This window comes from Salvelinus sp. IW2-2015, linkage group LG6.1, assembly GCF_002910315.2.
Source record: "Salvelinus sp. IW2-2015 linkage group LG6.1, ASM291031v2, whole genome shotgun sequence".
NCBI lineage: Eukaryota > Metazoa > Chordata > Actinopteri > Salmoniformes > Salmonidae > Salvelinus > Salvelinus sp. IW2-2015.
The window spans coordinates 11193674-11265762 of NC_036845.1; the positions used below are offsets into that span (position 1 = coordinate 11193674).

The 72089-nt window shown below is 42.2% G+C and overlaps 3 protein-coding genes and 1 long non-coding RNA gene across 8 annotated transcripts in view; 1 reads left to right on the forward strand and 3 right to left on the reverse strand.

Annotated features, from left to right (window-relative positions):
• The window catches only part of LOC111964646 (importin subunit alpha-4), a 50244-nt gene extending 31014 nt beyond the window's left edge, over positions 1 to 19230 (reverse strand). Inside the window, exons 1-9 of the mRNA XM_070443814.1 lie at positions 19076 to 19230; positions 6865 to 6909; positions 4024 to 4113; positions 3324 to 3353; positions 3159 to 3211; positions 2965 to 3060; positions 2226 to 2311; positions 2020 to 2106; positions 1713 to 1882 (exon numbers count right to left, since the gene is read on the reverse strand). Of these exons, the coding sequence (XP_070299915.1) occupies positions 1713 to 1882; positions 2020 to 2106; positions 2226 to 2311; positions 2965 to 3060; positions 3159 to 3211; positions 3324 to 3353; positions 4024 to 4113; positions 6865 to 6909; positions 19076 to 19144 (726 nt within the window). The 5' untranslated portion in view covers positions 19145 to 19230. The remainder of the gene's footprint in view (positions 1 to 1712; positions 1883 to 2019; positions 2107 to 2225; positions 2312 to 2964; positions 3061 to 3158; positions 3212 to 3323; positions 3354 to 4023; positions 4114 to 6864; positions 6910 to 19075) is intronic.
• A 6694-nt stretch (positions 19231 to 25924) lies between these two features.
• LOC111965079 (SPRY domain-containing protein 7-like) lies at positions 25925 to 51785 on the reverse strand. Its single transcript, XM_023989067.2, has 5 exons — positions 51224 to 51785; positions 50936 to 51052; positions 34494 to 34660; positions 26568 to 26671; positions 25925 to 26012 (listed from the first exon to the last, which is right to left on the reverse strand). Exons 1-5 carry the CDS (start codon positions 51318 to 51320, stop codon positions 25925 to 25927), a joined length of 573 nt encoding a protein of 190 aa, XP_023844835.2. The 5' UTR covers positions 51321 to 51785.
• LOC111965078 (tripartite motif-containing 13) lies at positions 44552 to 55344 on the forward strand. 5 transcript variants are annotated; one of them, XM_070443972.1, is made up of 9 exons: positions 44552 to 44907; positions 46307 to 46477; positions 46853 to 47026; positions 47130 to 47259; positions 47360 to 47596; positions 47691 to 47819; positions 47954 to 48054; positions 52813 to 52872; positions 53581 to 55344. In XM_070443972.1, the coding sequence occupies exons 8-9, from the start codon at positions 52840 to 52842 to the stop codon at positions 54739 to 54741; spliced, it is 1194 nt and encodes a 397-aa protein (XP_070300073.1). In that variant the 5' UTR covers positions 44552 to 44907; positions 46307 to 46477; positions 46853 to 47026; positions 47130 to 47259; positions 47360 to 47596; positions 47691 to 47819; positions 47954 to 48054; positions 52813 to 52839; the 3' UTR covers positions 54742 to 55344. The 5 variants fall into 5 exon arrangements, with proteins under 5 accessions (XP_070300073.1, XP_023844832.1, XP_023844833.1 ...); XM_023989064.2 differs by having other exon boundaries at positions 47130 to 47191; XM_023989065.2 differs by lacking the exon at positions 52813 to 52872 and having other exon boundaries at positions 47130 to 47191.
• Positions 55345 to 62239: 6895 nt separating this feature from the next.
• Positions 62240 to 72089, reverse strand: part of LOC111965080 (uncharacterized) — a 10508-nt gene continuing 658 nt past the window's right edge. The window contains exons 1-2 of the long non-coding RNA XR_002877466.2: positions 71894 to 72089; positions 62240 to 65330 (exon numbers count right to left, since the gene is read on the reverse strand). The exon at positions 71894 to 72089 is cut by the window's right edge and continues 658 nt beyond it. This is a non-coding gene — a long non-coding RNA (uncharacterized lncRNA). The remainder of the gene's footprint in view (positions 65331 to 71893) is intronic.

Genomic DNA, 72089 nt, shown 5'->3' on the forward strand with positions numbered 1-72089 from the left:
TCATCCCAGAAACTCTAGACCCACTCCAATTCGCATACCGCCCCGACAGATGACGCAATCTCAATCACACTCCCCTTTCCCACCTGGAAAAAGGAACACCTCTGTGAGAATGCTGTTCATTGACTATAGCTCAGCGTTCAACACCATAGTGCCCTCCAAGCTCATCACTAAGCTAAGGACCCTGAGACTAAACACCTCCCACTGCAACTGGCTCCTGGACTTCCTGACGTGCCACCCCCAGGTAATAAGGGTAGGCAACAACACATCTGCCAGACTGATCCTCAACACGGGGGCCCCTCAGGGGTGCTTAGTCCCTTCCTGTACGCCCTGGTTACCCATGACTGCATGGCCAAGAACGACTCAAACGCCATCATTAAGTTTGCTGACAACACAACTGGTAGGCCTCATCACCGATAACAATAAGACAGCCTATAGGGAGGAGGTCAGAGACCTGGCAGTGTGGTGCCAGGACAACAACCTCTCCCTCAACGTGGTCAAGACAAAGGAGCTGATCGTGGACTACAGGAAAAGGAATGCCGAACATGCCCCCATTCACATCGACGGGGCTGTAGCCGAGCGGGTGGAAAGTTAAGTTCCTTGGTGTCCACACCAACAAACTATTATTGTCCAAACACACCAAGACAGTCGTGAAGAGGGCACGACAATGCCTTTTCCCCCTCAGGAGACTGAAGAGATTGGCATGGGTCCCCAGAACCTCAAAAAGTTATACAGCTGCACCATTGAGAGCATCCTGACCGGTAGCATCACCGCCTGGTTTGGCAACCTCTTGGCATCCGACCGTAAGACGCTACAGAGGATGCCAAAACAGGCGGCAAGCGGTGCCGGAGCGCCAAGTCTGGGACCAAAAGGCTCCTTAACTTCTTGACCCTAGGGGCCAGAATAGTTCCTCAGGCKGTGACCAGGCTTTAGACATAGTTTCAGGCTTTTATTTTGAAAAATGAGCGAGATTTTTCAAAATGAGTCAGGTGTCCTTTGATTAGTTCCTGCGCGCAAGAGGGGATGCTCGTCATTTTCTTTCTCTTTTATTGAATAGGTTACCGTCCGGTTGAAATATTATCGATTATGTATGTTAAAAACAACCTGAGGATTGATTATAAAAAACGTTTGACATGTTTCTACGAACATTACGGATACGTTTTGGAATTGTCTGCTTTTCAGGAACGGAACAAGGCTGTGGTTTTCTGAACATAACACGCAACCCAAATGGCGTTTTTTTGTTATAAAACTAATATTTATCGAACAAAAATAACATTTATTGTGTAACTAGGAGTCTCGTGAGTACAAACATCCGAAGATTATCAAAGGTAAGCGATTAATTGTATTGCTTTTCTGACTTTCATGACCAAGCTAATTTAAGGCTAACTGTTCTAGCATTGATTGATACACTCACAAACGCTTGGATTGCTTTCGCTGTAAAGCATATTTTCAAAATCTGACACGATAGGTAGATTAACAACAACCTAAGCTGTGTTTTGGTATATTTCACTTGTGATTCCATGATTATAAATATTTTTTGTATTATTTTTGAATTTGGCGCTCTGCAATTCAGTGGTTGTTTAGGAAAATGATCCCGGTAACGGGATCCGTAGCGTCAAGAAGTTAACAGCTTCTACCCCCAAGCGATAAGACCGCTGAACAATTGAACAAATGGCCACCCTGACTATTTGCATTTGATCAGAACACACACGTACCTCCTGTACTGTTTCCATGGGGGGTGGTGGGTCCTTGTTGCGGCAGAGGTTGACAATGACCCAGGTGACGTTACGGAGGAAGGTGATGGGGATGGAGGGGTTAATGAAGGACAGCAGGGGCTTGACCACGCCCAACGAGATGACGTAATCCCTGCACTGTGGCCCGTCGCCTGGAGGAGGAGCATCACAGGTCAAAGGCCATCATTGGGGCACCAGTTTTTCCTGGTCCGGTCACATGGTTAGTCATTACAGAAGAAACACACAAACATAACTTTAAAGATGTGTTAACTGTATCAGCCATACTCACCTATGATGTTGCCTAGCGCCCACACGGCCTGTTCACACACATTGTGATGGGGAGAGTGGAGCAGCCGCAGGAACAGGGGAACAGCATCTGTGCATGAGTACAAACACAGTTAGGAATTGACAATTTAACACACACAAAGAGAAACATTAGCAAAGCCCAGACAGTTAGAATAACAGCGGAGCAGAATGACCGCAGGGTGAACTTACTGGATTTGACCACAGCTTGGGTCTGTTGTGACGTGCCAGACGCTATGTTGGTCAGGGCCCAGGCTGCCTCAAACTGAAGAGACGGACTGGAGGAGAGAAAGGAGGGGGGAGAGTGAGAAAGATCATTCTAGGGCTTCCATGAATATGAACGTGTCTTTCTCCTAACCCTGCCCTCGCTTCTTCCTCCTCTTCAGTCCACACAAACACACACAATGTGTGTGTAAACAATGGTGTGTTGGGTTGCAGTGCCCGCTGTGCTTTAGGAATTTCAGTGTCTGTCTGACAGACTGCAGCAGTCGCCATGACAGCTGTGCATCCGCAGCTCATCGCTCTGGTAACCCTCCAACCCATGCGCCCTCCTGTACTGACTCCTGGGTGTGAGCGCGCGTCTGTCCCCTTCATGACCACAAGGTCCTGTGTGTGTGTGTGTGTGTGTGTGTGTGTGTGTGTTTGGCCCTGAACACAACAAGGTCCTGGGAATGGGGGAAATCCAGAGGACAGGAATGCTCTTTTATTTGGATTGGCACTGGACGGCAGGGCCAACGGACCACCCTGTGCCTCACACACACACACAAAGAAGCATGCACACACACACACACACACACACACACACACACACGTAGCCCCTCTACATCATGTATCCTAGCCAGTCTTCAGTAATTCCAGTAAAATGTCCCAACAGTGCATTAGTAGAGACAGTCAAAGGGAGGACATTGGTCTGAGGCAGCAGCAGACTCACTTGTCATCTCTCTCCAGACATTTGACTAGGATGGGCAGGACGCCCGACTTTATCAAGTCATCAATGGGAGGGTTTCTGTCACTGGAGAGGAGTTTTCTGACAGACACAAAAACAGGACATTTTTTGTTTCAAATCATGGAATACAAAACAGGGTGAGAGGTTCAAAACAGAGAAGAGATCTCACACACACTTACCTGGCAGCCTGTACGGCACTAAGCTGGACCACAGCATTATCACTGGTGGCGTTCTTCAGAGAGAGAGAGAACAAGTTACAGCATCACACTCTCACAGGAGGAGGGAGAACGAAGGAGATACAAGTTTCTCACTATTCTTTGTTTGTACACAAAGTTGAGCCTTACCTGTAAGATGGCCTCCAGTGTGACATTTTGCTGCAAATGGGGGGAAGGGATGGGACAAAATCAGTACCAAGTTACAGATAAACAACATCAGCAACATGGGGGAAGGGGATACAATTCACATAAACATCTGGCTACTTCACACTGATCGGTCAACATGTCAATGATACACACACAGTCTGTCCCTCTCGGTCTTGCTCCACACGCCAGTGTTTTCAGAGTGCTGTGTTTCCTGTGCTGCCGAGTTGGTGTGTTGGCTGGCTGGTTGAGGCTGAATGAGCTCACAGGCTGAGAATGCCATGCTACTCCATCATAACCATACATCACCTGGTAGCAGCTAGGTCAGGCCAGGCCAGGCCAGACCCTATTCCTCATCTCATTAGCTCAATGACAGGGCTCCAGTCAGCAGGGTGACAAGGCTTTGAGCACGATACATTATACAAACCCTAGAGAAGCCATGGGGACATTGGAGAGACCAGGGGGGCTTAAGGACGCATGTCTAGATTACAACATCATACATAGAAATGTATTGTATAGAGCTGACACAATGTCCAATGGCAGTAGCTCTTCAGGAGGAATGGCCACACCTGCCCTGTCCAAACAGACAGAAATGTACTGCCTAGATTCTCTATCTGGAACAAGTCTCTCATCCCACTGCAATGGCAAATGGGTCGCTAAAGTGGAACACAGACATCCCACATACCCCTTTGAAGTCGGAGTCGAAGTCGGAGTCCTCCAGACTGTCCTCCTGTGGGACATTCCTCTTCTTCAGGAGATGCTCGTCTCGTTTGTTCTGACGGAAGAGAGGGGAGGGACAAGAGAATAAAACACATTGATGAATACTCAAATACGCGACAGAGTAGCAGCGCAAACTCCTACAGCAAACTTTTTGTGACTGCGAGACAGATAAAGGTTGAAAAACAGCTGGCCCTCGCATCAATAGAATGTGTGTGTACTGGTGTATGTTGGGGTCATCTCTGGAACCTTTGTCCCCTGTACGGAGAGACAAAGTACAAACCCGGTGTTGTTATGGGGGATGTCCCCTATAGAGACACACTAATCAAAACACCCCCAATTAAAACACACAAAAAACATAGGCATACACTCCTAGAAAGTTGAGGAGCAGGCACAGTGAGACACACCCATACTGGTGTTGAATAGAGCGTGAAAAAGACAGACACAGCCGGTCGGCATGTGAGTCAGTGGTAGGGAGGGAGGGAGGAGAATCCCTTGGCCTACATTCCAGTGTGTGCTGCAGTGCTGGGCCGTGCGTCACTGCTGGTGACTAACCATCCCTGTGCTGCTCTCTGCTCTGGCATAATGGAATGTGAAGCCAGACTACGGCAGCACACTAACTCGGCTCTTTCTTTTTCGCTCTCTCACTGAATTAGGCCCTAAACTAGTTTCTAGCCATGTCTCCCTCTCTTCCTCAATGGTAACTTAGCAACGACTACAGGCGATTGTTTTAACCTCAGAGAAAGAAAAAAAAACGTGTGAAGAGGAAGGAGAGTGAGGAGTGTGTCAAAGCCCTGAGGGGGGTTTACAGAGGAAGAGTTGGGGGAGGGGGAAGTAAGATTCAAAGCCCTGACCAGGGGACTCGTGTCAGAGATCACCAAGTCAACATGAGAGCAGCGAATTGTTGGATGTATGACTGACAGGGATACCTGCCAATCACCGGAGAGGAGAAGAGAAACCCTTCAGTCTCTGGCTCGTTACAACACAGGGCTGCACAATATGGGCAAATCATCTAACAGGTTTTTTTGGGGGAAGAAAATTGTGACTGCGATTTTGATCAAAACACTTGGGTGAACTGTTGAAATCATAAAAATAAAATTGGTATTCCGGTTCTATGGTTGGCATTGTGTGGCATGACAACTAATGACAAAGACAGGTAGAGTAGAAGTTGTGACAGGGTAGGACCCAAAGTGTTAGTCAAAGTTTCCCAGGGGACCCTTATTATATTTGAATGTTACATTCATGGTGTTGCACATGTCAATATTGCAATTTCGATTCAACYTTGATTCATTGTGCAGCCCTATTACAAAGGTGTAAGTAAATGCATGACAACCATACTAATTGGGTGTATTGTAGCCATTACACGGTTCCGATTTAGGCATCCACGTCAAATAGGCAAGCACAGCGAGCACCTCAGGATAGATTACATCTGGATATTGTTGTAAATCTCTGCTAATCTCCATGGACTTCCATCTAATCTAGGTTTCAGCATCCTGATGATGTTGTCTGTTATTAATGATCACCAAATCTGGATAGTACAGTGACATTACATAGGTATGCAGATCAAGGCGAATGGTAGTGGGCATGTGGAGGGACTTAGGCATGGACCGTATATTTGGAAATAGCCACGGGATGGTTTATCAATACCATTGAAACCATTTTTTTTAAATACACTTGAATATTTTTAGCTACTTAAGTAAATACCTGCAGTCAACTTGTGCAATATGTTAGGAGATAAAGAAGATTGCGTTCTTCATTTCACCGGTCACATCATTTTTGATTATGAAGCTTAACGGTAGTACCCGTTCACGTGGTGTTTGTTTACAAGCACACAACAATGAGAGACCGGAGCCTTGTGACTCACTTGCTGTTGTGCAGCACGAGCCAGGTGATCTAGTTCCAGTGTGGAATTCACAACTAGCCCAGTTAGATATCTGATAACTATTAATTTAACTGTCTAAAATGTGCTAAATGCCCTACAGTTGTGCATTTGGTTTGCTAATTTAGTAGCTAGTTAGCTATCTAGCTAAGTGGTTAGCTTCTTCCAAAATCAAGCTTTGCTTGCTGGTAACAGCAGAGAACCCCCTCCTGGATCAAGAGCCTTGCTGTCTAATATTTGTTTTGTGCGTGCAGCAAACTGGGTAGCATTCTTTTGTTACTTGTATAACTGGGATGAGCTGGGATGTCTGTCCTGAAAATAGTTTAGGTCAGAGACTGTATAAAATGTTTGCAAAGCGCTCGTTAGCATTTTCAATGGGATTTTACATGTACTTGTTAGCACTGCTAACATGCAAATTAAAAAGGCTCAGTGGGGGTTGAAAATTGCGCCCTTTGTGTTCAGTTATAACCAAATATACCGGTACGGCACAAGGTCAGTGTGACAATCTGGATACTGCCCAAGCCTAGAGGGAGCAGCTGAATGACAAAGGCAATTTCTACCTGCAGCAAATCACCGCAGTGGGCAAAACAAAGAAACCTAAATACTTAGTTTACGGTTATGGAAAAAGAGGAGTAGGCAGTTTACAGGGATCAGAGGCCAATCCAGAGGTGAAATATCATGTTTGGGTCATGGTCAGAAAATGGGGGGGTCAAATTGGGGTTAGTGCCCCCATAGAGGAATCATTCTGGATGGATTGAGACGAATACCAAGTCTGTGTCTGGGGCAAGACACAGGGTGAGAAAGGAACAGCCCGTCTATAGATCTGTGTGTGTGTGGTAAGCAGGGAGGTCAATATTAATATAGGGAGCCGTGGAAGTACGCCTACAAATTGTGCATCACCAAAATATAAAATTAGGCTTCTTCTCTCACCTTCCTCAGCTCGACTGTCACGTCATTTCGATGTCTTCTCATAGTCTGGAACACAAACACACAGGGAGCAATATGAGACAGACACGATAATTCATTGATAACACATTTTAAAAACATAACATCCCTCTCTCTGGACTTCTTAATGGCACAAATTGCTTTTGGAAGCAGCATGAAGAGATACTAGAAAGTAATATAGGTATAGGTCAGAACATAGGAATTGAGGGGTAAAATGTGTAAGCAATAGGCTAAAAGCATAAGTTACACACACCACTTGATATCGTAATGGTTCAGGTTAATCAATGTGTGTTTGTGTAATGGTAACGTGTTCTTAGTACACTCATGACTGTGAGCTGGTCTCAGATCTTGTGACTGTGTGCTGCGGTTCATATTGCCATCCTAAATAGCCCCTTACGTCACGTGGGCCAGTCACAWCATCCCAGCCTTGGTCTGGTCTTGACCCTGTCTGGGGAGGCTGAGGAGCAGAGAACCAGAGGGAGACCCCTCCTTTCTCTAACAACCAAACATTGACCCAGCCAAAGCACCTGTCTCTCTCAGAGCACCTGTCTCACCTAGATCAGCAGAGGGCAAGTGTGGGTCTGTGCAGGCTTTTGTTATAGCCAAGCACTAACACACCTGATTCAGATTGAAGACCATGATTAACAGATACAGGCCTTCAGAAAGTATTCACACCCCTTGACATTTCCACATGTGTTACAGCCTGAATTTAGATTTTTATTTGCAAATTCACTTGAAATGAAAAGCTGAAATGTCTTGAATCAAGTATTCAACCCCTTTGTTATGGCAAGCCTAAATAAGTTCAGAAGTAAAAATGTGCTTAACACGTCCCATAAGTTGCATGGACTCACTGTGTGCAATAATAGTGTTTAACATTGGTTTTGTATGACTACCTCATCTCTGTACCCCACACATACAGATAATTGTAAGGTCCCTCAGCCGCGCAGTGAATTTCAAACACTGAGTCATCCACAAAGACCAGGGAGGTTTTCCAATGCCTCGCATAGGTCACCTATCGGTAGATGAGAAGAAAGAAATAAAGGCAACATTGAATATCCATTTGAGCATGGTGAAGTTATAAATTACACTTTGGATGGTGTTTCAATACACCCAGTCACTACAAAGACACAGGTGTCCTTCCTAACTCAGTTGCTGGAGAGGAAGGAAACCACTCATAGATTTCACCACGAGGCCAAACGTGACTTTAAAACAGTTGCAGAGTTTAATGGCTGTGATAGGCGAAAACTGAGAACGGATCAACAACATTGTACAGTACATTCAGGAAATTCTTCAGGCCCCTTTACTTTTTCCACATTTTGTTACGTTACAGCCTTATTCTAAATCATCAAATCTACACACAATACCCCATAATGACAAAGCAAAGAGGTTTTTAGAAATGTTTAAACTGAAATACCTTATTTACATAAGTATTCAGACCCTTTGCTATAACACTTGAAATTGAGCTCAGGTGCATCCTGTTTCCATTGATCATCTTTGAGATGTTTCTATAACTTTATTGGAGTCCACCGGTGGTAAATTGTCTATATAAGGTCCCACAGTTGACAGTGCATGTTAAGAGCAAAAACCAAGCCATGAGCTCGAAGGAATTGTCCATAGAGCTCCGAGACAGCATTGAAGGTCCCCTCCATCACTCTTAAAATGGAAGAAGTTTGGAACCACCAAGACTGTGCAATCGGGGGAAAGGGGTCTTGGTCAGGGAGGTGAACAAGAACCCAATGGTCACTCTGACAGAGCTCCAGAGTTCCTTTGTGGAGAATCTTTCAGAAGGACAACAATCTCTGCAGCACTCCACCAATCAGGCCTTTATGGTAGAGTGGCCAGGCGGAAGCCACTCCTCAGTAAAAAAGGCACATGACAGCCCACTTAATGTTTGCCAAAAAGACTCAGACCATAAGAAACGAGATTCTCTGGTTTGATGAAACCAAGATTGAACTCTTTGGCTTGAATGCCAAGCGTCACGTCTGGAGGAAACCTGGCACCAACCCAACAATGAAACATGRTCATGGCAGCATCATGCTGTGGGGATGTTTTTCAGCGGCAGGGACTGGGAGACTAGTCAGGATCGAAGGGAAGATGACAAGAGAAAACCTGCTCCAGAACGCTCAGGACCTCATACTGGGGTGAAGGTTCACCTTCCAACAGGACAACGACCCTAAGCACACAGCCAAGACAACGCAGGAGTGGCTTCGGGACAAGTCTCTGAATGTCCTTGAGTGGCCCAGCCAGAGCCCGGACTTGAACCCAATCTAACATCTCTGGAGACCTGAAATTAGCTGTGCAGCAACCTGACAGAGCTTGAGTAGATCTGCAGAGAACAAATGGGAGAAACTCCCCAAATACAGGTGTGCCAAGCTTGTAGAATCATACGCAAGAAGACTCAAGGCTGTAATTGCTGCCAAAGGTGTTTCAACAAAGTACTGAGTAAAGGGTCTGAATACGTGTAAAATGTCATATTTCAGTTTTTTTTWAATTCTAATACATTTGCAGAAATGTCTAAAAATATATATGTTTTTGCTTTCTCATTATGGGTTATTGGGTGTAGATTGATGAACATTTTTATATTCAATTTTAGAATAAGGCTGTAATGTAACAGAATGTGGGAAAAGTCTAGGGGTCTGAATACTTTCCGAATGTACTGTAGTTACTCCACAATACTAACATAAATGACAGTGAAAAGGAACCCTGTACAGAATAAAAATATTCCAAAGCATGCATCTTGTTTGCAATAAGGCACTAAAGTAAAACTGCAAAAAAATGTGGCAAAGAAATTCACTTTATGTACTGAATACAAAGCGTTATGTTTGGGGCAAATCCAACAACACGTAACTGAGTACCATGCTTCATATTCTCAAGTATGGTGGTGGCTGCATCATGTTATGGGTAGGCTTGTCGTTGGCAAGGACTAGGGAGTTTAGAATGGAAAGAAACAGAATAGAGCTAMGCACAGGCAAAATCCTAGAGGAAAACCTGGTTCAGTCCGCTTTCCAACAGACACAAGGAGACAAATTCACTTTTCAGCAGGACAATAACCTAAAACACAAAGCCAAATATACATTGGAGTTGATTACCAAGATGACATTGAATGTTCCTGAGTGGCCTAGTTAAATGTTTTCAAAAATGTTTTCACTTTGTCGTCATGGGGTATTGTGTGTAGATGRGTGAGAAAAATATATATTTAATCCCTTTTTAATTCAGGCTGTAACACAAAATGCGTAATAAGTCAAGGGGTATGAATACTTTCTGAAGGCACTGTACATTTTGGTTATTTTTTTTATTTCACCTTTATTTAACCAGGTAGGCTAGTTGAGAACAAGTTCTCATTTGCAACTGCGACCTGGCCAAGATAAAGCATAGCAGTGTGAACAGACAACACAGAGTTACACATGGAGTAAACAATAAACAAGTCAATAACATGGTAGAAAAAAAAGAGAATCTATATACAATGTGTGCAAAAGGCTGAGGTAGGCAATAATCGAATAATTACAATTTAGCAGATTAACACTGGAGTGATAAATCAGATGATCATGTGCAAGAAGAGATACTGGTGTGCAAAAGAGCAGAAAAGTAATAATAAAAGCAGTATGGGGGGTGAGGTAGGTAAATTGGGTGGGTAGTTTACAGATGGACTATGTACAGCTGCAGCGATCGGTAGCTGCTCGGATACAGATTTTTAAAGTTGTTGAGGGAGATAAAAGTCTCCAACTTCAGAGATTTTTGCAATTCGTTCCAGTCGCAGGCAGCAGAGAACTGGAAGGAAAGGCGTCCAAATGAGGTTTTGGCTTTAGGGATGATCAGTGAGATACACCTGCTGGAGCGCGTGCTGCGGGTGGGTGTAGCCATCGTGACCAGTGAACTGAGATAAGGCGGCACTTTACCTAGCATAGCCTTGTAGATGACCTGGAGCCAGTGGGTCTGACGACGAACATGTAGCGAGGGCCAGCCGACTAGGGCATACAGGTCGCAGTGGTGGGTCGTATAAGGTGCTTTAGTAACAAACGAATGGCACTGTGATAAACTGCATCCAGTTTGTCTGAGTAGAGTATTGGAAGCTATTTTGTAGATGACATCGCCGAAGTCGAGGATCGTAGGATAGTCAGTTTTACTAGGGTAAGTTTGGCGGCGTGAGTGAAGGAGGCTTTGTTGCGGAATAGAAAGCCGATTCTTGATTTGATTTTGGATTGGAGATGTTTGATATGAGTCTGGAAGGAGAGTTTGCAGTCTAGCCAGACACCTAGGTACTATAGATGTCCAATTCTATTGGTCGGAACCGTCCACGAGGTGGTGATGCCTAGTCGCGGCGTGCGGGTGCAGGCAGCGAACGGTTTATGAAAAAGGAGAGAGGTGGGCCATTTGTTCTTATCACGCTCTAGCGAACCTAATTTAGCACGCCGAGTGCCTTCTTACCAAAGCTGTGAGGCCCGACTGCCTGGCACAGAGCAACGCTGTTGTATGGCAGCGCACTGTGAAGACTCGTTTCTGGCGTCACACACGGCCTTGGAAGCGATGATTGCAAAGTTCGCGACTCCTCAAAGGGAGAAGGCCAGGTGGAATGTAATGACTAGATACTAACTGTGATAGTACCCTCTTGGGCGTTAGATTGGTCTGGTGCGATCAGGGGAAACTAAGTCAGCAACTCCTCGCCAGCAACGAGCCACCATCAGTTAGATCATATATATCGAGTACAACATAGCGCTCGGTCCGAAGTACATTCGAACCTCCAATAGTCAAATGTAATTTGGCTTTGTGTCTAAATTCCTCCGCCAAATCAGAGAACGGTCGCCCATGAGGTACCACCGCCACAACACTGCCCCCTCGCGACTGGTTCCGACACACTGAAACACTTCTGTCTTGAGCGCAAACGATAGTTGGGTAGAAAAACCTAGAGCATAAGGCCACCCGTCATTAGAAAAACCGAGGCTACCGAGGCATGCCCTAATAGAAGACATTCTCGGAGCGCGGTGTATGTCTAGAACAGAAGATCAGATAAGAGCCTTGGTCCTAGCGCGATACTGAACTCTCGCCTATACACGAGCGCGAAACTCTGACACTTGGCAGAGATTGTTCTTTTATTCGATACGAGGCTGGCTCCTATATTCGTGATTTGTTTCAAGTTTATAAAGAGTACCCATCTGCTAGCGTGATAGCGACCTCGCAGGTAGACGCTACGCCGCGTACCTGGATCCAGAGTGCCTAAGTCCGGCGGATGAGCATCGGCCCGTACATGGTCAGTTCGTGAAGCCCCTGGGCAGCCTCAGAACGTCAAGGCATAAAACGGGCTATGCGCTATACGGGTGGGGATTTTAACGAAAGGATGGGTCAGCCTGGCCATATGTTTTTGATTGTATATCTATGTGTGCCTATACTGAGAGACCTTAGATTACAGGCAGGGCAGGAAGATTGGGCATATAGTCACCTGCTCAACAAGCTCTTGGGTGCCAGGGTGTCTCCCCTTGCAGCACAGCAGCGGGGGAGTGATCACCAATAGCGGGCACGACTGTGTGTTCAACATACTTCACTCTTGGGGATTCATCTCAGCACTGATCCTGAAGGAGAGAAGAGTTCGCAAAAACACCATGCATGCTGGTGGATCGCAACTATATCTCACGTGGCGGTAGCGTAACAATGTCGTCGCTGCTCGGGCACCTGCAGGTATCTCAGTAAGGTGTAAGACGGGGTACCAAGATTGTCAAGCCACGCAAAGCTAGTCACTTTTCTGTTGATAAGTGGGTTCGCAGGGATGGTAACTTTCCAGCTTTCTTCAGTAACAATTCTGCTCCTACCCTCATGACAGACATATTGTAGGATAAAAGAGAGAATGGCAAGCTGGGGAGGCTTATTCGGGGCAAGTAGCAGGCGGGGCAGGGGGCGTAGACGGCTGTTGGACTCTACGAGTTCGGTAGTCGCAGCCAGCTGGATGTGAACACGGCAATTGAGGTCGCCCAAGCCTCCTAGTTTACTACCCGAGACCGAATAATTCTCTATGCTCTCTGACACACGCCCATACTTGCTTTTCTCTAGATTTATTTACTTTCTCTGAGGGGCTGCGCATCTTTTGCAACTCCACCATGTCTCTTTGGATTTGCACAATGACAATCATCCTGTATGTTTATTATCACTCTAGCCTCCGCTCGCAAGGTGGTGTGACACAGTCTGCTGGTGAGGAGAGTTGCTTCGGGTAATTCCATGGACTATTTACAGTCATCGCAAGAATCTTTTTTGCGCTATTATAGAGCTCACAGATGTCCAAAATGCTCTTTCTGTCTCTTGGACACAAACAAGCTGTGCTCATTTATGCTATGATCCCTTGCACTCTGACTCTTGCTGTGTTATCTATCCTGGAGTTCCTTGAGTCTTCCCCTTGAAACATGTTTGGACATGTTATCGCGGGTGGTGCTCTTCGATGTCTATTTTGGGCAAGTTCTGTCACAACAGACTGTCTCATATTTGTGGTGTCCTGTGTTCTGGATCCTGTTCAGGGCAGCTCTCGAGGCTCTGGTAGGAACCAGGGCTCATTATGCTGTTATCTTTGGTTGTTGTCTGAATGTGTGAACGCGGACGCACGATGCTGGTCTAATATGAGATAGGTGAGGACTTAACTTTTAATGAATGACTCGAGTTCCGCTACCACTCCTAAGTGACGCGTAACCTGAGTGGAAATGTAATCACATTCAGAGGGTTACCGGCCAGGTAGATATAGATATAAGAGCCTAGCATCAGCAGAAGATGTTATTAGGGAGCGTTTGAACAAGTGATGAGGGGTGGTCGTTTTGAGCCGGCGGATCGCGGTCGGCGGCTCACAGAGGCAATGAGGCAGTGATTCAGACTGAGATTTTGATTGCAAGACATGCAGAAGGTGGTTGTATTGTGGGGGGGTTTCAGGTTTGGTCCAGGGATAATTTGTTTATGGATGTGGTGGCCCATTTAAGTTTACGGACATTTGGGAGGGGCGTCTGTGTAAATTCTGGAATAGGGGGATTCCTAATATGTATTGAGATTTTTGTGTGAAGATTGAGAGCGCATCCAGATTGATATGTATGGACTGCCGGGGTGGTCTATACAGACATAATACCAGTTACTCTAGGTTCACCACTTAAGAACCAAAGACAAAGTGAAAACATTACTTCTCTGAGACACTAGAATGGGGAGCGCCATCTAATTCTGTAACAGAATCGTAGTGGCACGGCGCGACGAAGATAGTGAGGCTGTCAGGGCTCGGCTATGCCTAGGTCGGGTACAAACAGTAGCAGTATGCACACTATGGTTATTATTCATGGATGGAGGCATTAATTTGGGTAATATATTAGAGTGTGCTGTAATAACTTGTCTGTTCGGGCAAGAAGCTCGTAGGAAAGATATGTACTACGATACTTTGGTGATGGCACTGCTAACTTCGCTACCGCAATTGGGTGGCAGTTCACTACTAGTGTGACGGTAAAAGTGTTATTATGTTTGCGCTACTCTAGGAGAATCTTCTATGTAATTTGCTTGGTGGCGTTCGCCTATAAGGCTCTTATTCTAGAGGATTCGTACACGGCTACAGTGATCATCACGCGAGTTTGCGTAAAGAAGAGTGTGGCTACAATCGCGGTGCAGTCAATGAGGTCAAACTTAGGGAGTTAGGGCTTATGAATGTTGAGAATAAGGCACTTGCACCGGCCAAGTGCTTAACATGTATTGCACGACCTACCAACAGAACGTCATACATATGAGGGAACGATGATAGGGGATAGCGCAAAGGGGCCTGGGTTGTTACGAACCCATCTTCACAATCACCCGGATGGAACAGGATGGATGTAGTAGGATGAGGGTGCGGCTATAAGGCCTATCAATAACGTGGTCGCCTTAGAGTGTTTGCGGACACCAGAATAAAAAGAGAGCAGAATTCATATATGTGCGATGGGTAACATGAGCTATGTCATGGCACATTAAAATGGTCTCGCAGACAAGAGGTATGGTGGGAGACACGGGTACAGCTGAGGAGACAGAGCTCCAGGGAAGCACTTGGGTTGCATGATTATAGAAGAGTGCGTCTGTAATCTTCCACTGTACATGCTTGGTCTCATGTGTGGATTTGGCCGATGGGCACGCATTGTGTGGGGTGGGACAACATGAGAGGCTCATCTGGTATGTGATGAGCGGGACGAGCTGGTAATACTACGTGGGTCGCATGTGCACAAACACAAAACAATGATAGATGTTAGACCATAGTCTGAAAACAGGCTCTATTGCAGGGCATGTATGATTATATTTTTTGGAGTAGAGACATACATATTAAGGCATAAATGTCGCACTTTGCAGGTGTCTTGATTGAGGGAGGAGGCTAGGCGTTAAATACTAACAGGCTAACTGTATATACAGCTTAGCACTCAACAGCGTGTGCATGCTAGTTTAACAACAGTCAACAGGATATATGAGTTAAAATGTATGGGCGACAGACGTTATGGACAGACCGAGGGTTCGGAAGTAACTACACACAGATTCCTGAGTTTAAAGCACAGAGCGCCGACACAGTATACAAGAACACAATAAACAGAATGGAGTACCGTGAATTAATGGAAGTCAAGCAGGCACAGGCATAATGTAAGCCAAGTGATCATTGGTCCAGGGGAGAGCGTAGATGGGAGCAGGGAGGCCTCCACTACAGACTAGCACGCGCGTTTAAAGTTGAGTCACGCGGGGGTGGTCTCTGCTCTCGAGCGGAAGAGTCAGCTCTCTCGAGATGGACGTGATCGTACAGAAGAGAATCCAAGACCTGCGGTATTGGCGATGGCGAAAGAGAGGTTGTGAATTGTAGAATTGTGTTTGCTAACTGGTGCTAGCTTCGTGGCAGTGGCGCTAGCTGCGCTAGCTGCAAGCTAGCTGTGAGGATCAGAAGTAGTGGCTCAGGGATTACGGCAGGAATCCGGCGTTGTTGTCGAGAGACAGTCCGATGCTGGTAAATTGGTGAGTAATATCCAGGCTAATAACAGGGCTGGTGTCTGTGCAGAAGGTAAAAGGTGCTAGCAGCGGCAAAAAATGGCTAAATTAGCTTGTAGCTGATTTAGACCAGTTGTGATGGATTGGCAGGGCTCTGTGTCGGCAAAAAAAAGGTCCAGTCCAATTGGCAAAAGAGGTATTGTAGCCCAAGAATTCGCTGGTAGACCTCTTCGGCTAGCCGGCAGATGGGCCTAGCTCGAGGCTAGCTCAAGGCTAACTGGTGCTTGCTTCGGGACAGAGGTGTTAGCCAGTAGTAGCCACTCGGTTGCAGCTAGCTAGCTGTGATGATACGGTGTAATTGTCCAGCGCTTGCGTCAGGAATCCGGTGATGTGGTAGAGAAAAAGCAGTCCTATATGCTCTGGGTTGATATCGCGCTTGCAGACTGGCAGGTATTGGCCCGAGCTGAAGCTGGCTGTGTCCGAGTTAAGGGTGAAGACCGCAGCAGTGGCTAACTGACTACTAGCTAGTTATCTGGCTAGCTTCTGATTGGGGTTACGGTTCTAAAGTATAAAAAATAGCAGGTCCGTACCACATTGGGTGAGGCGGAATGTAGGAATGTATATTCAGTTCCTAGATGGAAAGTGAAATTAAAATATATACGAAATATATACGAAAAATACGAGGACTATTTACACGGGACAAGACATACACACGTTCGACTGCTACGCCATCTTGGATTGGATACATATATTAGGCTGTAGTCTAAATATAGCTTGACCGGTGAGCAGTGTCCTGAGCCAACAGTGAGTGTTACTCCTGGATATGGTGTACTGGGGTGAACATTAAGGCACAGAACACTGACTGAGCAAGTTCAAACACGTTAGAATTTACAGAGAAAAACAGATATCTGATAAGTAATGCTCATGGCTCAACCATAAGCTGAGCTGCATCTCACATGATATCCCATAAGGCTGTTCATCAAGAGACTGTTGAACAGAGGAATTGGTCAAAGCAGTCCCTTCTGCTGGTGCAGTTTCAGATCATCCTAGTGGTTAAGGTCAGGATTAGGTAACCTCATCCTAGATCTGTGGTTATGAGCAAGTTCAACCTAGATCAAACCACAATGATTGATTTTCCCAGTACTCACCATACTGACGTACTATAGAGTGGGTGCCAGACTGTTTCTGTATTCAACTAAGCTACGTTGTGTCCTTGCCAAGACAACGGCACTTTGGCCAGAGCAGAAACACCCAGACTACCATTCATATAACGATAGCTACAGTATTCATACTCAGTAGCCTATTTGTAAAATCTAGCAGAAACACTTTAAATTCTGAAGGGGGGAGGATGATGCATTTCTTGACTAATCCTAAAAACCATTGCAGGAACACATAACTCCCAGGTCGTAGATCAGTGCTGCTTAGGGGCTTCTTCTACCTCCTGGCCCCTCTAGAGGGCCACAGATCGGGTTGTACCTCCAGTGAGAACCCAAGCCAGACCTCCAGGATGCCCGAAATAGCCCCAGTGGTGCACGTGGCCATGTCTGTCATAGTAGCCATGTGTTTGTCACGTTGGCTCTAAGCTTCAAAACAACAACCTATGAGACTGGTCCACTTCCCATGGTTTTAGATGGCTCCCAAAGACAATCAACTCTAATTCAACAATTACTCAGAAAACCCATTCATTCATACAGTGGGGGTATCCCAAATATAACTATTTGTACAACTCTGTAAAGACAGAAATGTGTGTGTTATTGTCGAAGATGGCACGGCTAACCACTATGAATGCATGAGGTCAGCATGCCATAGTTTTTAATAATACCACTACTAGCATCGGCTGAAAACAATGACAGCTTTCGTGATGATGACTACTCAGCCACGAGATACAGAACAATACAGATAACAAGCTATTGATGGTGGAAGCGGCAAGTAAACAGATTCAGGCAATTAACAACATCATCACCTAGTTAGCTAGTTACATAAGAATATTTTCTGCACAGGCCGTTGTTCAAATGACAATTTTAGCTGGCTAGCTTGCTAGTTCACAGTTCATTACGGCAGGATGATTCTGACCTTGCCTGACACCTCAGATTAATGCCATACATTTGTTTGGAAAATTTACTGTCACAAGCTTTAGAAGCCAGAATGTTGAATACAATTATATTTTAATGTACTGCACCAGTTGACTGTGCTGTTGATCCTCGTTTACACTGAGCTGCACTGGGATCGGAAAGTCATCAAGGTTATATTAAGACACTGCAGAGCAGGCGCAAAATATAAAATGTACATCAATGCAGGGATGGGATATACCACTGTACATTTTACCTTTACCCAAACTGATACATCAAAAAGATTGAAATACTGCTGGTTTTTCCGAAAAGCTGCCCATTTCATCCTCACGCTAGCTAGCAGTAACCACAGCAGCCATTATGGAATGGCACATGGCATTGAACAACAAAGGAGCTGATTGGCTGACGCTGCCATTCCAAAATGGTTGCTGTGGCTACTGCTATGACAATGAGAACGGAAATGGGAGTTTTCTGGAAAAATGTGCAGTATTTCAATCTTCTCCATGTATCAGTTTCGATCAAGGAAAATGTGGAGTACAGTGGTATATCCCATTCCCTACATTGAGGTACGTTTTCCGACCCATATCTCACACCTGCTAGGCCGTGTGTCCCTGATGGCGTTCCGACCCCAGTGTAGGTCAATGTAAACAAGCGTAACTGTAGGGTCGGAATAATGGGTCTAATTATGGTTGGATATAGGTGCTAGCAAAAAAGACAAGTTATCAAGGGGGTCTAATTAGCTAATAGATAGCCAAACCAGCTAGATTAGCTAGTTATCGACATATACTCTAACTACTCTGGCTTATGCTAGTTGGACTGTCAACTCTAACGTGAGTTTGCTTTCAAAACCGGTGGTACGATAGCTTAGTTAGGTAACGTTAATCAGCTAACATTAGTTACCTAGACTAGAGCTTTTCGTTGTCGGTGAAACCGGCTGACATTTCAAACTATTTGATGGAGAATAAGGGCCATAAACCACGCCCGTTCGTTATGACGACGAATAAACGGAGGATATTCCGGATAAACTCAGCACACAACAGCAGGCTGGCGGCGAATAGCTAGCTAACTTAGTTGACTAGCCAGGCTTCATCAAAAGACTGGCAGACAAGGCCGGGGAAGATAGCCGGTGTCTTAAAATAAAATCCTACACGTATCATTGTCTAAACCACCCTATCGAAATGCACTCCTACCTCGACATCGCGTCCCTTGTTTTTGAAGCTCTTGATACGGTGGTTATCCAAGCCGGCGTTTTCTGCCATGGCTGTTTGCTGGTTAAGAGTACTCCGGCGTTCGTGATCTCCAGTGAAAGACAGAGCAACTACGCGGCGGAGTACAGGGAGTGGGCGGCTACGGTAGCAGAGAGGGAGGAGCTCGGAGACCGGTTGTCCTATTTTTGATGGACTCCCTGACGTCGCACAGAGACAGATGCTATGTTGACGTACCAGTCGGAACTAGGAAACTCGGAAATGTCCGACATGCTAACTGGTTGTACTTATACACGTGTCGCGTTCAACGAAATTGCAAGTCGGAAATATCCGAGTTTCCTAGTTCCGACTAGAATTTGAACGCGGCAAAAGCATCACCAACATAGAGATCGTTCGTCACGATACTTCTCCGGTGCGGTATGTGTGGTTAATCACGTTACATTTTGTGATACAATTTTTTAAAGGGGACAATTTAAAATATGCACCACGAACTAACCCTACACTTAGAGTGCTTTCGGGAAATATTCAGACCCCTTTACTTCTTCCACATGTTATTACATTACTGTCTTATTCTAAAATGGATTAAATAGTTTTTTCCCTCACCAATCTACACACAATACCACATATGACAAAGCAAAAACAGGTTTTTAGAAATGTTTACAAATGAATTACAAATAAAAAAATATCACATTTACATAAGTATTCAGACCCTTTACTCAGTACTTTGTTGTAGCACCTTTGGCAGCAATTACAGCCTCAAGTCTTCTTGGGTATGATGCTATAAACTTGGCACACCTGTATTTTGGGAGTTTCTCCCATTGTTCTCTGCAGATTCTCTCAAGCTCTGTCAGGTTTGCTGGGGAGCTCCTCTGCACAGCTATTTTGAGGTCTCTCCAGAGAAGGTCGATCGGCCTCAAGTCCGGGCTCTGGTTGTGCCACTCAAGGACATTCAGAGACTCCTGCATTGTCTTTGTTGTTTGCTTAGGGTTGTTGTCCTGTTGGAAGGTGAACCTTTGCCCCAGTCTGAGGTCCTGAGCGCTCTGGAGCAGGTTTTCATCAAGGATCTCTCTGTACTTTGCTCCGTTCATCTTTCCCTCGATCCTGACTAGTCTCCCAGTCCCTGCCACTGAAAAACATCCCCACAGCATGATGCTGCCACCACCACGCTTCACCGTTGGAATGGTGGCAGGTTTCCTGCAGACACGACGCTTGGCATTCAGGCCAAAGAGTTTCAATCTTGGTTTCATCAGACCAGAGAACCTTGTTTCTCGTGGTCTGAGAGTCTTTAGGTGTTTTTGGGCAAACTCCAAGTGGGCTGTCATGTGCCTTTTACTGAGGAGGGTCTTTTGTCTTGCCACTCGACCATAAAGGCCTGATTGGTGGAGTGCTGCAGAGATGGTTGTCCTTCTGGAAGGTTCTCCCATCTCCACAGAGCAACTCTGGAGCTCTGTCAGAGTGACCATCGGCTTCTTGGTCACCTCCCTTACCATGGCCCTTCTCCCCCGATTGCTCAGTTTGGCCGGGCGGCCAGCTCTAGGAAGAGTCTTGGTGGTTCCAATCTTCTTCCATTTAAGAATGATGGAGGCCACTGTGTTCTGTGGGACCTTCAATGCTGCAGACATTTTTTGGTACCCTTCCCCAGATCTGTGCCAATCCTGACTCTGAGCTCTACAGACAATTCCTCCTACAAATCTTGTATTGTCTCTGAACAGTTGTTGTGTTTTGTATCTTCTCTCTTTATCTGTCTCTATCTAATACTTGTTTTATTCACTGAATTGTTGACAAAGTAGACTACTATTTCAACATTTTGTGTCAGACCTGGTCTGTACTAAATCTTATTGAGAGAGGTTACCTACACTTTTAAATAGTCTCTGAATAGTTGTTTGCATTTTTACATTGTTACAAAAGTAAGAATCATTGTCAATCAAATAGCCTACTTTGTGTGGGTTTTGAAACACTTTCTGAACATTGTCACATTTTGGATATTTCATTTATTTATATATTTTTTATAATATATTATATAATATATTAATATATTATAATATATTATACTTGGTACATTTTGAGTGAGTAATTTTGTCAAATGTACTACAATTTAAATACTCTAGGGTGTTGTGTTGCGTGCTAATTGTTTTTTGAAAGTGAGTGTCTTTACACAATGGAAGACAAAATTACTGTTATTCCTGTTGACATGAATCTCGTGTCATGTTAAATAATAGGTTGTGCTCTTTAAAAGTAATTTGTAATTGTCATTTGTTCTTTGTTGTTGAACTATGTCTGTTTGAAATGTGTGACAAAATTATCTTTATCTTGAAAGTGTTCAGTAATCTACAGCAGCACTCTAGAATTCTATTGGGGTCTAAAGGGTTAAATCATTACAATTTTGAAAATCTGCATACACCTTACAGCCACTCATGTACCATGGCCTAACCAATTACATTTTTCCCATCAGGATTTTGACCCATTCACTACATAGTGATATTGTTAATGACACAGCTAGTGCACTAAGAGAGAGGCCTGTGAAGTGTTTGTGTGCTTACTGTTCACATCAAATTGTCAAAAAGGGGAAACAATACAAGATATTTGTCTAGAGTCTATGATATGTAGCTGCAACCTGGGCTCTGGGGTAGACGTAACATAGTGAAAAATAAATCCGGGACACTCAAATGAATATGATGTGTTACGATTCGTATGGTATGTATTAATTTGTGGATGTACATCATCCATTTTGTATATGTTACGAATTGCAATTTGTACAATAGTTACACATTTCCTAAACATATACATTACCGTTCAAAAGTTTGGGGTCACTTCAAAATGTTCTTGTTTTTGAAAGAAAAGCACATTTTTTGTCCATTAAAATAACATAAAATTGATCAGAAATACAGTGTAGACATTGTTAATGTTGTAAATGACTATTGTAGCTGGAAACGGCAGATTTTTTATGGAACATAGACATAGGTGTACAGAGGCCTATTATCAGCAACCATCACTCCTGTGTTCCAATGGCACATTGTGTTAGCTAATCCAAGTTTATCATTTTAAACGGCTAATTGATCATTAGAAAACCCCTTTGCAATTATGTTAGCACAGCTAAAAACTGTTGTTCTGATTAAAGAAGCAATAAAACTGTCCTTCTTTAGACTAGTTGAGTATCTGAGGCATCAGCATTTGTGGGTTCGATTGCAGGTTCAAAATGGCCAGAAACAAAGACGTTTCTTCTGAAACTCGTCAGTCCATTCTTGTTCTGAGAAATGAAGGCTATTCCATGCAAAAAATTACCAATAAACTGAAGATCTCATACAACGCTGTGTACTACTCCCTTCACAGAACAATGAAAACTGGCTCTAACCAGAATAGAAAAAGGAATGGGAGGCCCCCGTGCACAACTGAGCAAGAGGACAAGCACAGTTGAAGTCGGAAGTTTACATACACTTAGGTTGGAGTCATTAAAACTTGTTTTTCAACCGGTCCACAAATTTCTTGTTAACAAACTATAGTTTTGGCAAGCCGGTCAGGACATCTACTTTGTGCATCACACAAGTAATTTTTCCAACAATTGTTTACAGACAGATTATTTCACAATTCCAGTGAGTCAGAAGTTTACATACACTAAGTTGACTGTGCCTTTAAACAGCGTGGAAAATTCCCGAAAATGATGTCATGGCTTTAGAAGCTTCTGATAGGCTAATTGACATAATTTGAGTCAATTGGAGGTGTACCTGTGGATGTATTTCAAGGCCTACCTTCAAACTCAGTGCCTCTTTGCTTGACATCATCGGAAAATCAAAAGAAATCAGCCAAGACCTCAGAAGAAAAAAAAGTAGACATCCACAAGTCTGGTTCATCCTTGGGAGCAATTTCCAAACGCCTGAAGGTACCACGATCATCTGTACAAACAATCTTACGCAGGTATAAACACCATGGACCACGCAGCCGTCATACGGCTCAGGAAGGAGATGCGTTCTGTCTTCTAGAGATGAACGTATTTTGGTGCGAAAAGTGCAAATCAATCCCAGAACAACAGCAAAGGACCTTGTGAAGATGCTGGAGGAAACAGGTACAAAAGTATCTATATCCACAGTAAAACGAGTCATATATCGACATAACCTGAAAGGCCGCTCAGCAAGGAAGAAGCCACTGCTCCAAAAACGCCATAAAAAAGCCAGACTACGGTTTGCAACTGCACATGGGGACAAAGATTGTACTTTTTGGAGAAATGTAATCTGGTCTGATGAAACAAAAATAGAAGTGTTTGGCCATAATGACCATCATTATGTTTGGAGGAAAAAGGGGGACGCTTGCAAGCCGAAGAACACCATCCCAACCGTGAAGCACAGGGGTGGCAGCATCATGTTGTGGGGGTGCTTTGCTGCAGGAGGGACTGGTGCACTTCACAAAATGGATGGCATCATGAGAGAGGAAAATTATGTGGATATATTGAAGCAACATCTCAAGACATCAGTCGGGAAGTTAAAGCTTGGTCACAAATGGGTCTTCCAAATGGACAATGACCCCAAGCATACTTCCAAAGTTGTGGAAACTGGCTTAAGGACCTCAAAGTCAAGGTATTGGAGTGGCCATCACAAAGCCCTGACCTCATCCCATAGAAAATTTGTGGGCAGTACTGAAAAAGTGTTTGTGAGCAAGGAGGCCTACAAACCTGACTCAGTCACACCAGCTTTGTCAGGAAGAATGGGCTAAAATTCACCCAACTTATTGTGGGAAGCTTGTGGAAGTCTACCCGAAACGTTTGACCCAAGTTAAACAATTTAAAGGGAACGCTACCAAATACTAATTGAGTGTATGTAAACTTCTGACCCACTGGGAATGTGATGAAAGAAATAAAAGCTGAAATAAATCATTCTCTCTACTATTATTCTGACATTTCACATTCTTAAAATGAAGTGGTGATCCTAACTGACCTAAGACAGGGAATGTTTACTCTGTTTAAATGTCAGGAATTGTAAAAAACTGAGTTTCGACTCCGGGATGCTGTCCTTCTAGGCAGAGTTGCCAAGAAAAAGCCATATCTCAGACTGGCCAATAAAAAGAAAAGATTAAGATGGGCAAAATAACACAGACACTGGACAGAGTATCTCTTCCTAGAAGGCCAGCATCCCGGAGTCGCCTCTTCACTGTTGACGTTGAGACTGATGTTTTGCGGATACTATTTAATGAAGCTGCCAGTTGAGGACTAGTGAGGCGTCTGTTTCTCAAACTAGACACTAATGTACTTGTCGTCTTGCTCAGTTGTGCACCATGGCCTCCCAGTCCTCTTTCTATTCTGATTAGAGCCAGTTTGCGCTGTTCTGTGAAGGGAGTAGTACACAGCGTTGTACGAGATCTTCAGTATTCTTGGCGATTTCTCGCATGGAATAGCCTTCATTTCTCAGAATGAGAATAGACTGACAAGTTTCACCATGTTGAGCCTGTAATCGCACCCACAAATGCTGATTTTCCAGATACTCAACTAGTCTAAAGGCCAGTTTTATTGCTTCTTTAATCAGAACAACAGTTTTCAGCTGTGCTAACATAATCGCAAAAGGATTTTCTAATGATCAATTAGCCTTTTAAAATTATAAACTTGGATTATCTAACACAACGTGCCATTGGAACACAGGAGTGATGGTTGCTGATAATGGGCCTATGTAGATATTCCATTCAAATAAAAAAAAACTGCCGTATCCAGCTACAATAGTCATTTACAACATTAACAATGTCTACACTGCATTTCTGATCAATTTTATGTTATTTTAATGGGCTTTTCTTTCAAAAACAAGGACATTTCTAAGTGACCCCAAACTTTTGAACGGTAGTGTATATTACAAATTCCAATTTGTGGCTAACGTTAGCTAGGCTAGGGGTAAGGGTTATGAGTTAGGTTAAAGGGTTTAGTTTAGGTTAGGGGAAGGGTTAGCTAACATGCAAAGTAGTTATATAGTAGCTAAATATCTCCATGATGAGATTCGAACGCGTAACCTTTGGGTTGCTAGACATTTGCGGTATATTAAATAAAGTAGTCCCAAAAGAGGATATGCTTTCAGAGACAAGTTTCTTTATTGTATTTGGTTTAATATTCAACATACATCTCATTAGTGCAAACAAAAATAAGCGTTTAACATTTAAGACCGTTTTCACGCTTCAAAGGAGGATTTATCTGGCCGGTGAAATACAGTAGGGTCGGAAAATGTCACATCCCCGAATACAGCCAATGAGCAGAGCTTCGCCAGATTGCTGACATTTGGAATGCCAATCAGAGCCGTGACAAATTACTTTTAAAGACAGATCATAATCAAAATWACAAATCAAAATACATATAATTAAATCTAGAATTAGAAGTAAATTATCAGGGAAACAAAACATTGAACATTAGTGTCAGCTTTTAACAAATAAATATAAATAAGAAAACACCTATACATTGTTTAAACTCTCTTTTCTGAAAGAAGCAGCAACCATAAAAGATTGAGGCAATGCAGGATGATTATAACTGAATAAAATAAATATTGACTGACTTGACTGTCTTTCAGTTGCAAATGCACACCACACTTTGTCTACTCTATGCCATTCACTGCTGTCTGGGGATCTGTTTTCTTACTGCTCCAATGTTGGCATCAAACAAGAGCTAAACTACCCACATTGACCCAGAACAGCATTAAAGCAGAGAGTAACCAGGACGCAACATAACACACACACATACACACAAACAAAGGGATACTCAAACCAGACGGAACGAAGAGGTCACAGATTTCTGCAGACCAAAAAGGAGCACTTTTAGCTGAGGGTTGTGTGCGTGTGTATGTATAAAGGTCTGGAGGTATACGGAGGTGATGCTCAGAAGATCTGCTGCTCAAACAGAATTTTCTCGAAGCCTTGCGGTGCCGTATGGTAGAAGTCACTGAACTGGCAGTCTAAGATGGCGCTGTCATCCACTAGAACAGAGGAGAGATCAAATGAACATTGGTTCAGTCAGTGTTTCATGAGGGTACTTTCGCATGCATAACTCACTGACTACAACAACAACAACTAGTAGTGTTCAATTGCTTTTACATCATATGCTTCCAACCAAAAAGAAGGATGTCAGTTTCAGCTTTGTACAAACTGCCCTCTTGTGGCAGAAAAATACCACAACCATAAAGACAATTTTGTGGCAGATTTACTAGGCATTTGAGCCTGTTTTTTCCCCACTGGGAATTAAAAGGTAGAGCATGGGTTACTATATATAATGTAATTAAAAGTTAAGAGAAACATTCATAAAATAAAATTGTTTATTTATGTTTGGTATTGGTGGTCTTCCCTCCTGAGAAGGAAAGTCTGTCCCTGTGCATGCAGCAGCACACACACACACACACACACACACACACACACACACACACACACACACTACACACAAAACAACACACACACACACACACACCACACACACACACACACACACACACACACACACACACACACACACACCACACACACTCACCAATAAACCACCGGACACACGGTGCCTCTGATCCCTGAAGCTGGACAGTGCATATTCTTCCCATTCAGATAGAGATTCATCTCCACGTGGTCATATGTGATGCCCTGAGATGGAAAACAAACAACTGATTAGATCAGTGTTGATTGTGTTGGTCAGTTTATTCTGATTCATTTAGGCCATATCTTTAGAAGTATTTAAACATCAATACAGCTGATCAGTGATCAATTCAGTAAGAATTAGATTAGAGAACTTTTTGGTGGTCATTTCTTTGATAATCTCGCCCACCAGCCGGTTCTCTCTGTTGAGATGTCTGGTTTCCGAGCGCCTCAGAACGGGACTTGACTGGAAGCCTATGGCAGGAGCAGACGAAACATCCGCTGGTTTTAATTGGCTGATCTCTCAGTCCATCGCCATCTAGCGCAACCCTTAGAACCTCCATCTAAGTGTATTGCATCTGGGGGCCAGTATTGTTTTTGTGTTTCCCCACCCCCCTGAAAAATAGTATTATTATAAAAATGTTTAGGAACTCAGTCCGGCTTTCAACATACTCTTGAAAGTTGTAATAGTAGAATTTTGGGTAGTGCAGCAAGTTTTCCTCTCATGTCAGTCATTGCATACCTTAGAGAGCTATTTATAACTTGTCAGAAATGTCCAGATCAATTAGCCCATTTCAGCTAATGTTTTTTTAGCCCATAGATTTTGTTGTAATGTTTGAGTCACTCAAAAATCACATGAATACACATTAGACATGGCAASAAAATGAGCTTTAAAACGGCTACATTTTCTCTGCAACCCATGACAAAATGTGTAGAATTGCAGGAAATAAGATTTAAAACATGCAAAATCTTCTCTCCACACACAAGAGAGGTGTGAACAGTTTGTCATGAACAGTGCTTGTGCCCATAGAAACAGTGCTTGTGCCTATTGTTCTGCACCACTGCCATTGATACGGAAAAGACTGCTTGTAATTTTTACTGGGATAGTGTTCTGCACAACCACAACATACATTATCAACTGCCTTTGATGGCGTGTTTACTTTTTCTATTTGAAGACATTAGTGTACAGTGTATAACGTGTTACAGGACAGCTAGCAGAGTTACCCTGGTTAGCGATTAGCATGAACGGTGATATGCTCCTACTACCTCGGGTTCCGGGGAATTATTTCCGTGGTGCACCATAACAAACACTTTTTAGACTCAATTTGGAGCCACGCCTCATAGTTATGTGTATCTCTCAAAATTGGAATGATCATGTCACTCAATAAATCCACACAGTGATGGAGTGCTGCATCAGATGACCTGGCCTCCACAATCACACAACCTCAACCCAATTGAGATGGTTTACGATTTTTTTATTTCACCTTTATTTAACCAGGAAGGCTAGTTGAGAACAAGTTCTCATGTACAACTGCGACCTGGCCAAGATAAAGCAAAGCAGAGCGACACAAACAACAACACAGAGTTACACATGGAATAAACAAGCGTACAGTCATTACCACAATAGAAAAAAAGAAAGTCTATATACAGTGTGTGCAAATGGCGTGAGGAGGTAGGCAATAAATAGGCCATAGTAGCGAGGTAATTACAATTTAGCAGATTAACACTGGAGTGATAAATCAGCAGATGATGATGTGCAAGTAGAGATACTGGTGTGCAAAAGAGCAATTTTTTTAAAAACAATATGGGGATGAGGTAGGTAGATTGGGTGGGCTATTTACAGATGGACTATGTACAGCTGCAGCGATCGGTTAGCTGCTCAGATAGCTGATGTTTAAAGTTGGTGAGGGAAATATAAGTCTCCAGCTTCAGCGATTTTTGCAATTCGTTCCAGTCACTGAAAACGTATTGGAAGCTATTTTTTAGATGGCATCGCCGATGTCGAGGATCGGTAGGATAGTCAGTTTTACTAGGGTAAGTTTGGCGGCRTGAGTAGAAAAGGAGGCTTTGTTGCGAAATAGAAAGCAGATTCTAGATTTGATTTAGGATTGGAGATGTTTAATATGAGTCTGGAAGGAGAATTTACAGTCTAGCCAGACACCTAGGTATTTGTAGTTGTCCACATATTCTAGGTCAGAACCGTCCAGGGTAATGATGCTAGTTGGGCGGGCGGATGCCGGCAGCGAACGGTTGAAAAGCATGCATTTGGATTTAATAGCATTTAACCTCTCTAGGGTATGTGGGACGGTAGCGTCTCACCTCGTCAACAGTCAGTGAAACTGCAGGGCGCCAAATTCAAAACAACAGAAATCCCATAATTAGAATTCCTCAAACATACATGTATTTTACACCATTTTAAACATACACTTGTTGTAAATCCAGCTAGTGTCCGATTTCAAATAGGCTTTACGACGAAAGCAAACCAAACGATTATGTTAGGTGAATGCCTATTCACAGAAAAACACAGCTATATTCTGTATACCCAGCCCTATTTGGTAAAAGACCAAGTCCATATTATGGCAAGAACAGCTTAAATAAGCAAAGAAAAACGACAATCCATCATTACCTTAAGACATGAAGGCCAGTCAATGCAGAACATTTCAAGAACTTAGAACGTTTCTTCAAGAGCAGTCGCAAAAACCATCAAGCGCTATGATGAAACTGGCTCTCACAAGGACCGCCACAGGAAAGGAAGATCCAGAGGTAACTCTGGATACGTTCATTAGAGTTAACTGCCCCTCAGATTGCAGCCCAAATAAATGCTTCACAGAGTTCAAGTAACAGACATCTCAACATCAACTGTTCAGAGGAGACTGCATGAATCAGGCCTTCATGGTCGAATTGCTAAAAAGAAACCACTACTAAAGGACACAAATGAGAAGAGGAGACTTGCTTGGTCCAAGAAACACAAGCAATGGACATTAGACCGGTGGAAATCTGTCCTTTGGTCTGATGAGTCCAAATGTGAGATTTTAGGTTCCAACCGCTGTCTTTGTGAGACACAGAGTAGGTGAACGGATGATCTCTGCATGTGTGGTTCCCACCGTGAAGTATTGAGGAGGTGTGATGGTGTGGGAGTGCTTTGCTGGTAATTTAATTAGAATTCAAGGCACACTTAACCAGCATGGCTACCACAGCATTCTGCAGCGATATGCTATCCCATCTGGTTTGCGCTTATTGGGACTATCATCTATCTTACAGTAGGATGGCGCCAACAGAGATGGTCGCCTCGCTTCGCGTTCTTAGGAAACTATGCAGTGTTTTGTTTTTTATGTATTATTTCTTACACTGTTACCCCAGGAAATCTTAAGTCTTATTACATACAGCCAGGAAGAACTATTGGATATAAGAGCAACGTCAACTTACCAACATTACGATCAGGAATACGACTTTCCCGAAGTGGATCCTCTGCTTGGACCACCACCCAGGACAATGGATCCGATACCAGTAGGCGACCCAAAACAACAACACCGCAGAAGGGCCAGACGGAGCGGTCTTCTGGTCAGGCTCCGTAGACAGGCACATCGCTCACCGCTCCCGAGTATACTACTCGCCAATATCCAGTCTCTTAACAACAAGGAAGACGAAATTCGAGCAAGGGTTGCCTTACAGAGAGACATCAGAGATTGTAACGTTCTCTGTTTCACGGAAACATGCCTCACCTCGGGATACCCTATCAGATTCGGTACAGGCACCCGGTTTCTTCACTCATCGCACCGACAGAAACAAACATCTCTCTGGTAAGAAGAAGGGCGGGGGTGTATGCCTTATGATTAACGAGTCGTGGTGTGATCATAACAACATACAGGAACTCAAGTCCTTTTGTTCACCTGACATAGAATTCCTTACAATCAAATGCCGACCGCATTATCTACCAAGAGAATTATCTTCGATTATAATCACAGCCGTGTAAATCCCCCCCAAGCAGACACCTCGACGGCCCTGAAAGAACTTCATTGGACTCTATGTAAACTGGAAACCACATATCCTGAGGCTGCATTTATTGTAGCTGGGGATTTTAACAAGGCTAATCTGAAAACAAGGCTCTCTAAATTGTATCAGCATATTGAATGCGCGACCCGGGCTGGCAAAATTCTGGATCATTGCTACTCTAACTTCCGCGACGCATACAAAGCCCTCCCTCTCCCTCCTTTCGGCAAATCTGACCTCGACTCTATTTTGTTGCTCCCAGCCTATAGCCAGAAACTAAAACAGGAAACACCCGTGCTCAGGTCTGTTCAACGCTGGTCCGACCAATCTGATTCCACGCTTCAAGATTGCTTCGATCACGTGGACTGGGATATCTTCCGGACAGCCTCAGACAACAACATTGATGTATACGCTGATTCGGTGAGCGAGTTTATTAGCAAGTGCATTGGTGATGTTGTACCCACAGTGACTATTAAAACCTTCCCAAACCAGAAACTGTGGATTGATGGTAGCATTCGTGCAAAACTGAAAGCGCGAACCACTGCTTTTAATCATGGCAAGGCGACTGGAAACAGGACCGAATACAAACAGTGTAGCTATTCCCTCCGCAACGCAATCAAACAACCTACGCGTCAGTATAGAGACAAAGTAGAGTCGCAATTCAACGGCACAGACACGAGACGTATGTGGCAGGGTCTACAGTCAATCACGGATTACAAAAAGAAAACCAGCCTCGTTGCGGACACCAACGTCTTGCTCCCAGACAAACTAAACAACTTCTTTGCTCGCTTTGAGGACAATACAGTGCCACTGACATGGCCCACTACCAAAACCTGCGGGCTCTCCTTCACCGCAGCCAATGTATGTAAAAAACCCTTGCAAGGCTGCCAGCCCAGACGGCATTCCTCGCCGCGTCCTCAGAGCATGCGCAGACCAGCTGGCTGGTGTGTTTACGGACATTTTCAATCAATCCCTATCCCAGTCTGCTGTTCCCACATGCTTCAAGAGGGCCACCATTGTTCCTATTACCAAGAAAGCTAAGGTAATTGAGCTAAGGTAACTGAGCTAAACTACTACGCCCCATAGCACTCACTTCCGTCATCATGAAGTGCTTTGAGAGACTAGTCAAGGATCATAATATCACCTCCACCCTACCGGACACCCTAGACCCACTCGAATTTGCTTACCGCCCCAATAGGTCCACAGACGACGCAATCGCAATCGCAATCACACTGCCCTAACCCATCTGGACAAGAGGAATACCTATGTAAGAATGAGGTTCATCGATTACAGCTCAGCATTTAACACCATAGTACCCTCCAAACTCGTCATTAAGCTCGAGACCCTGGGTCTCGACTCCGCCCTTCTGACGGGCCGCCCCCAGGTGGTGAGGGTAGGAAACAACATCTCCACCCCGCTGATCCTCAACACTGCGGCCCCACAAGGGTGCGTTCTCAGCCCTCTCCTGTACTCCCTGTTCACCCATGACTGCGTGGCCATGCACGCCTCCAACTCAATCATCAAGTTTGCAAACGACACTACAGTGGTAGGCTTGATTACCAACAACGACGAGACGGCCTACAGGGAGGAGGTGAGGGCCCTCGGAGTGTGGTGTCAGGAAAATAACCTCACACTCAACGCCAACAAAACAAAGGAGATGATCGTGGACTTTAGGAAACAGCAGAGGGAGCACCCCCCTATCCACATCGACGGGACAGTAGTGGAGAAGGTGGAAAGTTTTAAGTTCCTCGGCATACACATCACGGACAAACTGAAATGGTTCACCCACACAGACAGCGTGGTGAAGAAGGCACAACAGCGCCTCTTTAACCTCAGGAGGCTGAAGAAATTTGGCTTGTCACCTAAAACCCTCACAAACTTTTACAGATGCACAATCGAGAGCATCCTGTCAGGCTGTATCACCGCCTGGTACGGCAACTGCTCCACCCACAACCGTAAGGCTCTCCAGAGTGTAGTGAGGTCTGCACAACGCATCACCGGGGGCAAACTACCTGCCCTCCAGGACACCTACACCACCCGATGTCACAGGAAGGCCAAAAAGATAATCAAGGACAACAACCACCCGAGCCACTGCCTGTTCACCCCGCTGTCATCCAGAAGGCGAGGTCAGTACAGGTGCATCAAAGCTGGGACCAAGAGACTGAAAAACAGCTTCTATCTCAAGGCCATTAGACTGTTAAACTGCCATCACTAACATTGAGTAGCTGCTGCCAACATACTGAGTCATCTCTAGTCACTTTAATAATCAAAAATTGGATGTAATAAATGTATCACTAGTCACTTTAAACAATGCCACTTTATATAATGTTTACATACCCTACATTACTCATCTTATATGTATATACAGTACTCTATACCATCTACTGCATCTTGCCTATGCCGTTCGCCCATCGCTCATCCATATATTTATATGTACATATTCTTATTCATTCCTTTACACTTTTGTTTATAAGGTAGTTGTTGTGAAATTGTTAGATTATTTGTTAGATATTACTGCACAATCGGAACTAGAAGCACAAGAATTTCGCTACAATCGCATTAACATCTGCTAACCCTGTGTATGTGACCAATAAAATTTGATTTTCAACAGGACAATGACTCAAAACACACCTTCAGGCTGTGTAAGGGCTATTTGACCAAGAAGGAGAGTGATGGAGTGCTGCATCAGATGACCTGGCCTCGCACAATCACCTGACCTTAACCCAGTTGAGATGGTTTGGATGAGTTGGACCGCAGAGTGAAGGAAAAGCAGCCAACAAGTACTGAGCATATGTGGGAACTCCTTCAAGACTGTTGGAAAAGCATTCCAGGTGACTACCTCATGAAGCTGGTTGAGAGAATGCCAAGAGTGTGCAGAGCTGTCATCACGGCAAAGGGTGGCTACATTGAAGAATCTCAAATATTAAATATATTTTCATTTTTTAACTACATGATTCCATATGTGCTATTCATAGTTTTGATGTCTTCACTATTATTCTACAATGTAGAGAATAATAAAAATAAAGAAAAACCCTTGAATGAGTAGGTGTGTCCAAACTTTTGACTGGTACTGTATATCTCACTTGGTTAGGATATTTAAGCCTCCAAATATCCACTAGTTCCAATATATCCATAATATTCAGGATTTCCTTGTGTGCATGAGGTGCATGAGGGTGATCGTTTTGTAGTGCGATTTCCTTTACGGTCCATTGAGGTACTTAAAACCGTATTATAATCTCCCACCATAATAATTGAGTCATGTATTGCTTGTAAGATCGATCAATTATTATATATATTTTCAAAGAAGCGTGGATCATCATTATTTGGACTGTATAGATTAATGAGCCAAATCTGTTTATGGTTCAATAGCATATTTAAAAGGATCCACATTCCTTGCGGATCCATTTGAACAGTTTGCACGTTTGGATCGAAATTTATTGTTCATTAATATCATCACCCTTTTGAGTTTCTTTGCCCATGGGAAGAAATATACCCCCCCCCCCCCCCCCCCCCCCAGTCATTTTCCACCTCAACTTCATCTAAAAGGTATAGAATGAGTTTCCTGTAAACAACCAGATATTATATTCCTTCTCTTTTAGCTAGGTAAAGACTGATCATCTTTTCATATTATCTGCTAAGCCATCACAATTATAACTAGTTGTACTTATTTCACCACTTACCATAGAGATACAAGTTTTGATTATACTTGCCATAACATACGTTTGTAAACTTACCATTAAGAAGTACCATGATAATGGAGTTTCCATATAGCTGTTCCATGATATTTGCACTGTTAGTTTATAGTTCTTACCTTTTGAAGTTTATTCCCTTCATTACCTGGATGCATTATTGAGCAAGTAAGTTTTTTTGCCTATGTATCTGGAGTTGAGGACTTCCTTTTGTTTATTAGAATATAATAATATGCCTATGTTTGTCAAGTATGCCATGTGCTTTCCTTGCTTTGTTTGAGTTGTTATAGCTCATGTTTATTGACACTTTATATAGACCTTGAGTGTGTTTCGTATGATTTTGTTGCGCTCCACCAAACCAGTCCACTCACCACGATGTCCCCCTCCTGTGGAAGACTGTTGGCAGGCAGGCGGTTTTTCTCCTCGTTGTTGTGGTACACCGAACCATCATGCCTCAAGACAAGGCTGTTGATGTCCCGCCCCATGGGGACCTGGTTCAGGTTCACCTTCTGAGTGGCCACACCTATCCCCCATATACCTGCACACAGAGTTCAGAACCTTAAAAACAAGTTTCCCAACACAAACCGTACTGTGCTGCTTTTTAAACCATTTCACAAGAAGTTTACAGAGGTGCAAATAAGGTGCCTTCAGAAAGTATCCATACCACTTGAATTAATCCACATTTTGTTGTGTTCCAGTCGGAATTCAAATTTATTAAATATATGTTTTTCTCACCCATCTACACACAATAGCGCATAATGACAAACTAAACATGTTTAAAAAAATATTTGCAAATGTATTTAAAATGAAATACAGAATAACATTTACATAAGTATTCACACCCTTGAATCAATACATGTTAGAATCACCTTTGGCAGTGATTACAGCTGTGAGTCTTTCTGGGTCTCTAAGAGCCTCTCTTCTGGGTCTCTAAGAGCTTCCACACCTGGATTGTACAATATTTGCCCATTATTATTTTCAGAATTCTTCAAGCTCTGTCAAATTGGTTGTTGATCTTTGCTAAACAACCATTTTCAAGTCTTGCCATATATTTTAAAGTAGATTTAAGTCAAAACTGTAACTAGGCCACTTAGGAACAGTCAATGTTGTCTTGGTAAGCAAATCCAGTGTATATTTGGCCTTGTGTCTTAGGTTATTGTCCTGCTGAAAAGTGAATTTGTCTCCCAGTGTCTGTTGGAAAGCAGACTGAACCAGGTTTCTCTCTAGGATTTTGCCTGTGCTTAGCTCCATTCTGTTTCTTTTTTTATCCTGAAAAACTTCCCAGTCCTTAACGATTACAAGCATACCCATAACATGAGGCAGCCACTACTATGCTTGAAAATATGGAGAGTGGTATTCTGTAATGTAATGTGTTGTATTGGACTTGCCCCAAACATAACAGTTTGTATTCAGGACCAAAAGTTAATTGCTTTGCCACATTTTTTGCAGTATTATTTTCGTTCCTTGTTGCAAACCGGGTGCATGTTTTGGAATATTTTTGCTCTGTACAGGCTTCCTTTCCTTTTACTCTGTAAATTAGGTTAGTATTGTGGAGTAAATACAATGTTGATGATCCATCCGCAGTTCTCCTATTATAGCCATTAAACTCTGAAACAAAGGGTTTTTTAAAGTCACCATTGGTCTCATGGTGAAATCCCTGAGCGGTTTCCTTCCCCTCTGGCAACTGAGTTAGGAAGGATGCCTGTATCTTTGTAGTGACTGGGTGTATTGATACACCATCCAAAGTGTGATTAATAACTTCACCATGCTTAAAGGGATATTCAAATGTCTGCTTTTTAAAAATGTTTTACCCATCTAACAATAGGTGCCCTTCTTTGTGAGGCATTGGAAAACCTCTCTGGTCTTTGTGGTTGAGTCTGTGTTTGAAATTCACTGCTCGACTGAGGAACCTTACAGATAATTGTATGTGTGGGGTACAGAGATAAGGTAGTCGTTAAAAAAATCCTGTTAAACACAATTTTTACACACAGTGAGTTCATGCAACTTATTATGTGACTTGTTAAAAGTGTTTACTCCTGAACTTATTTAGGCTTGCTATCATTGTATTTAGGCCGTCATGGTAAATAAGAAGTTCTTCTTAACCAACTTAAAATAACAAAGGGGATGAATACTTATTGATTGAAGACATTTCAGCTTTAATTAACTAGTAAAAATTGAARAACATAATTCCACTGTGACTTTATGGAGTATTGTGTGTAGGCCAGTGACCAAAAATTGAAATTCAGGCTGTAACACAACATAAGAATTCAGACCCTTTACTCAGTACTTTGTTGAAGCACCTTTGGCAGCGATTACAGCCTTGAGTCTTCTTGAGTATGATACTACAAGCTTGGCACACATGTATTTGGGGAGTTTCTCCATTTGCAGATCCTCTCAAGCTCTGTCAGGTTGGATGGGGAGCGTCGCTGCACAGCTATTTTCAGGTGTCTTCAGAGATGTTAGATTGGGTTCAAGTCCAGGCTCTGGCTGGGCCACTCAAGGACATTCAGAGACTTGTCCTGAAGTCACTCCTGTGTTGTATTGGCTGTGTGCTTAGGGTTTTTGTCCTGTTGGAAGGTGAACCTTTGCCCCAGTATGAGGTCCTGAGTGCTCTGGAGCAGATTTTCATCAAGGATCTCTGTACTTTGCTCGCTTCATCATTCCCTCGATCCTGACTAGTCTCCCAGTCCCTGTGGCTGAAAAACATCCTGACAGCATGATGCTGCCACCACCATGCTTCAGTGTAGGGCTGGTGCCAAGTTTCCTCCAGACGTGACGCTTGGCATTTAGGCCAAAGAGTTCAATCTTGGTTTAATCGGACCAGAGAATGTTTCTCATGACCTGAGAGCCTTTAGGTGCCTTTTGACAAAATCAGAGTGGTCTGTCAAGTGCCTTTTACTGAGGAGTGGCTTCCGTCTGGCCACTCTACCATAAAGGCCTGATTGTAGGAGTGCTGCAGAGATGATTGTCCTTCTGGAAGGTTCTTCAATCTCCACAGAGGAACTCTGGAGCTCTGTCAGAGTGACCATCTGATTTCTGGTCACCTCCCTGACCAAGGCCCTTCTCCCCCGATTGCTCAGTTTGTTCGGGGGGGCAGCTCTAGGAAGAGTTATGGTGGTTCCAAACTTCTTCCATTTAAGAATTATGGAGGCCACTGTTTTCTTGGGGACCTTCAATGCTGCAGACATATTTTGGTACCCTTCCCCAGATCTGTGCTTTGACACAATCTTATCTCGGAGCTCTACAGACAATTCCTTCGACCTCATGGCTTGGTTTTTGCTCTGACATGGACTGTCAACTGTGGGACCTTGTATAGACAGGTGTGTGCCTTTCCAAATCATGTCCAATCAATTGGATTTACCACAGGTGGACTCCAATCAAGTTGTAGAAACATCAAGGATAATCAATGGAAACAGGATGAGCTCAATTTCGAGTCTCATAGCAAAGAGTGTGAATATTTATGTAAATAAGGCATTTCTGTTATGCATTTTTTGTACATTTGCAAAAATGTCTAAAAACCTGTTTTCACTTTGTCATTATGGGGTAGTGTGTGTAGATTGATGAACATTTTTTATTTATTCAATTTTAGAATAAGGCTGTAATGTGGAAAAAGTGTAAGGGGTCTGAATACTTTCCGAATGCACGGTATATTGGCATATGGTCATTTTGAGAGCTTTCCTTCTAGTCAATGTTTTGGCTAGTGTGATGTAAATATGTAATCTTTCTCTGATTTGTTGGATATTTGACAATTCTATACTTAACTAAACAGTAGACATTTATGTTCTATTAAATGTCTGTGTGAACTGAGAAGAGCCTAAAAACCTAAAGCTGGCATTCCATAGATAAGATGTGTTGGATGTCACCAAGATAGCCTGGAGGAACAGAACGAAGGCCTCAGTATTCCTAATAGTCCTGGCATCTGGGAGACAACAGAAGCAGATCACCAGAGGATGAACCCAAAGTGGCTTATGGTGCCCCCCATTCTATATGGAAAGCGTTGAACCAGCCATGACTGAGCATTCTTGGTATCAGCTACAGTTGAAGTCGGAAGTTTACATGCACCTTAGCCAAATACATTTAAACTCAGTTTTTCACAATTCCTGACATTTAGTCGTAAAAATGGCCTGTTTTAGGTCAGTTAGGATCACCACTTTATTTTAAGAATGTGAAATGTCAGAATAATAGTAAAGAGAATGATTTATTTCAGCTTTTATTTCTTTCATCACATTCCCAGTKGGTCAGAAGTTTGCATACACTCAATTAGTATTTGGTAGCATTGCCTTTAAATTGTTTAACTTGGGTCAAACGTTGCAGGTAGCCTTCCACAAGCTACCCACAATACGCTGGGAGAATTCTGTCCCATTCCTCCTGACAGAGCTGGTGTAACTGAGTCAGGTTTGTAGGCCTCCTTGCTCGCACACGCTTTTTCAGTTCTGCCTACAAATTTTCTATAGGATTGAGGTCAGGGCTTTGTGATGGCCAGTCCAATACCTTGACTTTGTTGTCCTTAAGCAATTTTGCCACAACTTTGGAAGAATGCTTGGGGTCATTGTCCATTTGGAAGACTCATTTGCGACCAAGCTTTAACTTCCTGACAGACGTCTTGATATATCCACATAATTTTTCCTCCTCATGATGCCATCTATTTTGTGAAGTGCACCAGTCCCTCCTGCAGCAAAGCACCCCCACAACATGATGCTGCCACCCCTGTGCTTCACGGTTGGGATGGTGTTCTTCGGCTTGCGAGCATCCCTCTTTTTTCTCCAAACATAACGATGGTCATTATCGCCAAATTGTTATATTTTTGTTTCATCAGACCAGATGACATTTCTCCCCAAAAAATATGATCTTTGTCCCCATGTGCAGTTGCAAACCGTAGTCTGGTTTTTTTTAATGGCGGTTTTGGAGCAGTGGCTTCTTCCTTGCTGAGCGGCCTTTCAGGTTATGTAAATATAGGACTTGTTTAACTGTGGATATAGATACTTTTGTACTTGTTTCCTCCAGCATCTTCACAAGGTCCTTTGCTGTTGTTCTGGGATTGATTTGCACTTTCGCACCAAAGTACATTAATCTCCAGGAGACAGAACGTGTCTCCTTCCTGACCCTGTATGACGGCTGCGGCTGGTTCCATGGTCTTTATACTTGCGTACTATTGTTTGTACAGATGGGAAATTGCTCCCAAGGATGAACCAGACTTGTGGAGGTCTACAATTTGTTTTCTGAGGTCTTGGCTGATTTCTTTTGATTTGCCCATGATGTCAAGCAAAGAGGCACTGAGTTTGAAGGTAGGCCTTGAAATACATCCACAGGTACAACTCCAATTGACTCAAATGATGTCAATTAGACTATCAGAAGCTTCTAAAGCTATGACATAATTTTCTGGAATTTTCCAAGCTGTTTAAAGGCAAAGTCAACTTAGTGTATGTAAACWTCTGACCCACTGAAATTGTGATACAGCGAATTATAAGTGAAATAATCTGTCTGTAAACAATTTTGGAAAAATTACTTGTGTCATGAACAAAGTAGATGTCCTAACCGGCTTGCCAAAACTATAGTTTGTTAACAAAAAATGTGTGGAGTGGTTGAAAAACAAGTTTTAATGACTCCAACCTAAGTGTATGTAAACTTCCGACTTAAACTGTATATAAGAAACAGCATGGTCTGTAACGGGTAGGCTACTCGGCCCAGTTTCATTATTGTAATAATTCATCGATGTTAAATAAAGATGATTATAAAGAATGAATTTCCACGACACTAGCTTTGACAGTTTTTTAAAAACTTTCCAGTATGGTTCCAGAAACTATGGTGGGTGTGTAACCAAGCTGGTGCAGTATAGCTCGGCTTGGCTCAAAAGGGGTATTAGCAATGGTGTAGTGGAGGGTATATGCAGGTATACGCCATATACCCACTTATCTTTCAGCGGGCATTGCGTATACTCACTTAAATCCCCCTGATATGTTTCAAAGTAGTGTAGTGGAGACATATACGCCGTATCAATTAATAAAGGCTGATGAAACAGATCAGAATGTTTAGCTTAAACTATTATTTCTTCACATTTTAAAATCGATACAGTTACATATCGGGATATTATTTTTGACGATATATCGTATCTTACCGTTTTGACTATCGCAATATTAGTTTTACTCTAGTTGGCTTTAATTGTATTTTTTCTTTATAACTTGTTCTCCATCTTCTTTTTACATATGTAGCCAATTTGTTTTCAGCAAACTTATTTCCATGACTGATCAAAACATGGCTCCCTCTTGTCCCTTTGCAGCAGACATATGGTGGGCAATATGTTTGGAACATAGAATCGCAATAAAGAAAATACAGTTTCGAATCGCGAAAATTGCAATGGATATCGTATCGGCAACTAAGTATTGTGATAATATCGTATTGTGAGGTCCCTGACAATTTCCAGCCCTATTCAATAGTAGGCCTACTATGAGCCTACTTGCACAGTACAGCTTGGGTTGGCCTGACTGTGAAAGACCAATATGGGATTTATAATTTTAGATCATTCAGAGTGTATGTCACTGTTTCTCATTTAATTTTTCACACAGGGCACCTTTCCATCGCCGGGCAGGCCATTTGGGAAGTTTTTGGCAAAATTAGAGTATATCCACTTCTCCAGGCAACACTCCACCACTGGTTTTAGACTCTTCATCACACACTGCTATACCAGAAGTCAGGACAGTATGTACAGTGGCTTGCGAAAGTATTCACCCCCTTTAGCATTTTTCCTATTTTGTTGCCTTACAACCTGCAATTTAAATGTATTTTTTGGTGGGTTGTATCATTTGATTTACATAACATGCCTACCACTTTGAGGATGCAAAATATTTTTTTATTGTGAAACAACCAAGAAAAAAAAGAAGAAAAAAAAACGTATGCGTGCATAACTATTCACCCCCCCCCAAAGTCTAAACTTTGTAGAGCCACCTTTTGCAGCAATTACATCTGCAAGTCTCTTGGGGTATGTCTCTATAAGCTTGGCACATCTAGCCACTGAGATTTTCTCCCATTCTTCAAGGCAAAACTGCTCCAGCTCCTTCAAGTTGGATGGGTTCCGCTGGTGTACAGAAATCTTTAAGTCATACCACAGATTCTCAATTTAATTGAGGTCTGGGCTTTGACTAGGCCATTCCAAGGCATTTAAATGTTTCCCCTTAAACCACTCGAGTGTTGCTTTAGCAGTATGCTTAGGGTCATTGTCCTGCTGGAAGGTGAACCTCCGTCCCAGTCTCAAATCTCTGGAAGACTGAAGCAAGTTTCCCTCAAGAATATCCCTGTATTTAGGGCTATCCATCATTTCTGACCAGTTTCCCAGTCCCTGCCGATGAAAAACATCCCCACAGCATGATGCTGACACCACCATGCTTCACTGTGGGGATGGTGTTCTCGGGGTAATGAGAGGTGTTGGGTTTGCGCCAGACATAGCATTTTCCTTGATGGCCAAAAAGCTACATTATAGTCTCATCTGACCAGAGTACCTTCTTCCATATGTTTGGGGAGTATCCCACATGCCTTTTGGCAAACACCAATTATTTTTCTTTAAGCAATAACTTTTTCTTGCCACTCTTCCGTAAAGCCCAGCTCTGTGGAGTATACAGCTTAAGGGGGTCCTATGGACAGATACTCCAATCTCCACTGTGGAGCTTTGCAGCTCCTTCATGGTTATCTTTGGTCTCTTTGTTGCCTCTCTGATTAATGCCCTCCTTACCTGGTCCGTGAGTTTTGGTGGGCAGGACTCTCTTAGCAGGTTTGTCGTGGTGCCATATTCTTTCCATTTTTTAATAATGGATTTAAATGGTGTTCCGTGGGATGTTCAAAGTTTCTGATATTTTTTTATAACCCAACCCTGATCTGTACTTCTCCACAACTTTGTCCCTGACCTGTTTGGAGAGCTCCTTGGTCTTCATGTTGCCGCTTGCTTGGTGGTGCCCCGTGGTATTGCAGACTCTGGGGCCTTTCAGAACAGGTGTAGATATACTGAGATCATGTGACACTTAAATAAAGTCCACCTGTGTGCAATCTAACTAATTATGTGACTTCTGAAGGTAATTGGTTGCACCAGATCTTATTTAGGGGCGTCACAGCAAATACATAATCATGCACCACTTTTCCGTTTTTTTAAAGTTTGGACACACTTACTCATTTTTTTAATACTATTTTCTACATTGTAGAATAATAGTGAAGACATCAAAACAAAACTTTTTTTAAACAAATCTAAATGTATTTTAGATTCTTCAAATTAGCCACCCTTTGCCTTGATGACAGCTATGCACACTCTTGGCATTATCTCAACCAGCTTCGTGATGAACGCTTTTCCAACAGACTTGAAGACATTCCCACATATGCTGAGCACTTGTTGACTGCTTTTCCTTCACTCTGCTGTCCAACTCAACCCAAACCATCTCAATTGGGTTGAGGTCGGGTGATTGTGGAGGCCAGGTAATCTTATGCAGCACTCTATCACTCTCCTTGAGAGAGCCGCTCAGCAAGGAAGAAGCCACTGCTCCAAAACCTCCATAGAAAAGCCAGACTCTGGTTTGCAACTGCACATGGGGACAAAGATTGTACTTTTTGGAGAAATGTCCTCTGGTCTGATGAAACACAAATAGAACTGTTTGGCCATAATGACCATCATTATGTTTGGAGGAAAAAGGGGGATGCTTGCAAGCCGAAGAACACCATCCCAACCATGAAGCACAGGGGTGGCAGCGTCATGTTGTGGGGGTCCTTTGCTACAGGAGGGACTGGTGCACTTCACAAAATAGATGGCATCATGAGAGAGGGAAATTATGTGGATATATTGAAGCAACATTTTAAGACATCAGTCAGGAAGTTAAATCTTGGTCGCAAATGAGTCTTCCAAATGGACAATGACCCCAAGCATACTTTCAAAGTTGTGGCAAAATGGCTTAAGGACAACAAAGTCAAGGTATTGGACTGGCCATCACAAAGCCCTGACCTCAATCCTATAGAAAATTTGTGGGCAGAACTGAAAAAGCGCGTGCGAGCAAGAAGGCCTACAAACCTGACTCAGTTACACCAGCTCTGTCAGGAGGAATGGGCTAAAATTCTTATTAAACTTATTGTGGGAAGCTTGTGGAAGGCTACCCGAAACATTTGACCCAAGTTAAACAATTTAAAGGCAATGCTACCAAATACTAATTGAGTGTATGTAAACTTCTGACCCACTGGGAATGTGATGAAAGAAATAAAAGCTGAAATAAATCATTCTCTCTACTATTATTCTGACATTTCACATTCTTAAAATAAAGTGGTGATCCTAATTGACCTAAGACAGGGAATTTTTACTAGGATTAAATGTCAGGAATTGTGAAAAACTGAGTTTAAATGTATTTGGCAAAGGTGTATGTAAACTTCCGACTTCAACTGTATATCCATACTATCATTTATTCCTTTTTTACCCTGCATTATTTCATTTTGGGGATCTTTATTATCCATCCGCACAGTAGGTGGCGGAACGCACATATTGTTACGAATGCCTTTATACCAAAGAAGTTGATGAACTACACTTCCTCTCCAGTTACACTTACACACAGGTGTTCAGAGCAGGCTAGATAGCCAATTAGCACAGGTAGCCACCTATGTCTTCTGTAACCAAGCGATGTGACATGGAATATGTAGTAATTTAACCTTTTGTTTTTTTGAAAATTATTTCACACTGATATGAAAGATACGTTTTTGGAAACATAAGGAATTTATCGCAAGCAATGGGTGTTAATGTTTAGACTAGCATCGGGGCGCTTAACAAAACACCCCCGGTCAGAAGCTACTATTGTCAATAGGCGCTAAAACAGTTAGCATCTACAGTATGAATGGGGTACATAGTACATACCCTGCCTTCTGTGCACGCACACCCACACCAAAAGACATTACCCTTAGTAACTTATCTATTTTATCTCCCACACAGACAGACACAGTGGCGACCCGTCATTCAGGGCAGGTAGAGCCCCACCTGTTTAGCTTTAAAAAATATATATATAAATGTGTGATTTGCATGCGTGTCACATATCAGTTTGCAAACAATGTAAAAAAAAAAGTATAATAATAATAATCATTGAGTTAATAAAGCCGCATACAAACATGGTCTCTTTTTTGCTTTCATGAGCAAGGCAGCTCCAAAATGCAGGTGCTTCAGCCTAGCTCAGTGCTTTCTGTGGTGGTGGGACAGCCAACGGAAAACACGGAGCATAACGGTTGGTAATGTTCTCTAGTTGCGCCGTGATTGGCTCAGTGTTTTGTCACTCAGGGGGACACTACGTCACCGCAAAAATCTACCGGTGCGGCCAGAGTTAGAAGTGCCGATCCAAGAAGGCTCAAAGTCATTGGCCACAGATAAAATGACATCAAATCACGTCAGTGTTTCCTCTGCGTTCATTTACGTGTGGCGCTACGCCAGGGCAGAATCATTGCCGCCACACAAAAATAAACATCCTATTTCTACCAAACACAGTTTCAATAAAGTTCTGTAAAGCAAATTCGCTTTTCTTGGTAAATAGATCATCTGTCTGGGTTCAACATAGTTCTGAAGGTTATTTAGCTCTGTGAGCTGTGGCAGGCAGCCTGCAACTTAAGAAACACAGCACGCCAGTGACCAGCGCTCTGCAGTGCGAAACACAATAACTTCAATCACTTCAGAGTGAACCTGCGCGAGAAACAGCACGCCAGGGCCCAACACACAAGCTTTGCRGCACGAAAGACAATTCACTTGAATCACGTCAGAGTGCACCTACGTGAGAACCTGCAAGAAAGGTACGTTAGCTAGCCAACTAGTTAACTACATAAGCTAGCTATAACCTAAAAACTCTACTAACATCATTTAGATCTATAATATTAGCGAACATGGTTAACAAACGTTACTAGTCTAGCAAGTTAGCTAGTTCATATGGAAGATTCTAGTGCAAGCAAGATAGCTACATTTATCGGTCACGATTAGATTTTTTCCCCTCATTAGTTTATTGAAATATTTCCCGCCACAGCAACGAAAGAGAAATGGGGCGCAGAGAAAAGTGTCAGGTAACAACTTAGCTAGCTGTCAAATCAGCGTGAATGAAATGAAACTTTACGTTAGCTAACTAAATAAACTCACCCCATTCGTACAAATGTGCGCAACCGCAACATTCAAACGAGGCTACAAAGAAAACTAATGGGACTGTAGCAACTGTGTTGACTTCAAAATCTGGGGTGTGAACTACGTTTCTATTCAAGCATTGATCGACATGGTAATGGCTCTATAGTATTGGAGAAAAGTTGAAAAAACGGACCCTCCGTTACATCGTGACGTGTCATGCCGTAACATACAGCACCCATAAAGCAACTATTTCTGTCTTACAATCTCCCTCCACCAGGTGTAGCACTTGTCTCATCGTTTAAAAACAAGAAATGGACAGTGACGGGGTAAGGGGGATACCTAGTCATTTTTTGCGTCATCACTGCATGCGATCATCATTCTCAAAGCAGCTGTTTACTTCTGTGATCACTTTAGCACCGCCCTAAAAACCCGATTCAAATTCGACACAAACCTTCAAATAGGTATGTAATGACACATTATATAAACTCTTTATAGTGTTATTTACATTTTAGGTGATAAGTTGGACAGATCGAGTGAAAAAAAAGCAATTTCCCCACACATCTCTCTAATTCACTATCACGCATTAGTTTTGCTCTCCCACCCGCCATTTTTAAAAAGACCCGACGGGGCTCATTGCCTTCTTGAATCATGCAGAAACGGGCAGTGTGGGGGTCATGTAATTGATTTTGTTGGAAAGGGGGGAATTGTGCTTTACAATGGTATTGACATTACAGTTGATCTGGAAGTATTACGTTTTTGGGGAGCTAAAATAAGGTCAATTGTACGGACCAAGGCAATGTACAAAAGTGAGTGAGTTTAACTCTTTAAAAGCTTAAGCTATCGTTTTTATAAGTGTATGGCTTACTTTACTAGACAGAGAAAAGGCAGAATCCCGGGAGTGAGGTAGGGATGCATAAGGGACAGAGTGGAGCAGAGGAGAGAGCCAGGAGGGATGATGGAAGGAGAAAAGAGAGGAGTAAGGCCTACAGCATTATGTGTAGTTTTGTAATGCTTGCTATCTGTAATAGGTATTGCCCCAGACACCAGTAATTCCACTAAACTACTCTACATCCCATCTAGGAATGTTCTGCTGCCTGTGCCGTCAACATAGACAGACTGCTAAGAGGGGTGTGTCAAAGCACCCTTTTATTGAAATAGGGGCCCAGATTCATCGGCTGGACTATATTAACCGGCACTCAGGGACAGAGCACCACATGGAAAGTGTGAGGGCTCATGCAATGCTGGCAAAAGGTAAAGATTGTTCTATTGGATCCTTCCATTTCTCAAAATGTCTTCTAATGTAAAAGATGTCTCAGATTGTGCACTAACCGTGGCTCAGTAATAACGCATTATGTCTGTTGCTGTTCACATGCTCCTCAGTCATGGTTGCATTTGAGCCAACCACAGTGCGTGAGGACGAGGCTGTCATTGTGGGTTTTAAATGTCTGTACCATCTAACAAAGCGGGAGCAGGCCCATCACACAAACTTCACAGAACTGCTGGACCTTGCTGAATTGCTGGGTTCTGACTACTTCACAAAAGCTCAAAGCGTTTTTGTTCATATTTTCTTCACTTGTTATTTAAATGTCACCTGACTTATTTCACATTGTTCTCATTTACTTGAAGATTGGCAAGAACACAAACTACAGGTCACACAATAGTGGAAGAAATGTTGAAGATTCTGGCTCAAGTAGTGGAGGAGCCTATCCTCCATGTCATCTAGACATCTGTAGCCAATGGCCTGGAGCCTGATGAAACTACAGATGTGGCAACTAATAAGTACCTGGATTTACATGTCAGGTATTATTTCAATTAGAGTTGTACAATTATTTTTAATTGTGATATTCTACAGTCATCCATGAGTAATAATGCAATTGTGTATGGATTTTTGTATGTTTTCCAGATACATGGATCAAGAGGGACACCTTTACAACCAGTTCCTCGACCTGGTCTCAGTCCCTGATGGTAAGGCAGACACCATCGTTGCCGCCATCAAGGTGGTGCTGCACATCAAAAAGATACCAACAGAGATTGTACGTCCTGGGCACTGATGGGGCTGCAGTGATGACTGGTATGGACACAACACAGTCTTAGCATTAACAATTTCTTCCATATTTTTTTTTTTTTTTACAGTATGTCCTGTGATACAAACATGACAACAGTGGTGTGGCAAAACAGCTAAAGGATGCCTTCCCGTGGACGGTGCCTGTGGCTTGTGCTGCCCACTGCCTTGCTCTGGCCTGTAAAGATGCATCAGCTGAGGCCCCCTATATGGACACTATCAAGGAGCACCTGCAGCAGCTCCATAGTTACTTTGCCAAAAGCAGTAACAAGACAGAAGTCTTGGGCCTTCAGTACTTAAAAGTGAAGGTGAGATTATGCATCACATTTCTTCATTTGGCTACTCTGGTTTCCTCTTGTTTACCTGCATCTATTCTACACTCAAAATAAATGTATTTTGCAGGAAGTGAAAGATGTTTGCTGGCTGTCCCAGCACCTGGCCGTGGCTAATCTGCAGCGCAGTATTGGCTGAGGTGGAGGTGAACCGGTGCCCAACTGCTAAGGGCCTCTACGCTGTCTGTGCCACGTACAGGTAGGCCTACATGTATTATAAATTATAGTGGACTCAAAACTGTATTTGAATGGTCCACAATGTGGCTTTTAAAACCTGTTTTGTATTGTCAATTGATGTATCATTGTGGAGTGACAAACTTTTCTAACTCTCAGATTTGTGGCAGCACGGACGTGCTGACGTGCTGCCACGCCTGACGCGGCTTTCAAAAGTATTCCAAAAGGAGGATGTAAACTTCCTGGACAGAAAAGAGCAGGTACATTCTTTTCTATCTTACATTTACATTTTAGTCATTTAGCAGACGCTCTTATCCAGAGCGACTTACAGTAGAGTGCATACATTTTATTAAATTTTTACATACTGAGACAAGGATATCCCTACCGGCCAAGAGCAGACGCTCTTATCCAGAGCGACTTACAGTAGAGTGCATACATTTTTATTTTATTTTATTTTTTTACATACTGAGACAACGATATCCCTACCGGCCAAACCCTCCCTACCGGCCAAACCCTCCCTAACCCGGACGACGCTATGCCAATTGTGCGTCGCCCCACGGATCTCCCGGTTGCGGCCGGCTGCGACAGAGCCTGGGCGCGAACCCAGAGACTCTGGTGGCGCAGCTAGCACTGCGATGCAGTGCCCTAGACCACTGCGCCGCAGTGCCCTAGACCACTGCGCCACCCGGGAGTATCTTCATGTTCAAACATGTGCAAATGTGTCAGTTTAACAGTCACAGGAGAGCACTACGCAATTAAATATTTAAGAACTATTGACACTTCATTATAATAACTTCAAGCAAAACAACTCGTGTTTTTACAGCTCATGCTGGTTTGCCTGAGGCTGATGCCGTGCAGGTGTTTGAACACATGCATATACAAACCCTCTCATTCAAATAAACACATACAAGAACACATACATACATGTAATAGTGCCAGACATGCACACAAACATATACAGTTGGCATTGCTGTTATGATTTTAGTTGTCCTTGATGTCCTTTGTTTTTTATTTTTGGGTTTGGTAATTTGTTTTTTGTTTTTTTGCATTGTTTGCCGTTTTCTTCTGTCTTTTCCTTTTTTCTCTTTAGTTCATTCTCTTGGTTGTTGGTGCATTGGGGGGGGGTTCTTGGGGGTGGGGAATGGAATGAATTGTATTTTTATTCTTGGGGGGGGGGGACGGTGGGGAGGCTCTCGAATGGTTGAGGGACAGCTATTGGGGAACTGTGGGGGGAATCTTGGAGGGTTCGGGCTCAAATTTTTTGGCGTGGTGGGAGATCTGTCAACGTGCCCTTGAGCAGGGCATTGACACTGGATGCTTCTGTGTGTCACTCTGAATGGAATGAATTGTATTTTTATTCTTGGGGGGGGGACTGTGGGAGGGCTCTCGAATGGTTGAGGGACAGCTATTGGGGAACTGTGGGGGGAATCTTGGAGGGTTCGGGCTCAAATTTTTTGGCSTGGTGGGAGATCTGTCAACGTGCCCTTGAGCAGGGCATTGACACTGGATGCTTCTGTGTGTCACTCTGAATGGGTGTCTGTTGGATGACTGATATGGTGTAGTTAGTCCCGTGTGGCTCAGTTGGTAGAGCATGGCGCTTGCAACGCCAGGGTTGTGGGTTCATTCCCCACGGGGGGACCAGGATGAATATGTATGAACTTTCCAATTTGTAAGTCGCTCTGGATAAGAGCGTCTGCTAAATGACTTAAATGTAAATGTAAATGTAGTTGTTGAGCGGCTTCACTGCAAGTATATTGTATGTTTCAAATATTCAATCAAAAATATATATAATTACAATTAAAAAAGGAAGACATCCTCTTTCTAGAGCTCCGACCTGAAGATCACTGACGTAATCATGATTCGACGTTGTTTATTTCCGAGTTCCCAGTTGTGTTTAAAGCCCCATAAATCCAGAGAATGCCAGACTTTGACAAAATTTGCCCACTAAGGACTGCCGCGCCACCTTCCTGTTAAAGTGAGCACATCAAAACAAAGTGAGTCCAAAAATGTCTTGTATGCTGCTACATAAATGATGTAATATGCCAGGGAGATAGTATTACTTTCATAGCTACAGTATACATAAGTGTTTGTTGTGTAGTAAGCTGTTAGTAGCCCATGCACCTCACCCTAATAATTTGGTCCCTTTATCCCTCAATTTAGCCTACTGTTCTGACTTGGTGGTGCACATGTAGCCTATAGCCTGTTTTAGAGAAATGTAATCTAATATTGTAAGAACTTTCATTGTCTGCTTATATGCCCCCTTTTATTTATCCTACGTTTCTGACTTGGTGTACAGGGAGAATACTGTAAGAACGGCCTATGTTCTGAATTATGTCGCTGTACATTTCAAAAGTGCTGAACAAATAGTTATATTGACTACGTCCGTCCTAGCTCGCTCATTGTCTTAATCGAAATTACAGATTGCCTCTTAGCCGCTCGTTGTCCCCTTACGCCATAGTTTGTACATCTCATTTGTCAGTAGAAACCACATTTGTTTAAGCAAGTCAACCATATCAGCTATATTTTTTTAAGGCAGAAAATGAGGCTAAATTAACTGTTTCGCTGTCAGACAAGGCTCTGCTGATAGCCAGGTGTAGCAGTGGTAAGGTGTTGGGACTCTGCTGTTGGGACAGTTTTATGTAGGCCCTAACAGTTTGTGGGCACTGTTTGTCACCATTATAGGGACACTGCCCTGTGTAGGGTGCCGTCTTTCGGATGGGACGTTAAACAGGTGTCCTGACTCTCTGAGGTCATTAAAGATCCCATGGCACTTATCGTAAGAGTAGGGGTGTTAACCCCGGTGTCCTGGCTAAATTCCCAATCTGGCCCTCAAACCATCATGGCTACCTAATCATCCCCAGCTTACAATTGGCTCATTCATCCCCCTCTCCCCTGTAACTATTCCCCAGGTCGTTGCTGTAAATGAGAACGTGTTCTCAGTCAATTTACCTGGTAAAATAACGGATAAATTACAACAACAAAAAAATAGTGCAATCATGTATTGTTTAGTGTTGTGTTGTGGCTTTGCTGGCATGCATCATAAAAAAGTTGGGAGTTTGCCTCACCAAGATTTACATGCTAATATCGCAACTGGACAGACAGGTGGACAGTGTATGGACTAATTTTCAATAATTTACTTACCTGTGGACTGGATCTTGAGCTCAAAGTAACTCTTGTTTTGGTGCAGGGGAGCGTTGGCAAGGCAACAACCGGTGCCACATATTCTCCGGCCACTTTTCACTATGACTACATCGGTGCCTGATGGAGAAAGAAATCTAAATATTTTTTTTATTTACGACTGCAGTGCCGAAAACAGCCAGGTGGACGTTAGACCCCTAGCAAGCTACGTTGATTTGTTAGCCAAGCTAGGCTAACCAGGCCGGCCTTTACTGCTTAAAACACAACCGTCGGAAAGTTTTTGCCTCTCACCCATATGATGCGTGTCTAACTGGACGGTGGGCATTTCTTTGAGAGGAATATGCCCGGTTCCCCCATCTCCGCAGCATCCCAGACAACACGTAAACATTGCAGCAATTTTTACACGGTCGTCTCTACTTACCACAGCCACAAAGTCATAAACCCCGCGTATTTCTACAATGTAACTTCTATAAATGTGATTTTTAAACCTAAACTATACTGCTAACCTTATGCCTAACCTTAAATTAAGACCACAAAGCACATTTTAGTTTTCATTAATTTTACGATATAGCCTATTTGTGGCCATGGTAACTAGTGGAAACCTTCCTTGCGCTGAAATATTATCCGGAAACAGAGTCACATCGACGAAGTCAACGAGCTCTAAAAGAGCTCATGAGAAAAGCTACCATCATTATGAAACAGGGACACCTGGTGGGATCCATAACACAGTGTCATGAGCCAAACATACGCTCCTCTCAAATGCGTCCAATCGCATTGCTTGCGAAGATACGCAGATGCTCCTGATGGCATGGAAACAAGGGAAGAAAATCAAGGTCAACATATTTTTTTTTACACGTGACTTAGTAGCTATTGGTTATCAATAGGTCAAGCATTGGGACACATGACATAATCGTGTGTGGAGTGGCAATTCCATCTCCTGTCAAAAAAAGGGGAAAATGCCTATAATGAACACCCCTATTGTTGCTGGGTAGACCTATATGCAGTGAGTTTAAAAATAAATAATGTAAAGAGCACTTTCAGTAGCATATCACTAAGTCCTTTGATAGTGCTTCCAATTGGTTACTTTGTATCCATGCACTGAGCATTGGTGGGGTTGAACATTAATTTACAATGCAAACTCACATACCTGATGTTCATATATATATATATATCTATATATACCTACATATACATATATACATACATATATATACATACATATATATATATACACACACACACATATATATATATATATGAATGCTAATTGCCTGAAAGCCGTGGTATATGAGACCATATAGCACGGGTATGACAAAACGTTTATTTTTACCGATCTAATTACGTATCTAACCAGTTTATAATAGCAATAAGGCACCTGGGGGGGTTGTGGTACATGGCCAATATACCACGGGTAAGGGCTGTATCCAGGCACTCCACTTTGTGTTGTGCTTAAGAACAGCCCTTAGCCGTGGTATATTGGCCAATTACCACACCCCCTTCGTGCCTTATTGCTTAAATAGATTATCGTTACTACTTCATAATGATGTATAAAAGTGGAGCGATAGACACAGTGAACAAAAACCGGGTGACTAAAAACATAGTGGTTGTGACAGTCTTTCATGCTGTAATGTTTTGCATGGCAACCGACCCCCTCCCAACTCCAACTTGCAGGGATCCTCAGCATTTTTCGTACTGAAAAAGAAAACGCATCTTGTTTGTGAAACGTTAAAAAAATGTGTGGGTAAAACCGTTGTCCATTAATATTACTGAGATGGTTTCATTTTCTGCGCGCCCTTTGTATCGGGCGCTATTTGGAGCTGGAAGGTTCGCCACAGCATAGCACTGTGATCATGAAATGGTTAATTTTTTCTCCCGGAAAGGGCGAAGTCTGCACAGCAACAAGAAGTATGATTACGTTGGACTGTGCGTCTCAGCAGCTGGTGAGTTTTTTTTCTTCTCCCAGTTGCATGTTGCTTTACGCCTGCAAAAGCTGTCATAACCATACCCAATACCTTGCCAATAGGACATACTCGTGTGTGATCTAAATTATACACTGCAACTCGTTTATACTGAGTGGTAATCGTAAGTTTGTGTTTATGTAGCATAGCTTCTACTGCTAAGGAAACGTTTCAGCGGGCTTTTACCGTTGAGGCAGGGAACTTTAGTCGTGACCATCTCTTCTGCATATAGAACAGTTGGATGAAACGGTTGTGTTGTGCGTGCAACTTTAACGATTGCGTGATATGTCGTCTCAGAAAACAAAACAAATCTAGTGTGAACACTAAAAAGTAGGTCGTTGTACTTAGGTAAGGGTCCGTGGCGAAGCGTCTTTCAGACAAATAGCCAATGCAACTAGCATGATGTTCCACAGCGCTTTCTATTTTCATATTTTACGCGGACACATCGACGCTTCTCATTTTGACGGTGGCTGAATTTGAACACCAGTCGCTGGAGTCGCAGGAGTTTCATGCGTTTTAGCCAAAGTGTTGTGTGTAATTCTAGTGATGTGCATTTCCACCATCACTGGCTCTGAATCATTGCGCTGCTAGGTGATGTAGATAAACGGGTATGTATGACTGATGAATAGTGTATTGACCTATTATTTTCGATTAGTTCTCCACTCAATCTTGGTTGTCTTTTTTTCCCAGAACACCATGGAGCTTCTCGAGGAGGACCTCACCTGCCCAATTTGCTGCTGTCTCTTTGAGGACCCGCGAGTTCTGCCGTGCTCACACAGCTTCTGCAAGAAGTGCTTGGAGGGGATTCTGGAGGGGAACAACCGAGGACCCGTTTGGAGACCCCCATTCAAATGTCCCAGTTGCCGCAAGGAGACCACTCAAAACGGCATAAACACCCTCCAGATCAACTACTCGTTACGCGGAATTGTGGAGAAATACAACAAAATCAGACTTTTACCCAGGATGGTGCTGTGCAAACACCACAGTGGTCAACCGCTTAATATATTTTGTGCCACAGACTTTAAACTTATTTGTGGATTTTGCGCAACAACTGGCGACCATAAAGGACATAAATTCTGTGCCCTGGAAGACGCATATGAACAGGAGAAAGCTGCGTTTGAGGAGCTGTTCCAGGGAGTGGAGTGCTGGCGCCGCGCAGATACCATAACCTGCCTGGAGACACTGGAAGCCAGTAAGAAAAATGCACTCCAGTTAGTTTCCAGGGATGCAGAGAAAGTAACGGACTATTTCGTCAAACTGATCAGCACCCTGGACCACAAAAAAAACGAGATCCTCTCTGATTTCGAGACGCTGAAGTTGGTGGTGATGCAAGCTTACGATCCCAAGATTAACAAACTAAGCGCTGCGTTGGAGGAGCAGAGCCGCGCGCTCAGCATCGCTGAGTCCTTCAGAAATGTGACTGACCCTCTCTGCTTCCTCCAGCAGATGCAGGAGTTCAGGGAGAAGTTGCGCGTTGTCCGGGAAACGACACTACCCTCCCGTATAGACATGGATGTCGGTCACCTGGTCCGGAACTTCGACGTCAAAAATTGGGACTCGGTGAAGCTCAAAGATGTGGACAAGCTCTCGGTCCCCCAAGAGAGTAGCGCGTATTGCTCAACGACCCCGCGTGTCGGCGCCAGAACGCTGGGGAGAATCATCGTGATTGTTGTGTGCCTGTTACTATACGCCCTGGTGCTTCCGCAGCTGGACAGCCTGACCGTGGTGTCAGCCCAAGTCTCCTCGCTCTGCCATAGTTGCCTGCCCGTGCTGTCTGGCTGGCTGGAGCTGGCTACCGGTGCGTGGCAGTGCTGGAGAGAGGTAGTGGATGCCTGGTGGGTGCGTGGCTGAAATGTATCCTGAACCTCTTTCACACAACTAGCTAATTTCTTTGACGTTGTAGGTTGCTTTAGATTTCCAAATATGTTATTTTTGGATCTGAAGCAAGCTGCAGCAGTCTGATAGAAAGCCTATATGTAAAAGTATAGGCCTAAGTAGATTTATAAAAAACACTAGAAAGATATTCAAGTATTTACAAGCACATATGTATCATGATTTTAGTATTTTATATAGAATATATAAACAGAACAACCATAACACTTAACGAGAATCAAAACACTATTGCAGTACATTGAATGTTGTCAGATTTGAGAACAGCTTGTTTGGTGAATATTAAGCAGCAGCTCTGTCCTGGAGCACCAGCCATCCTTCTCCAAGCCATATGATCACACTAACACTTTGATAACTACAAGTCAAAGACTGAGTCACCTCATGTGCATATTAAAGTAAATAACGATCATGTCATAGGCTAGATTATTTAGCAAAGGCCTAATATTTACACCTAGGAAGTCTGAGTTTGATTTATTTTTTGCCTTAAGTTTTACGGACAGTCTGTCATAACGCCACATACCGTGTCATCAGCCTCATCTTTTGCCTAATAAAACTTCAATTTGTTTTTTTTCGTCATCTTTATTTTTGAGTGACTTAGGGGGTTTCACCAAAATTGTCCGGCTGTTTTACGCACGTGCACTTTTCCTGGTAAACGTCAGAAGTGAAGCCTTCTCTATTGGTGTGCATACTGCTCAAGTGAGATGAAATACTGACATTATGAAATGCCATGCACTCGCTCAGGCGTTCCAAATTCTTGTTTGATGCTCGCCTTCCCTGTGGATCCGTCATCACTGTGCGATTTAACCTCCACGGGGGGCAAGGTTGAATGTTGCATAACTATACAGACATCGGCATGGTTTGTCTAAATATCACATTAGGTTATATAGCAATTTAATTTCCATTATTCCCCCCAAAAATTGGGGACTTTAGGCCTGGGATGCGTTATGAACACAGTACCAATTTCTTTTTTGGCTTATGGGGACTTTTATTTTTGCAAAATTGAAAGGCAATAATTGGCCTAATCTAATTCTCAATTCCCATTCACAACAATAAATTATAGCCTACACATCTGGGATTAAATACAGATTGAATTGGATCACAAAAGAGCCATTCTTACATCTTAGAACTCATCCCGTTTTTTTTATTCCAACATATAGAAAGCAAACCATGTCATAGGCCTACAACGTTTCAATTGAAATTTGCAGCAGTGCATGTATATAGGTCCAATAAAAATGAATGTGCAGCCTCTACTGTCCATTGGTCATGTCCTGCAGTTTTGACTTTTCTGAAGGAACGAAATCCTGACTGAAATCCCGTGATCAGACAACAAACCTATCATGAACCTATGATGTAAGCACTGACCACAATTCAGGACCAATGTCACAGCATGTATATATATAGCACGACCGTTGCCGGGCAAATAAGGGATGAAAATGTAAAGTTGGTCTTTCTCTTTCCTATAATAAATTAATTAATATAACTAATACGACTTCAAACAAATGCAAATATGCCTATATATTATATAATTAGGCATAATGATGCATCTAGATGCACCCACAAGATTGGGTGCTGACATGACTTGATGAAATGGCGCCTGCATGCATAATGATCTTACATAACAATCATTTTCTAACAATAATTATTCAAAATCCAACTAAATTCAACATATTGGATAACATTCCGTGGGTATAGCATATAGGCCAGGGTTTCCCAAACTTGGTCATCGGGACCCAAAGGGGTGCACGTTTTGGTTTTTGCTCTAGCACTACACAGCTGATTCAAATAATCAACTAATAATCAAGCTTTGATCATTTGAATCAGCTGTGTAGTGTTAGGGCAAAAACCCAAAACGTGCACCACTTGGGATCCGAGGACCGAGGTTGGGAAATGCTGATATAGGCTATACATCTAATTGCATATGGTGCGCAAATTGCGCAATCAACAGAACTGTGCCTCAGAGAGACCTTTCTTTACAATAAAACATGTCCACTGATGTATTTAAACCCCCAAAAAGTTACCGACAAAATGTAGATATTTTATTTATATTATGATAAACACTAGGTGTTTAAGAATATGCAATAGTGAATTTTATTATTTCTAAAGTAAAATTATTTGTCTTATATGAAGGAACAAATGCGCACTTAAATGCGCACTTAAATGACCAGAATAAAAATAAATGTTTAAAAAAAATGATTGGTAGCCTTTATCAACGCGCAACGAGAGGTTATAATGCGCGGCCAACACTTTTCTATTCCCAAACAGACATGTTATTTTATATTTCAAAGGCACTCCATCTTCAGACGTACAATTAGGGCCTCTCACTAAATATTCTCGAATAATTTCACAAAATAAAGCATGGAAAAGTCATGACAAAGACATGGGTGCTCTTCAAAATAGTTTTAAGAGAAAATACCCTTAATTAAAATGGCAATGCTTTTTTCGCTAATTATGTGCAGTGACAAGGTTTGGGAAGTAAAAGATAAATGCATAGAACTATTTTCGACCAGTGTAAAGCATGCTATACACCAACTGCCTGCATAAAGTAAACTCCCCTGAAAAGCCACCATAGTCGATACCCGAAATAGGTCTGTAGAAGTAATTTAGCAATTCAGTTTTTAGGCTAAGCATTTAATCGCAAAAAAATGTATCATATGTATCATTTAAATATTATTTAAATAGCCTTATAAAAACGTGTGTGGGATACGGATCATCTCGGGATGGTAGTCTATAGTGCAATGTGTGTAGGCTAGGCCTATGTGTGTATTATACTAAATTAACATATTGCTTTATATTCTTGCTTTAAAAAGTTAGAATAAGCCTAAAATAAGATATGGACTCAAACCATGCAAATCCTGACTATGCGTTTATCTGTCCATGGTAGCCAGTGATAAGCCCGTTTCCCTTCAATTGGCATTGCAGCGCTCTGCACCATTTGCTTGTCACAATAACGGTAGCCTCGGCTTCCAGGCCTCGCTCACGTTGAAAGTCTGGTAAAGGCTACAGAAACAGTGGCCCAAAAATCAAGCCTGTTATAGGCAAGCCAGAGATCATGAAATCAATTTGCTAAAGTTTCACAATAATACAAAATACACACTAGAATATAGGGCGTGGTTTGGTGGTTGACTGCATTCGCCTGAAACTTTCAATTAGATTTTAGGCCACAAGTGATATATAATGGGACTCATCTTGATAACAGGTGACGGGGTTTATTCCATGTGTGATAATTGATTTTATATAGGAATTTATCAAATCGATTTGTTTATGCTAGCTGGCACAATATATCATCTATGTAGACTATCCTCTTTTAAATTGCTGATAATATAGACACGCTATAGGTCAATAGACAGGTCACTTAGGGAATATCATTGGTACATTTCAATTTGGCCAAATTCCCCGAAAGGAACACTTAATAGGCTGATCACGCGTTGCAACGCCACAATAGTCTGAAGGACATTGACAAAAAAGTATAGATCAAGCGTTAGCATCGGTAGATTGCATGTTGGCGAGTGTGACCATGCATGGCCTTGCAGGAACTCGTAGGCCGTGGCTTGTAAATATATCACTGGCCTTTATCAACGTTAGGCCTATCATCAGTAGCATATATGCTACGCTACAGTATAGCATGCCTTTCTGCCCACGATTAGCCCCAGATCTGTCAGTCCCAATAAGCCTATTCGGTGACTTTACCGCTATATACAGGTGAAACTCGCTGTGTGATGTGATAAACTCGCAGGTAACATTCGCGATTGTTTAGGTGTTGACACAGGACTGGTGCTATAAATATGATAAGCTAATTGTAGACGAGCCACAATGAGTTTTGGACAAGTTTACGAGACTTCTGTTGCCCATAACTTGCTAAAATATACATGCCAATTGCCAAATTCTACTCACTTAGCCAAATAAGCCTATTTTTCTCTGCCTCATTTAATTGTCAAAATAGGCAACCACCCCCAAAAGCTTCGAAATTAGGGTTAAATTATTATACACATTAAGTTTACATTTAAAACGGATCAGCTGGAAATTAGTGTTTGGAATATTCCCAGAAATCAAAAAGCTAATTTACCCGAATAGGCCGACATAGCCTATGTTAGTCAGTCAAACTGAATGGATGTAAATTAGACAGTGGAACGTGCAGTGCGGCTCACTTGAGGCCCATACACAGGCTAGGAGGCTACTTCGTTTTACTAACTCTTGTCCAAGGCCTATCTTGACCAAAATAATGGTCAATTGATTTGCTCAGCAGTGTAAAGGTGAAGGTTCTAATGTGTATTCTTCTCCCACAAAAAGGCATTGTAGGCGGTTGAAAAATTAGATTTTGTTACAGCACAGTAAAACGTTTTACCAAAAGCTGATGCAGGAGGCCTATACACATTATAACCTTCATATAATTAAAATATGCGGTCAATTGACAAATCACGTCGCTATTTGTATCGTTTCAATAATTGGATTTTCTCTGAAGATAAGTGCATGGAGATATAATTAGCATTTGGCCTGAAAATACACATTAACAGCATGATGGTCTATTGTTGTATGGTAACTTTAAAACACTGCGAAGTGCGAACTTAATATAGTGAGAATATAAAAAAAGGAAAACGTGCATCATTTCAAAAACGTTTATTAGAGAATGCAATACAAATCAGTTTCAATACAAAAAARACATGGGCCAGTCTAAATTATTACTTGTTTGCATGATTTAATGTGCAAAGAAAATGTTAATGTATGTACAAATATATGAACATAACCCCCAAAAAATGAACTATAAAATACAACATACATATAAAAAAGTGAAATGGACAAAAACAATTATGTACCTGTCATAAAGATGACGAAACACAGCGTCCCTCTCCAGTCGGTGTCTTCTCTTGTGCACCGTTCTCCTGCGATGCGCAGCAGAGGGACTGATGCATGCAGACTCGGCGTAAGTTAACGGTGGTAAGCGGTCAGCTTTGCTTCAGCAGCACGTTCAATACTGGAGGCTTCAGCAGTAGTTTTAACTCCAATATTTACGTGCTGCTACAGCAAGGCAGCCAGTGATGAGGCAGTCGGATCCCACACACACACACACACACACACACACACACACTCTTCCGGGTAGTTCCACAGATGCCGTCTGTCCAGGCGTTACTGCGGCAGCACAGTACGGCCTGCATCTCTGTGTAACCCACAAACCATTCTGTGCTGCTACAGCACCACCACAACCAGCTCCATCTCTCATCATCTGATTCTCTCCCTTACACACACACCTCTCACTCCCCTCAGCACTCCCTGCAAACACACACATCCTCTCCAACTCCCTCTCCTGCATACCCTCATCCTCTGGCTCACTCTCTCTCCCTCACACATCAGAGAAAGAAACGGTGATTCCACATGAAACTAGAACAAAAGGGAATTTTTTGGATTGTCACAATTTTATCCATAAAATGGTCCTTAAGATGAAGTATTGTTGACATATATTTGACATTTGTATCTAAATGCATATTTGAGAAAAAATGTATCCAAGTTAGCATATTTGACATTTCAGCCATACCCAGGAGCATTGCAAGATACCATAACTGTTGATCTATATGGGGCACAAACTGCATCTTGTCATTTGAAACCTCATTGTATCCACTAAAATGAGTAAAACATTTCATTATGCAAGATTTAAATGTACATTTAATATTTGGAAAAGTATGGAAATTAATATCACAAATATAGCGACTTCAATTTCTCATATTTTACTGACAGAAGGTTAGAGTGGGAGCTCTGGGACTTTTTGAGTTATGACCAAATATGTGGGGTGGGGGTATGTAGAACTCCATTCTTTCTATTGCCAGTACAGAACAGCAGAGTAGCGTTCAGTACAGTATAGCTCACTACAGAAAAGTAGACTATAGGTCAGTACAGTACACCAGAGTACAGTATAATGTACTGTACTCTGCTGTTCTGTACTCGCAATAGGAAGAATGGAGTTCAACATACCCCCACCACATACATTTGGTCATAACTAACAAAAAAAAGTCCCAGAGATCCCACTCTTACCTTCTGTCAGTAAAACAGTCCATAAAACACAATGAGAAAAATTGATAATTTTCATACTTTTCAAAATCATAATACATTTACATAAATGTTTCTCATTTTAGAGCACACAATGACGTTTTAAATGACATGAAGATTATGTTTGTGCTCCATATAGATCAACAGTTATGGTGTCTAATGGTGTCTAGGTAGGCCAACATGGATTGATTATTTCTCAAATATACTTTTAGATACAAATTGTGAAATATATGCCAACAATACTTCCTCCAAAGGAACATTATATGGATTACATTGTGGAAAATAATAATTTGAAGTTTTGTGAGGAATCACCGAAAGCAGCATCCAGATGGTCTATCGGTGTCTGAAAGGAACTCCAGGACTCAAACCATCTGCAAAGCACAGGAGAGAATGGGGGTAAATAATCAGCTAAATAAAAAAGGCAAAGTACTGAGGTTGTACTTTTTTTCTCTCTTCTACAACAGATCACGTGTGTTTGTGTATTATGACAGGTTGAGACTGAATCAGCTAAATTGAAGKGGTGATGCAGTTTCAATCACTTCACTTTCAAATCACACATCAGGCCAGTTTTACTTAGCTAAACTATAGTGCAACGTTTATAAATCTGGCCCCAAGGCTTGGGTTAGAGTAAATATAATTCATCTTCATACAGCATTTTGTWTCCAAAATTACATATATTACAGCTCAGACATGTACATATTAATTATTCAACAATAAAAATCTGGCAATTGCTATACCTCTAGAAAATGCCAATTTTGAAAGTAATCAGTCAGTTCAAGAATGAAAATTCATTGCTCACTATATCCCCTAAGATCAGTAGAACAGAAGTACTATTAGACTGAACCACAGCATGACAAAGGGACATAAATATCAAATCACAATGTCCAAATCACTTGACAGTTATAAAAAAAGACTAGTCCCCAACTCTGCTAAGTCACATTTATTTTACTGAAAAAAAAAAAAAATGGTTGACTGCTGTTTGAATGAAACATCCTTAAACTTCCATCTGGTCAAAGGGGAAAGTTGATGATCCACTCCCCCCTGGCCAGCCAGCGATAGCATCTTCATAAATGATTGGTGTAACTTATTAGAAGGGGACTGAGTTGTGTGTGAAAAATATGACCACAAATCTGTGTGTACAACAGAGGCATCCAAAATCCAAGGATATGAAGTCCATCGCCATGAATTACAACTGGACCTTGTCAGAGCTTAAAATAAAGCATTTGGAAAACACATCAGAAATGATAGAGAGAATAATGTGTGGTTTTTCTATTCTCTACGCAGGTGTTTATAATGATTAACAAACAATGACGCCATCTTGGACAACTGTGGGTGTATAAGGAAATAACCCAGCGTTAACAGTGCTGTGTCAGGAGATGGGCCCCGTTATTACAGGGTGGGAGCAGAGAAGTGAACACAAACATTTGGCATCTTACACAGTTTAATTACACTACAACTTCTAAATTAACAGCAGCACTGCCAGTTAGCTAAAAAGACATTTGGCCTAGGATTTTCTCACAGGATTTCATTTTCACTCAAGTTACACCATATAATGAGAAATAATATCTTTAGTCATTTACCCCCCAAAATATTGCAAGGTGAAATTATACTAAACAGCTGATAGGCTGTGTTTTAATTTATTAGAATTTCAGATCATTGCATCCTATGGCCTCCTAACACAATCTTTTCAGTATTTCATATTTTTTTACCATTTCAGTTTAAGATTTTGGTGAGCCTCAACTTGAAGCCTTTTCACTGGTACAAGACTCCACGGTAAGTATGATACACAAAATCTACATGACCAGGAGATAGTGTTGATCATTGATGGCAGTATCCCAGGTGTTCTGTGGCTGAGCACTTTTGGGTTACAAAGATAATGCCTGCTCCATTGTGTTCTGCTAAGTGTTCATAGAACAGAAAGTACTTAACCAGGACAGAGTGTGAGTGAGGGATACAAATACACACTCTCCCTCTCTGAGGCACAAATATTAATTTAGACAAGGTGGGTCAAAAGACACGGAAGAAAAGTAATGATTAATAGATTTCCGTTTCCCTCATACTGAATACAAATTCTCTCAGAGAATTAGTTAAATAGCCACTGACAACTAAATGTGCAGCAAAGCAAACCACAAATGACTTCTAGATAGGTCACTTAAATATGTCCCCTTTTTAAAAGAGGTTTTGAAATGGGGGCCTCAATTGCAACTGGCCTATATTTCATGATGCTGACAAAACTAGAAATATAAGGTCCAAGTTTTATAGTGGTTTATCTAGAACACCAATTAAAAGTGAAAATCCATAGAATTTTTCAATGCGGTAACAAAGGTGTATTCTGGTCACTATATAAATACAAACACGAGAAATCTTAATTATTGCCTGAATAATATTAATGCTTCCGACTCATGTACATCGTAATAAAGAATTAAACAATCTGTACCACTTTAACCCACTTTCCATACCAGCAACTACAGTATACAGACTTACTTCATATCAGTTGATTACATTTCAAGTCAGGCATGTCATATTTTTCTAATTATTCCCATTCCCGCTCTCCCGGTTGATTGAAAAATAAATCTAACCCGATTTGATCTAAAGAAAGAAGAATAATACACTTGTGCACTCCACACACACCACTCCTTGAGACATTCTCTCTCTGGGTCTCTCTCTCTCGCTCCCGCTTTACCTTTATGAAAAATCATAAATTAACTCACGAACCAGGTGATTGAATGAGGCCTCAGACTGCGTCAGTGGGCCAAGAGGAGTCTTGACCAGTTGTCACTACAACCCAATATCCACACACACACCATTATGGCTTTAACCTTTCCCTGCTCTCTCCCATTGTCTCCTCTGCTCCTCAGCCTTTTAATCCGTTCCTATGGCTCGCACCCTCAATAATCAACTCAGAGTGACCTGACTCTCGGGGCAAAGGTCGAGTGACCCCTTTCCACAGGGGCAGGACGCTCTAGACCCCCCCCATCACAAACCCTTCTCTTGTCAAGAGCAAATTTAGTTTAGCCTCATTTGTAACACAAAAGTCTGTTCTGCTATGTGCGTATATGTTGTGTAGGCTATATGGTAAATTTCTAAGAAGTTTCTAAACTGTACTGACAATTGTTTTATGCAAATGTTCAAATGTTGCTTTATTGTTATTCAAATGGGAGAATGATTGTCATTTAAATAATTAATTTGATAGAGTTGATACATCCAGACTTTAGTTGAGGGAAGTTATCATTTTTCTTACATTATTTTAAGTAGGTTATGAGGATTGTATGCACAATGCTGTCGAGTATGAAAAGCAGTCACATCATAATTCAGTTTAGACAGCAACTAGTACCAAAAATGCAAATACATCTCAAATTACTGGACAAGTTATAGAAGCCTGATATTGCATTCTGGGAAAGGATTTTAGTTTTGAAAGCAGTCCCATGCAACTTCACATACATCTAAAATGGCACACTAGATAAATCTATATAAAAAATTTAAAAAAAGTCAAACTTAACATAATAGAGCAATTTCCTTAGCTATGGCTTTATTATCAAGGATATCCCTCCATACACAATAACACAGATGTACTTCCAACTTTAGTCTAGTTACACCATGACATGGTGTAACTACATGGTGTAACTAGACTGAAGTTGGAAGAACTGGGTACTTGTGTATGGAGGGATGTTCTTGTCCATTATCTAAGAATGTTTGACTTTTTAAAGATGGCATTCACTTTCTAAAATATAATATAGGCCTACATTTGAATTATACTTCAATGACACACAACCTACAAACACATTTCTTACTATCCCTCCCCCACACGTGACACTGCATTTTTCATAAAATCATTACAATAAATTGAACAGAATATAATCACTATTAACAGAACCCAACTACCAAAATCCAGTCACATTAAACAAAAATCACAATTCTCAGCATTCATCTAGAATGGTTAGGGACTTAAAGCTGACCATTCCACACTTGGTTTGGGTGTATTCATGTCTTTTAGAGAGTTCATTTCACCGTAAAATAGTAGAGTTTAATGTGGTGAGTAACTAGCCAGAGGTAACTGTTTTGGACAGGGGTGTGTGCAGGCAGGGAGGTAGAGGTTCAGTTTATTGTTTATAGTAATTTACACCAGGCCTGACATCTATAAATAGGAACCCTTCTAAGCCATAGAAACACCAGTCATGCAGTTGTGGGTGTTAATCCTGAAAAAACTCCAGCAGCCCATTCCCAATTGTCCAACACAACACATGCCCAGTAGAGCACAAGGCAGGCAGAGTGACCGCAGAGCTAACTGACTGACTGGGGTTCCCTCTGCACAACACCAATGTCAGAGAAGGTACACACTCACACAAACAAAGCCTACACACAGTCAAACACACAGTTTGTTCATTTCACGCGACTCCACTAATGGAGACTTGCGAGTGACCTCCGAGCACCAATCTATCAGCCCAGTGTGCAATCTCCCCATTCACGGTCAGGCGGGTCTGTTACAGTAGGGCCCTTCTCACTCCAACACAGCACTAGAGAAAATAAAGGAAAAAGATCAACTGGAAAACACTACACAATATATTTTCAGGTCAATTAATGTGTTGAGGACTGAGAACACTGGGGAAGAGAAAAAAAAGCCTGGCAGGCCAACCATCTGATAATGCAGAAGAGGAGAGGTGTAAACAAAATTCAAACCCGGTTATATGTGGAAAACATAAAACCCAATTGAAAACCTTAACACAACCAGCCTTATCTCAACTCTACATACCAGTCCAGATGCATGTATAGTGAACTGGGGGGGAGACATCCAGTCAAGGTTAGGGAGAGGGCTTCCCATACAACTATTCCCATGACCAGCATGCGTCTGTGGAGAAAAAGCATGCCCCACACACCCGTCCCCCCTCACATAGCAAACATCCCAGTGTAGAACTGTAGAAAATCCCAGGCTCACACTACTGCCCTGCCTGTACGGTAAACCAAACACATGAACGTACATTGTACACAAATTGGTTAACTACCAAAACACTAGAACTAGGTGTTTCTCTTAACTACTCACCACTTCAATAGAGCTGCTCCATCTCCCCACTGTACCACTGCAGGGCCAGAAAACCCATCAACAGGAAGTAGACAAAGCAGAAGCAGTGTGACGCCGGCCATTTCAGAGCTACGTCCCGACCGACGCCTCCTCGGCACAGGACCCACAGAGAAATGACAGAGAAACTACCCTACGTACTGCAGCTCCATCACAACCCTCACCCGGCCATAAACACTGACACCAAACCAACGCCTGTCGCATTAGTAATCAACATGAGTCATCTCTCCATGAGAGGAGCAGGCCAGAGAACTAGCAGTGAGGGAGATTAGGATCCAAGCTCAGTGTGTGTGAGAGAAAGAGGAAGAGAGAGGGGTGTGTGAGAGAAAGAGGAAAAAAGAGGGGTGTGTGGATTTAAGAGACACACCCCCAGCGTATCCAAAGCACTCTCACACGTACACAGTGCACCCCATCAACACACTTGGGCCAAAACTCACTATCCCTTCTGACAAGTGTCTAAACTCACACACAAGCCCCAACTTACAGTTAAGCTGTTCTGCGATGCATTCCCACTAATTCGAGTCCTATGACAGTCTCTCCCTGCCCATCCCACAAGCTAGGTTTAGCATAGGGCCCCAAAATATAACACACATTGATACAAAAATTTGATTTATCCACAGTTCCCGTTCGTGATGTGTAAAGAGGGCTATGCCGCTTTGTGATGCTGGGGGCCGGTGGAGTGGGGACATCATGAAACATCCATAAACCCAGAGGAAAAAAGAGGCCCAGCAGAGTGCCACTACGGTTACATTCTCACATCTCCCCCATGCGGTTGACTGACTGATAAGATACTCCATTTCATTTGATGTGGCCTAAAGAGAGTGACTATATCCCATAGTCATCTTACAGTTTTGTGAACTGGCACCCATACACAAACAATATGAATGATATATTTTTATACAATTAAGCTCAGGGACCGCTTGTTCCCGTTTGACTACAACCAGTGTAAAAAAGAAAGAAAAACAGTGAAAAGCCTAACTGGAAGGCTGAAGCTAGAAAGGACAACCATATTTTCAAATGTTACTACATAATATTCAGTAAGTATGAATATTTTAAGTAACTGGGGCAGCCATGTCTACCAGTAGCTTCCCTTAAGTCAAGCCTGAATTGACTTGTAAAATACACCATGTGTTTCAATAGGATAGAGTCAAACTTATTGTGGAGGATTTAAAAATGGTGCAACCTGACAGCATTAGTTCAAATGTAATGAGTGATGTTTTTATCAGCATCACTAATACATTAAATACTGCATTAGACATGTCAGCAGTCTAGCACATCCATACAACCACCATAAGGTGTCCGCACAGCAAAGCCATAGAATTACAGCTTTAGTGCCCACAACACATTAATGTTGTCCATACAGACTGAGCAATATTTACTGGGATATAAAAGGTTTTGCACTGCACAGTACTATATATCCCCACACAGACACAGCCTTCAGAAAGTATTCATACCCCTTGGCTTATTCTACATTTTGTTGTGTTAGTCTGAATTCAAAATGTATTCAATGTTTTCTCCCCACCCATCTACACACAATACCCCATAATGACAAAGTGAAAACATGTTTTTAGAAATGTTTGCAAATTTATTGAAAATGAAATACACACCCAAGTGAATACTTTTCAGAAGCACCTTGGGCAGCGATTACAGCTGTGAGTTTGAGTTGTGCAACATTAGCCCATTATTCTTTAAAAAAATAATATGTTATTCAAGCACTGTCAAATTGGTTGTTGATCACTAGACAAATATTTTCAGGTTCTGCCTTAGATTTTAAAATAGATTTAATTCAAAACTGTAACTTGGCCACTCAGGAACATTCACCGTCTTATTGATAACCAAATCCAGTGTCAATTTGGCCACGTTTTAGGTTATTGTCCTGTTGAAAGGTGAATAAATCTCCAAGTATCTGGTGGAAAGCAGACTGAACCAGGTTTTCCTCTAGGATTAAGTTTCAACATAACATGATGCAGCCACCACCATGCTTGAAAATATGAAGAGTGGTACTCATACTTGTGTTGATTTGCCCCTAACATAGCGTTTTGTATTCCGGACATTAAGTTAATTTCTTTGCTGCAATTTAGTGCCCAATTTCAAACAGGATGAATGTTTAGGAAATATTTTATTCCGTACAGGGTTTCTTTTCACTCTGTCAATTAGGTTAGTATTGTTGAAAAACTACAATGTTGATCCATCCTCCGATTTCTTTCATCACAGACATTAAACTAAAGGTTTTTAATTCACCATTGGCCTCATGGTGAAAACCCAGAGCAGTTTCCTTCCTCTCTGGCAACTACGTTAGGAGGGACATCTGTATCTTTGTAGTGACTGGGTGTATTGATACCAAGTGTAATTAATAACGTCACCATGCTCAAAGGGATATTCAATGTCTGCTTCTTTTTTTATATTTTTTATTATACCCATCTACCAATAGCTGCCCTTCTTTGTGATGCATTGGAAAACCTCCCTGGTCTTTGTGGTTGAATCAGTGTTTGAAATTCACTGCTCGACTGACGGACCTTACATATAATTGTGTGTGGGGTAGAGATGAGGTAGTCATCCCAAAAAAAGCATGTTTAACACTATTATTGCACACGGAGTGAGTCCATGAAACGTAGGCATATTTTTACTCCTGAACTTATTTGATGCTTCCCATAAAAGGGGTAGAATACTTGACACAAGACATTTCAGCTTTTAATTTTTAATTAATTTGTAAACATAATTCCACTTTGACATAGGGTATTGTCTATAGGCCAGTGAATCTCAATTTCAGCCATTTTAAATTCAGTCTAACAACAAAATGTGTAAAAAGTCTAGGGGTGTGACTATCTGAAGGGACTGTGTGTGATATATATATTACACACACACTAAATAAGAACTGCACAAACATCAACATTTTTCAAAACCTTCACTGATATACAAGTGGCATTGCCACTTCATCAGCATAAAAAAAGTAAGACTAATATATTTGCCCATCACCAAACTGAGATATAGTTTTTAGTAGGCCTACACTACAGGAATCGGCATTTAGTAGAAGGTGCAGGTATAATAATCTGCCGTGTGCAAATGTGACACTAGGATGCACTGTGGCCTATGCAAAGACTGACGCCAATGCAAAACATGTCAAGAAAAACGTATGCACGACAGAAGCAACTTAATACGCTCCACATTATATAAGCACTTGTGACATTACAACAACCATACACTTTGTGGGTAGAACATTTCAATACTACATTTGACATAATACCATAATACTCAATAAATAATTTCAAACATGGATTCCCCACAGTGAACCAGTTAAGAGTAAAAACTATCAGGATTTGTGAAGTAGTATCCTGTTTTATGAGGGAGGCACCAGTATTGCCTCTTTATGGCCTGCCTTTGACATGGCATAGTTGTGGAACCACACTCCACGACAGTGCCCTGGAAAATAACCAACAAAACATGTAAAAACCTGCTCGCATCATGGTGAATTTAAATACTACAGAGTTTGTGCTGCATGGGGTGGTTCTCTACAGACCGGCTATCACACGTGTGAGCAGGCCGTGCGAGCAGAGAGGAGGCACAACTTCACCAGGAAATGGGGGTGGGAGCCCATTTTGCCAGAGGGGCCTGAGAATACAGAACGATGAGTCACCAAATGTCATTAATGTTCTAGAACTACACAAACACTTGTGTTTCACGACCGGGCTCACCTGACTAACACTTGGTCAGATATTCCTTTTTTCAGCAATGATATAGCTAGTACCAATATTTCACATCCAAAAATATCCATTAACCTAAATTTTTGGTTGATGCAGATAATTAAAAATGTTTCCTATGCCACGGTGTTAATTTGTCTACTTCCTGCAAATGCTGCACTGCTAACTTTAGTATCACTTCTTGATAAAATTTGCAAGACAAAACTACTGTAGTGAGCATGATATAGGCTGCATATGACACTCACAACTACACTTATGTTGCATTGGAGGGTCTCTTTTTCCCTTTCTCTCTGGAGAACAGCGTTAAACTGGGCAAATGAATACTTGACACCAGTCTGCACTTGCCAGTTTAAGTAAACACAAACATACCAATAATCAACGATGGGGGAAAATTCACACTTGATATCACTCAAAACAAGTAAAGTGTATTTCACATGGTGCATTCTACAAACCCAAAAGTTCTCTATTCAAATTCTGATGCCTTTTCTTATAGAATGACAACGTGAGAACTTCATATGCTCAAGATTGGGCTAGTAAAATTAAATAAATAACAGAAAAGCTTCATGCATTACCACCTCCACAATGTGGTTTTCAGAGGGTTTCCCCCTCACACTAGGTTTAGCAGAGATCACAGGAACAAAATTATATTAGAACTACTTCTGTCTAAGCCCAGGGTTTAAAACTAACTCCCATCTGCTTTAACTGACCATAGTAGGGTGGCCTAATTGATACAAAATCAAATACATCTATATCATCTCTGTCCTGCTACAATGGTAGCTAGGAACAATACACATTTGGTCTTAAGTTCAAGTATAATTGATATTTCCCTGTACATACGAGTCAGGCTATGTCACTAATACACGCCTTGGATTCAACAGGAGGCATTTCAATACATATTTGGTTATACTGTAGAAGTCATATGCAGTTTAGACAACCCAGGGACAGGGTTGCACCAAATCAAAATATTTAAAAAGAAAAGCCATCAAACCTGTTTTTGGGGGGGAATTCCTTGAGAAAAATAAATGGCAAGAGTAGGTCATATTCAATTTGGAATGAATACAATTAGAAAAGCCTCAACTCTAGAGTAGGTAGAGTTCCCGAGGGGAGACACTGTCTAAATGCAATGTGCTTGGGACCAAGAGACGTGGAAACTGGCCCAAGTTTTAATTCTTGTTAACCCCATTTTGACATCACATGACAAGAGTAGAAACCTTTACATCAATTAAGATAATTGACCCGTCAGGGACATTTGACCCCTACTGCAGCAGACCAGTCGCTGCTTTTAGTTTTGTCGACAAGGGAGGGGGAGTTCTGAGTAGTTTGGTAGGCTACAAAACATAATCAGATGACTATAATTGCTTGGTGGAAAGGAGTTCAGGATTAAAAAGTAAACTGAAATAAGTGGGTTATTCTGTATGAAGAGTTGTAGTAGCTAAAGGCCACGGTGGGGCAGGATTAAAATAACTGAAGTGTATATTACGTGGGGAAATAATATAATTTCCTTGTTGAACAGGCCTAACAATACGGCACGCTTTTTTCTAGTTGGATATACAAGTTTTACACAGCGCCACGATTTCAGTACAGTGAACGACAGGACGAAAATAGTATGACTCGTATTAGAGCCTACCATATTGCATCGGTCTAGTGTCAGCAAGCCGCCTCCCCCGCCACGGAATAAAGCGCACAAGTAAATGAATTGGTAGTTTAAACTGCAGTAAAGGACTCACTCTTGTAACAAACGTTACATTTTAGCATACTATTATTATTCAATGCGATTAATATTGTGACTACCTAGTGCAAGTCAATCAAGGCTGAAACATTGCATTGTATCACAGACATTCACGCAGCCTTGACAACACCGCTTGTACAATGTACATTTTAATTGTCTTAACTCACGTACTGGCTACAGTAGCCAGTAGTTTGGTAAAAGTTAAACCGTATGTTGCAATCGCACAGGCGAGCGCCACATTGTAAAGACTGACTGAGCAAACACCATCTCAATCATAGGAAAAAAAGTGAGTTCTAGGCCAGCTGATTTTTTGGGGGGGTCGCTTTGGAAATAACTAAGATGTTAAGTCAAGATACATTAAACGATAGCAAAACTTGGCAACTGTTCGGACAGACAATTAGACTACCTACACAACGTAGCTAGTTATTCATTAGGCTAAAAATTGCATCGGGATGTCAAAACAAACGAGACAATCACTGAGTAAATAGAGGTATCACAAGCTGGTAGAATTGTCGATTGGTGTCTGGATAACGAACGTTCTCGTTAGTTGAAACAGCAATCAATAGACACACTTACCATAAGAGGTTGTGAAAAGCTTTCCATCAGGCGAATCCACTAACGTTAACTTAACTAGAAAACATGATAAAATGAGTAGGTAAGCGACTACTTATACTTAAATTCCTCAAAAATAGAAAAAATGAACATATGAAACTGTGTCCTCAGCCTTACAAACCTTAAAAAGTATTTAAATCATTGGTATCATTGTATGTAT

Coding starts and splice junctions, on each gene's coding strand:
- LOC111965079 (XM_023989067.2), bottom strand. CDS start 51,320: ATGTTTACGTGTTGTCTGGGATGCTGCGGAGATGGGGGAACCGGGCAT. Junction 26,672..34,493: donor CACAGGAGGGGGACATCGTG/GTGAGTGGACTG, acceptor TTTCCATCTCAG/GGCATCACATATGACCACGT. Junction 26,013..26,567: donor GTGTGTCCGGTGGTTTATTG/GTGAGTGTGTGT, acceptor AGTGGATGACAG/CGCCATCTTAGACTGCCAGT.
- LOC111965078 (XM_070443971.1), top strand. CDS start 52,783: ATGAAATGGTTAATTTTTTCTCCCGGAAAGGGCGAAGTCTGCACAGCA. Junction 52,873..53,580: donor ACTGTGCGTCTCAGCAGCTG/GTGAGTTTTTTT, acceptor TTTTTTTCCCAG/AACACCATGGAGCTTCTCGA.